We start from the raw sequence: 71591 nt of genomic DNA on the forward strand, positions 1-71591 counted from the left end.
GGGGACCCGCGATATAAACACTGGGGGGGGGCGGGGTGGGGGCACTGGGAGGGCGGGGGGGGCGGGGGGGGCAATGGGGGGCGGGGGGGCAATGGGGGGGCGGGGGGGGCAATGGGGGGGCGGGGGGTGGCTGGCGCGGGGGGGCACTGGGGGGGGGGGGCACTGGGCGGGGGCTGGAGGGGCGGGGCTGCTGTCACCACCACCACTCGCGGCGCTGAGCGAGGCGCAGTGGTGACGACTTCGTGTCTGGAGATGCACGCAGAGCGAATACGCAGCAGTAGCAGCGACTTCTCCGCGTCGCCGCGATTGTTGTTGTTGTTGTAGTTTAGTTGCGTCTCATGGAAGAGGACACTCGCAAGGGCAAGGCGTCAAGGCTTCGTTGAGTAGACGAGAGAGAGAGAGACGAGAGCTCGACACGAGCGGCGGAGGGGAGGACGAGGAGGAGGAGGAAGAAGATGGACGCCTTGGTCGACCTGTTCACGGGCCCCGGGGCGCCGTGCGGACCCAAGCGAGGCGGAGGTCGATCCCGCAAGCAGCAACAGCAGCAGAAGAAGCGCACACGGCCACATCAGATCCAGAACCAAAACCAGAACCACAGCCTTCACCAGCCTCAGCCACAGCCATTTCTACCGCCCGAGGTGTGTGGACGTGTTCCGCCAAAACAACAACAACATCATCATCACCAGCACCCCACCGAGCATCGTCACGAGGAGAAAATGTGTTGGAGAGAAAATTCATGTGGCAGTGGTGCTGACGACGATGATGATGTACTGTAGCTTGTTTCGTTGCATGGTTTATCCACTACTGGATGTAACAGTCCACTCGATGTTTGCACGAGTTTATTTTTTCGCTCCGTCTCCACGCTTAATATGCAGTGAGCGCGTTCAAATTCATAGTAATCAGTCGCTGTTGTCATCTACGGCATTTGTAATATGCTGCTAAAGACGATGACGACTGGATTTTAGGAGGCTTTCATCCAGCAGTGGACTGACGCTGAACGCCGTAGAGGTCGCGGCCTAGCGAAGCTGGCGCGCACCGGTCTTTCCTAGTGAACGCTGCCGCCTCGGGCGAGGGGGTGGCCGGCCGAGCCGAGGGCGACCGTGGGTTGGTTTGGGGCTGTCCGTAAATAAAATAAACTTTTTTTTTACGAGAAGTTAAACTTGCGAGATTGGTTTAATAAGTGTTCGTATGTGTCCGTATGCTCGGGACACTATAGATGAAGTTCGTTTTAAAACTAGCGTAATGGGGTGTTTTTGTGTACGAGAGCACGTCTGTAGAGGAGATGGAGCGATGTAATCAGCTGGGGTGGATTGTCACATCGTAAGATCTCGAAAGACGAAGCAGGCTTTGGGATTTCTTAATCCAGCAGTGGATTTACCACGGCTGACAATGTTCTAACGGTTGTGTTTGCACAATATGGTGCCCATGTTTGTAGTTAACAATCACCGTATTGCTATAAGTGTTGTATAATTCCGTAATCGCTGTGCTCTGTGTAATTTGTTCAAATTATGTCGTGGACGAGTAGTAACAAGTTTCTTAACTTTGTTTCAGGCCGAAGAGGGGAATATAGAATATAAGGTAAGGTCGGTTTGTACACGTCATCTTCCGTCTGTAAACACAACTACACGAGTCACATGGAAGAGAAGACTAAATTACGTTTGTTATTGTCAGGTCAACCAGTCAGAACCCATGGAGAAGGCGGAGAAGTCTTCTAAAAATACAAAGGGTGTGTATCTATTCCGATCGGTTAACGTGGGATAGATAGCAGTGGTTGTTATAGCACACTGTGCTCTTGAACCTGGCGACCTGAGTTCAATTCCCTAGCCCGTGGCTAACGTCCGTGGCGAGTGATGTATTCAGCTTCCTTATCGCCTCTTTAATGACCAGCGTGGTAAAGTATGGTCAAACAACACCGCACACGACTGACACGGCATGCGGAGGCGGCCGTCGTCAAGCAGTGAATTGACAAACCGGTTAAGCATTATTATTGTTATTTAACAATACGGCAAGATGTATCACGGGCCTGTTGTTTCTCTTGTGAACGAGTGGATTGTGTCCGTCGGAACTTCGTTGACAACTACTTTATTGTTAAGCTTTCCCCATTGTAGAGTAATTGCAAATGCAATCTCACCTTAATTGTATGATTGTTTATTGATACTACAGTTAAACGAAATTGAACACATCCCATTTTTAGGACGCTCCTGATAATTCTTGAGACTCAAGCCGCTTAAATAAATGATTTTCCGGTAGTGTGCTATTTTAGATGGTAAATTGAGCTCTGTTATACGTGATAAATAACATTGTTATCTTAAGTTGTTTAATGTTTATTATATAGACAGTACCGCGTTGGTATTATGAAATGTGTTTTTAGGCAGACTCTAAAGTTATCTTAACTCTACCAATGTTACAAAGTAACTTTTGCTATATTTTGACCATTTTGAAATGTCATATCGTACTGATAAAACACTTCTGTGCTGGCTCACACACTTAGTTGTGTGAGCTGGAGGATCCAGGCCCAGTTCAGATATCATGATGTTAGCCGTGGCCGTGAATAAAAATCGGGTTTCCAGATTCACGTTGCAGCGTGTGAACCATGGTGCCAGGACTGCGCCTAATATTATCTTTAGGTGGTAACATTTAATTAAATCTGATATATTTTGAAAAGAGCATTGACTGGTGAAATACAGTACATCCCTTCATATCGTCATGCATTCTTTGCTAACAGTAATTTACAGTTAGCCTTATGTAATTGTGGTTTCAATAGATCAATTGGAATTATATCATGGGATCCAGCCACGCACGTAGGTGAATGAGATGAAATTTCTGTATGTGCTGCCAACACTTAATGCGTGGCTTCTTGCTGATATAATAAGACAGCTATTTTTAGATGCACGATTGGAATTACACCGAAAGGCAAAAAAGAGGAGCATAGGAATATAGGCAACAAACGCAACAACTACAAAATATTGAGTGTTAAGTAAAGTGTATGGGGCTGTGGCAGGATATCGCCAGAATAAATTATGGCTAATGGACGAGACTCGTGACAGAATGGCAGCTAAAGGATGACCAGCTCATGTGCAGGAGTGAGATGAACGGTGGCATCATCGTGACCATGTGTGATTGTGATGGCATATGGAGACCTTCATCCAGCAGTGGCGAGGTCGTGGCTGATGATGATATTTGGGATAGATTGCTGGATGGACACATTCAGTGGTCACACTGGAAACTGGACTAATACCGGTGCCTAGTTTCCCAACAGGGAACTTGTAATCTGAGAGGAGAAGGGGTAAATAAATGGCCCCTGCCTCTCCCGTGTAAACCGATGCCCTTCGTTAATACGGCTTCCACCTATTATTACATCAGGCGATTCTTGATGTTATGGGAATAGTTTATCAACTCCACAGAGTAAATGTGCGATTGTGTTTTCTTGTTGTCAATTTAAGTTTTAAGTCGTGATACTTGAACATGTATGACTTTCTCATGTACAGCCTGGTTAAAATGCATACAAGTACTGCATCCCATCTGGATATCACAGTGATGCATTTAAAATAGTAACTCAAAGTAACTTAAGCAAAAAGGAAAGTATTTCACGCCAATTAATGCATTATTTAGCCCTTGGTTGTGCCTGGGTCCAAGAGATCAGGCATGCTTTCATTCGTGTGCATGTTAAGAGTCTTGCATTACCTTATGCAAGCCATATAACATCTTATTCCCCAGACAGATCAACAAGTCATCTTTCGTGAGCAAATATACACGATTGCTTATCAGAGGCTTCTAGACCCAACCACTGGAACAGAGTAAAGCACAGGGAAATCCATGAATAGATACCCTACTAAAATAATATGGAGAAAATATAGGGCCTCGACTTTGTCTTCCCACCTAAGTACACAGATTTAATCTATTAACACTCCTATGTAAGATTTGGAGCCATCACTTTCACAATCTGCAGTCACTTGATGCGTGCCTGCTTGATGGGAAGAAAGAGGCTCGTTAGACATCAGTGGAAAAATCTATAAATGGATCCCCTATTGCTTCAGAGCTGCATCCTTGGGATAATAGCAACACCAGGCCAAGAATGTCTTGTTGTTAAAGAAAGAAATCATAGTAAGCTCATTGTGTTTGAATTTTTTTGTTTTCTGTATTTTTTTCTTTCATACTGCGTCGATGAACAGTTGAAGCTGGTGAACCCTTCGCAGTATCGCCTCGAGCACCTCGTCACGCAGATGAAGTGGCGGTTACAGGAGGGCCGCGGGGAGGCCATTTACCAGATCGGCGTGGAAGACTGTGGCCTCATCGCTGGACTCTCTCTGGAGGAGATGAGAGCCTCCTTGAAAACGCTACGCCGCATGGCCGACAAGTAAGTACTTTTCACTGCCCGTTCCGCCCCTGCCCACCCCTGTGTTTGCGCGCCCACTGAAACACTGATTACAGGTCAACATGACCACAGACACAACGACTTCCTCTTAAGTTTTTACAAACTGCTGTTTATACTGTATCAGAATTTACTAAGCACTTAGGTTTTGTGGCTTCTCATTATTCAGTTACATTTTTCAAAAGCGATGTATTTAACCTGTTCTGACACATGGATCTTAAACGTGTACATTTGACAAAGTGGAACAAAAACTGAAAGGTGTGCAAAGGCGCATGCTTGGAATTACTTTTCGGAGACAAGAAGAGGAACACGTTGATTCGAAACTGCACACGTTTCAAGTCGTCAAAGAATGTTAAGGAAGGTAGGTGTGGGCTTGGGCAGGACACATTGCTCAAAGGCATGACGGCCGATGGTCGTGACCAACTCTGGAGGTGTAGCAATGAAATTCAAACAGCATCGGGAGGCCATCTAGCAGTGAATAAACAAAAGGGATGACATTTTGTATTTATTTACTTAAGTATTACATTGGAATCTTGTTAATGTTTTGGTGTGATATGCTCTGGTATGTTTTTCAAATGTTTTTGCATGTTTGAAAGTTGTCTAACATTGTCCTGAACAAAAGCAATTTTATATCCGATTCGTGTTTTATTCTCGAAAAGCATAGCTATCCTGATCCATAATTGATTTATTTGTACTCTATTGTATTTTTAAGTATTTGCAAAACAATCCACCTAATGCTGCTCTTCATATGGGTTGGTATGCACGTTTGTCATGCCAATATCTAAAAAGGAACAGTTGTAGCCAATTATCTCAATACCATGACTTAATAAGAAAAGGAAAATTCAAAACATGCGTGAAAATGTTGGGTTTTTTTCAACGACTGTAATATAATGTGTTGTTTCATATACTACTAATAAGCGCCATTTGCCCCAAACATCACCTGTCATATATTTTTCTTTGTAAGTCAGTTTTATTGACGAATGTGAATTTTTTTATATTATCTGTTTTGAACAGGCTTGGAGCAGACTTAACAATATTACGAGAAAGAAACGTGGAGTTTGAGGACAAGTGCCCAAAAATGGTGGCTGAGGTCTTGATACGGAAGGTCCCAGATGACCAACAGGTAGGTGACTCTTGGTCTTTATTGTGGGTTTTTCATCATATGTCTATCATCTAGAAAAGAGTGTCACTGAGTCTGGTCACCTTGCACAATTGCTTAGCTTCATGTGAGAGGAATGTGGAGTGCTCAGAGAAAGGCCACATGCACGAGAGAAAAAAACACTCCATTGCGGAACTGGCATCTCATGGTTTTCCTGCAACAACGATTGTAGCAATACTGGGGGCCCAGTTTTAGGTACAGCATTGGTGGCACAATAATACGATTTGCTTGGGGGTGGAAGTCAAAATATATTTTCTTGGGCAGGACATTCCTTTCAGCATTCCACAGACTATGCACTCTTATTACGCCACTGGCATAAACTGGATGATCCACACACGTGAAATCCAGTTCTTTCTGTCTATGGGGATATATTGGTGCAAAGTCCAATTTTAAGCCAAGCAATCCTGTTGGGTTTCCTCACGCAACAGTGAATGACCAAGGGATACTTTAATGACAAGCATCCAACTATGGTTGAAAGCGTTAATACATAAGCTCTGTCGATCTGTCTGTCTGTGACACGCGGTCACGATAACTCTAAAAGATATCTAATGTTAATAAAATGTCAGTAAAATGTTGTCATGTTTTTAGGACCTTATCCTTTAGAAAACCAGCCAAATTAATGTATTGCTCACCCAAACAAAACTTGGCAAAAAAACTAAACGGGCACTAATTGGATAAATCTATTCGGCCAATGCGATTACGTGCAACATCGTCTTGTCGCGTGGCTTGGACTTTACCGTTAACGCTAATCGAATACTTTCGAGGACAAGTGCTCGTTGAGAAATCGTTACATGCTCCACGCCACGTAAGTGATGTCTCCCAACTTGTTTTAAATTGCGTTTTGCTGAAGTGCGTCGTGCTCCCCCCACCCCATCGTCTGTGCCGGCAGTTCCTGGACCTGCGGGTAGCGGTGCTGGGCAACGTGGACGCGGGAAAGTCGACACTGCTGGGTGTCCTGACGCAAGGGGAGCTGGACAACGGGAGGGGTCGCGCGCGTCTCAACCTCTTCCGCCACCTTCATGAAATCCAGTCTGGGCGCACCTCCAGCATCAGCTTCGAGATTCTGGGCTTCAACAGCAAGGGCGAGGTGGGTCACAAATCCCAAATGTGTGTGGATAGCCCTGCTTAATCTCCTCCGCTGTTTCAGATCGATGCTAAATATTTCAGTATTTTTGCCTGATCGTATTCTTGTGTTTGCTCATATAATTTACCCCGACGACTCCCTTTATGACCTCTTGATTTACACTATGAATAAAATTCCTTTGTAGCCATGCTGTATATAATACAATAATACATGTATGCACTGTGCTATGATCCCAAAGAACTGAGTTTAATTCTTGGCCATGACTAACATCAGTGGCGTGTGATATCTGAATCAGTCCTGGGCTCCCCCTGTACCGACCCGCAATGACCATCGCGGTGAATTCTTGTCAAACAAACCGCACGACGCGCATGGCTTAGAAGAGTCCTTCATCCAACAGCGGATAGGCAAAAAAGTTAATAAATATCAAGTCAGCAAAACTTTGCCGTGCAAAGTCTGCTCACGTGCTCGGATCTGCTCACCGCTCGCCGCAGGTCGTTAACTACAACGGCTCGCGCACGGCAGAGGAGATCTGTGAGAGTTCCTCCAAGATGATCACCTTCATCGACCTGGCCGGCCACCACAAATACCTGCGCACCACCATCTTCGGCCTCACCAGCTACGCCCCCGACTTCGCCATGCTCGTGGTTGGCGCCAACACTGGTCTCGGTAAGCGACGGATGGATTCAAGCTTTTCCCCACCCATCTGTTAAGATTGCCTTGGTTCCCCCCTGCCCCCCCCCCCATTATTGAGCAGCTGCACAATTTCAAGTGTACATTTTTAGATGCACGCTTTGAAGATGCGGGGAATTGTTGTTGCGATCAACTTTCAATTGTCGGTGAAATGGGGTGGGTGGGATGATATAGTAATATTCACTGGAAGGTTGCCTAATTTGTGGAACTGCTCCGTTATACAAATGATGTTCTTGGTATCATGCCATTCGGCGAAGAGACTTCTCTTTGGAATTATTGCACCGTGCAGTCATGGTGACCATTCTCAAACCACCAACTCGCTGCACTTGAGTACCCGGTTTTTAATCGCAAGTGGTTGCCTGTATCGAAACCCAGGATCTAATCAGTACCAGCTCAACACTCTGACCTCTGAGCCACTCAGTCGCCTCCCTCCATAATGCTTTTTAATTTAATCTAAGGCGTGTTGCGTTGAAATGTGTTTGGCTGTGGCATTAAATCCATAATGACGCCAGCATCATTATCCAGGGTCCAATTTGAGTGACTTGCGTCTGCACTCAAAATGCACAGGCTAAATGTTATCTTGTCACTCCAGAGAACTAACGTGGCATGTTCGTATCCACAAGCAGAAACAGATAATGGAGGTAGTTGTTAGTAAGTTTTTTTTTCAAGAGTAAGTGGAATAAGTTAACGTTATTTTGCAGTCGTTTGTGGGGAGGTGACGCAATCAAAATTTTAAAAGGGGATAGTGACCTTTTTAAATTAAAGTCATCTTGCACATGTGAATGTTGTGGGGGGCCTCTCGGTTCCGTTGTGGGTATACATAACATGGTATTTGTGTCACATGATAAGAAGCAGCTCATCACTTGATGGCCGTAATTGCTGGCCCATGACTGATGCTTGTTCATCATGTCTTGTGAAAGTGTTCAAGGGTGCAGTGTCAAAAGATATTTGTCCCGTGCAATCCGGACTAAAAATAACCAGCGAAGAGGAAAAAAGTTGTTTATGAAAATCTTTCAAAGTAAATTAATCTTTATCCCAATTGTATCTCAGCTGTTCTCTCTCGGTATGTCATGAGAAAAATAATCCCTTCGGATCTCTTGCAAAGTAGTGTAACTCTTCACGTTAGACAACACCCCACAAAAGCAGATGTCACAGAGCTACCTCTGAGAAGTCACGTAGATAGAAAAACAACAAAATAAAGAAACTCACGACATTACGATTGCAACACAAGCGGTCGTCATCAGGCGGAGAGAAAAGGGGGGGGGGATCGAAACGTTTTGAGTTTTTGGTTTTTTATTTTGTTGTTTTCTATCCAAGTGACTTTACCAAAAGAACCAACGAATATGAATTCCTGCAGTCACGAAAGTTTTAAATCAAAATTCTACCTCTGAGACCCCTTCAAGTGACCTCTGGTCCACAGTAACGGGGGGGGGGGGGGGGCGGAGGACAGCACGTTCTCTCTTGCCCTGCCACCACGAGTAATGTTTGTCCCATGACAGACAAGCTGGTATTTAAAATTTTCTATCTCTGGAAGTTGAGTGGAAGAACCAATGTTTATGCGATGGCCTTTTTTGTGCAGTCATTGAAGACCAGGCTGAGATCATTAACTAATTTCACCGCAGAATCCGGTTCGGTCACAGGCAGCTGAATCCCAGATTTAATCCTAGGATCTCATTGGTTGCCAACTCTGCATTCTGATCTGTGAGCCACCCGGCGACCTCTGCTGAGGAAATTCTCATCATCCATGGGAATATTCTCACTGCGTTTGCTCGGAAAATGCGTGCTGGGGTTGTACAATTGACAGTCGGCTGCAAGTGCTATGGTTAAGCTGAACAGGCACTCTGTGCCCCCCCCCCCCATACGGAGTTTATTTTTGCCAAGCACCCCCCTCGATTGTGTAAGGGGATGTTTTGAAGCCCGATTCTCCTGCTGAAGTCAGGGAAAGTGAAGCCCCGGTTATTAATAAACGTCCCGATCACCGTGTACCGGTCAGCTGAACAAGGCGAGGTGTCGAGTTGGAGGTTATGGCTTTGTGTTTACGCTTGCATGTGACTCTGATAAGGTTTATGTTTGCCTCTGCCGAGTGTGATGTGGTGTTGCCAAGTGGGGGGAAGCAGTAGCGTAGCGGGTGGGTAGCGTGCTGCACTACGGACCCAGCAACCCGAGTTAAATTTGCGCTCGTGGCCAACACCAGTGATGATTATTTGAACCAGTCTTGGATCGCCCCTAGGTCGATTTGGCCTCAAATGAATACCTCGTGCGATGTGTAAACATTGCCACTAGGGAGACATAGACGTATGGACATGGTCCTGGCCACATATCCTTCTTCGTGTGCCGTGACGACCTTCATAGCGGCTCGCAAACAGCACTTGCCGCAAAAGGGTGCTTTGTTTTTAGCGCTGAGTGTAGTGTTGTTTGCGAGTGTCAAGTGTGTGTGATGTACCAGTGGCTTGAGGTGCGGCCAATAGCTGCTTATTAAATTGGAAGGTGGTTGATGTTGATTGTGTATGAAATGTTTGATGTTTTTGAGTGGTCCTAACTTATATTTTGCTTTGGGGTGCATGAATCCATTTCCAAGGTGCAATTTATTTTTGTTCAGCAAAGTATTTATGTCCTGAAAAAAATTACAAAACAGGAAGGTACCTGTTTTTGTCTGCTTTTATGTTGCCATTTGGGGTTATTTTCTCAGCACCTAAGCCCTGTGACAACCTGTTTGTGTTTGATGGTCTGCATTCCACTGACAGTACTGTAATAAAATAGTAAAAATAGTAACTTGGCATAAAAATACAACACATTTGCTTGGAATGTGGCACTGCTATTTTTGAAAGAGAGTGATGTCCTCGATTTAACTTTGTGAGAACAGCATTGACATTTTATTATTTATTTATAACAAATTGGGCGACGAGAACAGACCGCGGTTGCCTAATTGAAAATGCCACAGGGTCTTTGCTCTTAAGTGTACACTTTAATATCGGACTGTGCCCTTAGATATATTTCTGAGAGGTTTGGCAGTGTAACCGCCAAAGTTTAACAGCAGACTTCATTAAAACAATCCGAGAGGCAATATAGTTAAAATACATTCACAAAAGGTGAGTCAAGGGTCAGGGAGTGGACTGAGCCGGTACTTTTGAGATCCTGGGTTACAATCTGGGCAGCCACCTATCATAAAACTTGGCTTTCAAGTGTAGTGAGATGTTGGTCTGGTCACCAATAACCACAAAGACAACGTTTCCCCCCTCATAGCTTTCACAGACTGTAGGAGCAAGTGCTATTCGTGAGCACCTATAACCAGAACCACACACGAACATTTATTTGCGTTTCCACTCAATTTTCCTTTAATCCAACTCTGATGCTCCTCGTGTAAAATCAATCGGCAACCTCTTTTATTTTTTTACTTTTACATTTTAGGAAAAATTAACCACAATACCTTGCTTATCTTGTCAAGGAGCATAAACCATCACGCGAACTCCAGTCATCCTCACAGCAGCGGCTTTAGTCTACCCATCGAACAAAGACTGTGACCGCATCGCACGCTTTCAGGGGCTCTACTGCGGCCGTCTGGAACGCTCTTCCTTCCGATATTAGGAAACCACTAGAGCTATGAACTTTTAAATTAATTTCTGCTTTTTGTGTTTAGTTTGTTGTCCTTCCTACATTGGCTACATACGGTACATTCTGTCTCGTCGACAGTTGGGACGGCCAAGGAGCATCTGGGGCTGGCGATGGCGCTCAAGGTGCCGTTCTTCATCGTGGTGAGCAAGGTGGACGTGTGCTCGCCCGGCACGGTGGAGCGCACCGTGCGTCAGCTCGAGCGCTTGCTGCGCAGCCCCAGCTGCAACAAAGTGCCGCTGCTCGTGTGTGGCCCCGACGACGCCATGACCGCCGCCACCAAGTTCCCACAGTGCAGCAGGTGAGGGGGGGGGGCGGTCTCTTCTTACGTCGTCTTTGTATCAATTGCTTCTCATCATCCTCGTTCATTTATCAACTTGTGGGTTAAGGTCTTGCAACTCTAAAACGAAACTAAAAACTGTTTTTTTTTTTACCAGGTTAGGCCCACACTGAGCTATATAGCTCTTTTTGAGAAGCGACCTGGCTTCTATACTGCTCGACGAAGTGGTTTATCAAGTGGAAATGTATAGCAGCCTAATACTCTTTAAGTGCACGTTTCTAAATGTGGAGGGAAAAACCGGAGGACCCGGAGAAAAATCCACATGACCACAGGGAGAACATGCAAACTCCAAATCTAAAGCAGGCATGAGGGTCGGGATCTAACCCACAACCTCCTGCATACCAGACGAGGGATTTAACATCTCGCCACCACAACCGCCACTTCCTCGCCCATTTCTCACGGTCCTGCGATGCCACTCTCCATCTTGCAACAGCACGTTTGTCTCCGTGTCTTCGCTAGTATCACACCGATCTTCACCGTGTCCAACGTGACTGGGAAGAACTTGGACCTCTTGAAAACCTTCCTCAACGTGCTCCCGCCTCAGAGCAACGTGCAAGAGCAGGAGCAGCTGATGCAGCAGCTGGCCGAGTTTCAGGTGAGGATCTCACCGCTGCCAACCACCACCATTGACACTGCGATTCACCTGATGCGCGTGGTTATCTGTAAATCTAGCCTGAGGTAAAGCTTCCCCTCTCTAATTGGCGAGTACTCATTTCTGATAGTAATTTAGAATTATCCGCAATGGAGTGGATGTAATAGCGAAAAAATACGAAGTTACCAAATTTCTGGGAGGCTCAACTAGGACACGTGATGAGCTGCCAAGCCCTCCCTCTGCCCACTTTTACTTAGCCACACCCGCCTCGGTATCCCCACCCACACATGGTGGCCCCACTTTCGGATGCTGGCCTCGCAGTCTACTCATTGGCTCCACCTACTGCTCTGCCAATCCCACCCACTACTTGTGTAGTGACTTAACTCGGAGACGCTAAGAGTTGGAGGCACTTATTCTATTTAACGAGCACCCTCGGCACAATACACACCCTACGCTGGTACACACTCTTCTGTCGCTCGCTTATACACAACTCTACAGGAGTTGCTCGCCTACACACAACACTAGCCGTCTAACACCGACGGCGCTTAACCACAACAGCCAACTACCGTCTAGCAGCGCAATATCGAGTGAAGATGACAGCGACGAGACGACAGCGACGATGGCGACCATCTTCAACAGCACGACGGGGATCCCACTCCATACGACAGCCCCGAGCGCTCGCTCAGGGCCCCCCCTTTTGTGCTCCCAGCGTGGCCTCGCTCCGCCCAGGCCACGCCCCCTGTCTAGAACCTACCAGCGGCTTCCCGGGCTTCCCCCACGTGCCCCTTCTGTGACCTTTCCCCCAGATATCCCCTCTGGTGTGTCACGTGGCCTGCTGACGTCAGGGCTGCTGTAAGCCGCAGATCCCCTTCCCCGCCAGCAGCCAGCGCTATGCTGCTACATCGCTTATTCTATGCCACCGCACTTGCATAGCTCCATCCTCTTCTGGTATCATATGAGTCTAGCGAGAAACCAGAACATTTTATTTAACCCGTACAAAATCGTAAATCTTGCGAATGCTTCAAGACATTGGAACAAACCATCTGAAATGGGGACTGTCATGGCCAATGCAGAGAATGGCGTTGGTCATATCTGGTGCCGGCTTTGAGCCAGTGCTACCACTTCCACATTTCCATGGAGAGTGCTAGTTTCTTCAGAGGACGACCTGGGACAAATGAAAGTGCGTTTATGCTAAATTCTCAAGATTATCTGGTAATAACATTGATTACATTTCTTGAAATAAAGTCTGCTTGCTTATGCACACGTGGCCTATTTTATGACTGGCACAGGTGGATGAGATCTACACGGTACCTGAAGTGGGCACGGTGGTCGGAGGAACGTTATACAGGTGAGAATGTTGCGCAAGTGGAATTCTCATTGTGGATCTAACAGTCCATGTCTGAAATAATTAAACGCGTGAACGCTTAAAAAAATTTGATAAATTTTTCCGCAAGAGTGGTTAAGCCACAACCAAGGTAATGTGCATAACCCAAGCGCCGATTGTAGTCGATTGCTTTATGAAGTCACGCTTGTACTTGGTCCTCCTGCATCTACGTGGGAGGTCGGGACCTTGAACGATCTGCGGTGTCCTCTCCTCCGCCCAGTGGCGTGTGCCGGGAGGGCGATGGCTTCGTCGTGGGGCCCACGGAACGCGGCGAGTTCCTGCCGGTCGCCGTCGCCACCATACAGAGGAACCGCGCGCCGAGCCGTGTGCTGCGCGCCGGCCAGGCCGCCACGCTCGCGCTGGGCCTCTTCGACCGCTACCTCCTGCGCAAGGTGAGCGGTGTCCACCAGGGGGCTTGCCGGGTAACCGAGGACACGCGACAAATCCGATGAGAGCTTGGGCTACCCGATTGTGTCAGTAAGCGATTACTCTGCCGATTATCGATCCGGTTGTAGAGTAGGGATGTACGCAGTGCGCGCAGTCGAGAGGGTCAAATTGGGGAAGAGCAGGTGTGCGCGTTGGGGCGCGAGGTTGGCGCCGGAGAGGCGGGAGGTGGGGGCGATGATTAGGGATTAGTGAGCGCAAGAGGCGACGTAGAGGCGACAGCTTAAGTGGGGAGCACGTGAGGTACATAAGCGGGAGTGCGCGTGAGTAAAGGGAGTTTGTTCGGGGACCAAGAGAGAAGACATCTCGCCGCTGCCACTCGGGTCGTCAACGGGACCTCGCCCCTCACGCCGTCGCCGGGCGGGTGTTCGCTGAACCCCCCACCTGGGACAGACGGGTGAGTGGGTACGGGGCGGTGTAGGGAAGGGCAGACGGCAGCGGCGAGATAGGAGAGAGTAGGTGAGGTGCGGGGTAGATGAGTGTGGGTAGTAGGAGAAGCAGAGTGTGTGGTGATGGTGAAAGGCAGTCATTGGTGTGCCTACAAGGGGTGTGAGAGTAGGATTAGTAAAGTGTAAGCAGGTGACCTGTTACTCCGTGTCAGTGAGAGTAATTTCATACACTACACGATTACTCGACTAAAGAAAAAACGGTTGGACTGGGAGGTGACGTCATCTGCTTCAGCCGTGTCATGCTGGGCGTTGCTTCGTCAATGGTCCTCGTGATGTTCAGTAAAGTCAACATTCCGTTGCGTACCTAACTGTTACTCCTCCCCACTGCTGTTCGTGGTCTGCCCCCACCCCCCCCCCCAAAAGGGCATGGTGCTGGTGAGCCCCAAAATGTGCCCCACCGTGTGCTGGGCGTTCGATGCCGAGATCGTGCTGTTGTTCCACGCCAAGACGGTGCGGCAGGGCTTCCAGGTAACGGTGCACGTGAGCAACGTGCGGCAGACCGCAATCGTGGAGGACATCCTCGACAAGGTGAGCGGGGCGGCGGTTGGGGGGGGGGGGGGTCCGTGGTTGTCGGGACCTAAAGGGAAACGGTGTCAACAGTTGGCTGGTTGCAGGAGCCGAGTGGCTAGGCCCAGGGCTGTTCGAAACCTACGCGTACAAACGCCGAGCCAAAAAATGTACAAGTCAAATTAGCCTTCTTCTTGAGATATAAATCTTGTTTCTTGTTAGCCACGTGCCATTAGCTTGTCCGCAGTCGTTTAGAGTGATAATCTCATGACTATGGACTTGGTGATGATCTGTTTATTATTATTTAATGTCCCATAATTATGCAAATTAAATTCAAAAGGCAATTAAATTTCGCAATGCTATTTTGATACATTCGATGCAATTGGTGTTGTTATAATAATAATGAAATATCCAGGAAAACTTCATGGAGTTTCAAGATCAATGTTTTTTTTTGCGATACTGCATGAGCAGTGGAGCATGAGCACACAAATAACAACATTCGTCAATAACACTGCCCTGAAAGGACAAACATACAATAGGCGACATGTTAGGAGAAATGGCCCTTCTACGTCGTACAAAACGCTTTTTTCCAGAGGGTCCTGCATTGGCATGTTTGGCCAGTTCTGTCGTCGTTGCAGAGGCGTTTTGAGTCAAAAACTCGAATTATAATTTCCGACGGCCGTGACTGCTTGCAGGAGAACGTGCGGACAGGTGAGAACGCCGTGGTGACGCTGCGCTTCATCAAGCAGCCCGAGTACATCCGCCTGGGCGCCAAGCTGCTCATCCGCGAGGGCGCCACCCGAGGCATGGGTCACGTGACCAAGCTGCACTCGCTGCCGGCCTCTCCGTCGTCCGACGACAGTTCCTCGTGAAAGCGGCGAGCCGAGGATGAAGTAAGAGAAGAGACTGCTGTCGATTCCCCCTTTCGGCAAGGGTTACCTTATGAACGTGTGCGGTTCCCTGGTGCTGCAGGCTTTGGCCGGATACGGTGAAGACATTTTAAAACGCAATGCTAGTTTTGTTCTCCTTGTATTTTAACCCGAGACGCATTCTTCTTAAACTCCACACACACCCACAGAGGTTTCACCATATATGCAGTGATCTCCATCAGCAAAGACAAATCGTTTTTTTAGTTTTACAGTATATGCATGTGCAGATGTCACGAGGTAAACATCTCCTTACTTAACAGTGGAGCACAATATAGTCACGAACAGCAGGGCTGCAGTTTGTTTTAGAATAAGATAACGGGACTTCCACGGTGGAGCGCTTGGAGTTTATCAATGCAGCGCTCTTTCCGAGATGGGAGCTCAATCAGGTTAAAGGTCATAGTGGGCACGTGCTCATGACACAGCAGGTCACGGGACGCAGGCCTTGCCTGAACTGAACCCATGAGTCCACGCTCACATTGTACCCTGCGCTCATGAAGTAGCAGACTTTTACTCAGCCTTCTAGCTCACCGTTGATCCAGCAAGATAAGTCGCAGGCTCACTCAGGCTTTTCAGCTCATCTCGATTCAACAAGGAGTCTTTTATTGTTCTCACTCCAGTGTTATTGAAACACTTGTGCATGCACATTTCCCAACCCCTTCGAGGCACGAGTCTCCGGCTCCCTTCTGATTTGCGCAACGGCCAGTCCTAGGTTTTGGTGGGGTTTATTCGCCATGGGACCATGTCTGCATTGGTCACGTGGCTTTTAAAGTTGCTTGTGCTGGCACGACCAGATACGTGTGTCCTCGAAATAATATGAGAGGATCAACCTTGTCCTGCATATAAGTGTGGTGGGTCTTTTGGGGCGGGACCCCTAAAAATAAAAAGACATTCGCATTTGTGGCGTTTACAAATTGAACGGCATGCAAAGCAATGCTTACTTTTTGTCATCCGCGTCTCCACTTTGCACATACATGTCAAGTGACAATCATTCGGGCACTACTGTAGAGTACTGCACTGCACTTATGATCCAAATAAGATAAATAAAAAAATGTAAGTGACTTTCAACCCATTACAATTTTTTATGCAATTATATGCATGCTTGAGCAAGATAAGAAGCTTCCAATTGGTCAGCTGCCGTCTTCTTCTAAATAATTGAGTAACGCGAGTAAAACTTAATAGACCGGAGTGTACCCTAGTCACGAATTAGCTCTGGTATTTCGAGGACAACGCTGTGTCTGCCTCGCAAAAAACCTATCGCTGGCTCGCTCATCGTTTTGCCAGTCTGGTTGGAGTAGCAGAACTCTTTCTTCGTACGGGCGTACCACTGTGGAGTTTCAATATTTATTTGAGTTTGTGTGTTGACATTACAATGTATGCTGCAATCAGTGCAATTACCACCTTGTTATCTTCTGTGTGCTTCTAATTAACATCTGATGAGGACAGTGCACTGTTGGTGCTATTGGCAGTGTGATGTATTTAAGAAACGACTGTTGACTTTGTCAGCCTTGATGCCAAGACAGGAGCTAATTGTGTCTTCATGGTTTTTTTTAGTTATCAAAAACATAGGTAGATTTTACAATATAATTCTGGTATTTGTGGATAAGTTACAACATGTTATACTCGTAACTGCTCATTTTATACTCCAGCACTGTTTGGAATTTCATCAGCATGATTTTACGTTCTGTTTGAAGCATACGCTGTTTGTTTTACAAGATAAACAAATCTAGTTTTACAGGTTAAACAAATATATCTGCGCACCTGTATATATGTGTATATATTTGTGTGTGTGTATATCTATGTGTATGTAAGAGATATGCATTATACATATGTATTGTATGCATATATTGGTGCATACGTGTATGTTATATGCAGTCTCAGTGACACTGACGTGAAATATCATACGCCAAGCACACGCACAAGGTATCTTTGATCTTCATTACATCGACTCAAGTACTACTTGCGTAGCTTTTCGTGGCCGTACTGTAGTGCGCTTCGATGTTTTGTTTCGGGTTGTACCGCGGCTCGTTTGGTGCGGTGGCAAACGGATTCCTGTGAAAAGCTTTCGGCACGTGCATCGAAACGTCTGATATCGTGCTGAACGATGCGCGTTACAACCCAATAACACATCGGCGACCTTGATAACCCTCGTTCTCGGCTGTGGCAGGTGCCAGTTGCTCATCGCTAACGCTAAACAGGGGGACTTTACCACATGCCTGCCCTTCTGTTCTGCATGCCCTGTGCCTGCCATGCCCTGCTCGAGGCCGAGGGAAACTAGGAAAATCTCCATCGCACTTGCAACATTGCTTGAGGAAAATGGTGCCTTTTGGCATTCACTGCTGCATCATTTTAACGATAAAGTTTTTGGTCCACTCAAAAAAGGATGTGTACTTAAATAAGTTTTACAACTTTATACAATGCATTTTAATGCAGTTAAGGTCTTGACCGTCGTGTTTTTTTTAGCATGCCAAATGCTTCCTGTTCAAACTTCGCAATATTGTACCCATTGTTAAAGAGGTTGCTGTGTTGTAATTATTAAGTACTGTATGTACTGGCACCGATCTCAGCTAAAGGCCCTTTCCTTCTTCACATCCGTTGAGATAAAGTGATGCAGGTTTTATGGAAAATGAGTTTCAGGATAAAAAAAAAATGCTCCCAAAAAATGCTCTTAAGATAGAAATTGGATTGACAGTCACCGTGTAGAAGGTTAAAGAAAATCGGGGGGTGGTGGTAGAATTTTTTTCTAATCGTTGGAAAGGAACACCACCAAGACGCTCGTCAAATAGACTTCACCGACGTCCACCCAGCAGGCTGCTGGCCGACAGACTTCACGTTAAACTTCCGGCTGTGCCGTCCATCTGCGATGTGCACAGGGGATTCGAAATCCTTCTACGTGTCAACGTTACCCAATTTTATTTCAACATTCATAGCACTTAGCGAGCGTGCATCATAAATGTTGTTTGTTATTGGAATGCTCGTGTTCAACATTACGAGGTTTATTTACTAGTCTGGAAAAGCACTTTTGGTCGATTTAGTTTTGTTATTAATTCAACGTCCAATGATATCAACGGTCCCAGATCGTCTTATTCTTGCGCGTGAGCGTTCGAACTCACCCCTCGGCTGTTGTCGTCGTCGTTGTTGTCTCACGTCGCATGTGCATGTGGTCCTGTTAAGCGGATTAACGCACGATGGAGAAAGAATCCTGGCTAAACTTCACGGAAATATAAAAGGGGCAAATGGACGCACTGCAAAATATTTAATGTTTGAAACGTCTAATGGAGTTGCTGCCATTCACTTTTTAATTTCTACTACAATTGGTAGCATTGATGTTTAACAGAATCGTCATCTTTATTTATCCTGGAGGAATTAGATGAGATATGAAGCTCTTTCACAGAATCCTATGATATTGATACGAGCTGTTAAGCATTCTCTTATAACTCTGGCTCCAGGGTGTACTTTTAAAGGTAATTTTACAAGATTTGGCTTATTTATGGAGCAAATCAGATTTTACGAACACTCTACTGAATGCATCGCCACCATCCCAGCATGGTTTAAAATTCCAGTTCCGTTAATGTTACGCCGTGGTATTTGGAGCATTTGTCTGCTTAATGCGGATAAATGATTTCAAACTGAATAACCCTGCTAAGTAAAGATTCCATTTTATGATTACACTGATCACCTACATCTTTTAAAGTGTATAGAAATATACGAAAGTGAATGGCGGTCGCCTTCGTGGATAACACGACCTTAAAACGTTTGCAGTGCTGTCGTGTATTGCAAGGTTTACTACGATCCCCGTCGCCCCCCTCCTATTTGGGGTCTAAACATCCGTGACGTTTTCTCACTCGATGCCGAAGCGGTGAGTCTGAAAATCGGTCGGCGTTTCGCCCACCTTGCGAGCAATCGGTCTCTTGATCGAGCTGTGCACGTGCAGCATGGGGCGCTGGTGAGTTTGTGTGGCTCTTTGGTGCTGTCCACCGTGATCGTCTGGCGTCCGTGCGTGCCCCGTTCCTCGGGTCTCGTACCGCGAACCCGTGAACTCGTCCATCCCGTTTGGTCGTTCCGTACGCTTCGTTTTAAGAAAATATATAACTACGGTATATTTTTTTCGGTTTTTGTTAACTGTACATTTTGTAAAAACTAAAGAATATTAAATTGCTTAGATTTAAACTATATTCCGTGTCACGTGTGGCTTGTTTGTGATGTTTCCAAAATTGAAGGAGCAAACTGAAGAAACTAATGCATTAAAAGCGTTCTGATGATGAGGTGGAGGAGACTGCATGGGGGACACTGAATGGCCTGGAAGAGAAGTCATTTCTGCAAGGAATTTACAAGTGCCAGGAATTACATGAAAAGTGCATTGTTAAAGAGGGCGATTATGTAGAAAAATGTGGTTCTTATCGGTGTATGCATGTTAGAAGTTATTAGACTCAAATTTTGTACCACCCTTGGGAAACCAAAAGTTTAATTATTGTTAAAGCAGTTGGGTTAAGTTTTTTTAAATATACAATGTAAGTGCTGGGATCAGAGTTTAAGATGGAGATGTTAAACGGACAATGAAGTGCTCTTTCAGGGTTACGGATCCCATATGCAGACCTCACAAGTGTAATAATCCTTCTTGAGACGGCTTCGGAATCAGTCCTTTTATTTCCACTTCCACAATACACTTTACTCACTCACTCTCCGTTGCTGGCAGACAACGGAGAGAGGACAGACTTCACACTAAGTCCCCACCGCGCACGTGGGTCGCCAGATCGCCGAGTAGACTGGGAAACGATAAGAGCAGGGTCACGCGCGGACGGGGGCTCTGGGTGCCACGTGCGCGGTGGGGACTTAGTGTGAAGTCTGTCCTCTCTCCGTTGTCTGCCAGCAACGGAGAGTGAGTGAGTAAAGTGTATTGTGGAAGTGGAAATAAAAGGACTGATTTAGAAGCCGTCTCAAGAAGGATTATTACACAAGTACACATGATTTCCTGCACCAACCACCTGTACACACAACCATTCATCACACACCAAGCACAGCACGATTTTGCCGCTCGTCCATTTGTGGTGTGAATACACACGCAGTGCCACCATTTTAAAATCTTACAAAATGCTCTTTATTTTTTCACAACATTTAAGAAAAGCAGTATACGCATTCAAGTGGCGGATGTGCAACTTGTGATCAAAAACGTACATTTTACAATGCTACCGATTTAAGCGATAGGCTGTGGCCTTTTTAAACCCTTCTCCACTGCATATTGATTTTGCAAAGTGTCTTAAAAAGAAAATATGGTTTAAAGCAAAACAGTAAGGTTTGGAACTTGGTATGTGGTAAAAAAAGGTTTAAAAATCGTAAGCTTACATTTAACAGATTTAAGCCTACCGCTTAAATCCAGCAAAGTTAGAAAGTGTAACCGTCTACCCAGGAGACTTCTTGAAGAAGGCATCCAATGTGCCAACGTTTCCCGAGGTCCTCTGCCGTTTGGCGGCAGGGTTTTCGCCCGTCTTTTTTCTGGTGACCTTGCCACGCTGGGAGTGTCTTGGTGGTGGTGGTGCCGGCGACAGGTGTTGGCCTCGAGGGACGATCGGTGACGCGGCAGAGAAGGAGTCGTGCAGGTCGCGCGCGAAGTGGTAGTCTGTGTGCTCGGGCATCTCCCAGACCAGCACGCGTGTGTTGCACTTCTCGCACAACACGTAGTCCTCCGAGGTGCTGCAGGATGCTGAACCTCCCTCTCGGTCCTCAGAAGTGGATCGATCCATGCTGCTGCTGCTTTCTAAACCTCTGTCGTCACGTGCCAGCGCAGTAGAATCGCACTCATCTTCATTTTTATTCAAAAACTCAAAACCTCCATCATTGCCGCCTTTGTTGGCAGCAAAGGCTGTTTTCCCGTGTTCTTTCTCACTCTCAACATGATTGACAGCTTCTAAGTCTGCTTTGCTGCTGTCATGAATTTCTTGATTGGGGTCTGCAGATCCTGCAGTTATGTCCTTGGCCTGGGTGCCGACTGACTTTTCGACCGGTGCGTCACAAGAATTTTCAGCCACAAAACTCGACTCCGCTGTTGTTGTGGTCTCTGCTACTGTGGCACCGAGCGCCCTCCGCTGGAAGAACGAGGAGATCACCTTCTGGGGGCTCCGAGCCGGCACACGAGTCTGTGGTTCAGGGCAACTGCCCTCTATCGACTTTGAAGGAAGGTCACAGGTCAACGCCTGCACTGGAGTCTCGCTCCCGGCTCTGAGGCCGTCTAATCGAGAGGCCGTTCTCCTGAAGGGGAGAATACCCGGTTTGTCCGTCGCCACCGGGCTCCGATCGTTACGCTGATCCTCGGGTGTCGCCGAGGGGGGTGGAGGAAGAGGTTTCTGCGTGGGGGACGCGAGGCTCTGGGTGGCCGAGGTGTCGCCCGTCAGGAAGCTGGTGATTCCCCCGGAACTCGATGCAGAATCGGAGAACTTGGTGGCAGAGAGGTACAGGCAGGTGACAGCTGGAGACCTGGAGGGTGCAGGTGGATGTGTGTGGATTAATTTAAAGAACAGATGAAGACGAAATAATGAAGGATAATGGCATCATTTAATAGAGAAGGCTGCAGAGCTGCATTCAAGATAAAGAGGAGCAATACAAGAGAAATACAAGTTTGATAAACCTTAACAGAATTGTGGAGGGACACATTTGAATTTGCACACGGTCTACTCCACTCACACACTGCCTCTCACCAACTCACCCGGAATGCACCCAATCCTGTCGGATCCCACACGCTTTGGAGAATTGAGCCTGGATCGCGTCTAGAATGGTGACCACCGTGCACGATGGGCTGTGATAGGCTGCAGTGCTGCGTGGTGGGCAGCAGAGGGTGGTCCAGCAAAATCCCGTGGTCCCACAAGCAGAGGTCGCAACCAGGTACCCGATACCCGTACCCTACCCGATACCCGGCTAGGTACCCGTGTGCGGCCGGGTACGGGTAGGCCGTGAGTCACTGGTGAGTAACTGTTTGTCACTCATTTCCCAACGTCTTGTCTCTTCTCACAATTCAAGTTCCTAGAATCAACCCACCCGCGCCTGCAACATGGCTTCATCCCAGAGGTCGCAATCAGGTACCCGATACCCGTACCCTACCCGATACCCGGCTAGGTACCCGTGTGCGGCCGGGTACGGGTAGGCCGTGAGTCACTGGTGAGTAACTGTTTGTCACTCATTTCCCAACGTCTTGTCTCTTCTCACAATTCAAGTTCCTAGAATCAACCCACCCGCGCCTGCAACATGGCTTCATCCCAAAGGTCGCAATCAGGTACCCGATACCCGTACCCGGCTGGGTACGGGTGGTAGGGTACGGCCGGGTACCCGTTTGCGACCCTGGTGCGGCCGGGTACGGGTAAGGAATCAAAACCCGTTTGCGACCTCTGCTCACAACACCATACCCCCACTTCTATGCTCTCTGCCTTCAGATAAAAGTGTTCTTACTCCAGAGGGGGGTTGCAGTTCTAAGGAGGGGGCGGGGGGGGTCAAGATACTTTCTCACACTGGGCTCACCACGCTGCCTGCTGAGCACCAGCCGTGTTGGAGGCGGCGATGAGCGCGAGGGCGTCGCTGGTGATGCGGCGTGCGTCGTAGCGCGCCAGGGGACAGGAGCGCGACAGGCCCAAGTAGCGCTGGTCCCCGTTCAGCCGCACGCCCGCCGTCAGCAGCTTGGCCACGCGATTGTTCTGCCGCGCACGACACGCTCGCAAGCTTCACGATCCACACGCATGCAGGTGTCGAGCTGGGACGGCCAGTTTATTAAACCCATTAATCGATAAAAACTGCGGTTAAATATTTTGTTGCGAGCGATTAATCAGGCCCCTGTTTTAAATGGTGGTTGCCTCTCACATCCTCCCTCACAATGTGGGAAACTCCCCCCTCCCCCGCAAGCTAAGTCACGTGCGACACAGCTGACGACGTCCGCAAACCTCGCCAACTCGCCTCGTTCAGCAGCACACATGGGAGCAGGCGAGATTTTTTTGGGAAATTTTTTTTGTAATTCAACGAGGTAAGTAATCGATTACTTGACCAATCGTATAGCCCAGCTCTAGGAAGGAGCGTTTGTTCGTGTCACCGTCGAGCATGGGATCTACTTTCCAGAGACCGGGGGGGGCGGGGGCGGAAACTGAATTGTTGCACTGCGTTCAATGTAAACAGTGGAATTTACAAGAGCAGACCATTTATAATATGGCCAAATCACCCATGTTGTGCCGCATCTCACCAGATCTCGAAAACTAATCAGGGTTGAGCCTGGATAGCGCTTGAATGAACGACCACCTTGCACAGCACAGGCTCCATTATTGGCTGCTGTGGGGCTGTTATACGTCTCTCTACTGCCCACCTTCACCAACATGCACTCACCAGTATGGTGAAGTATGGTCAAATAACCCCAGAGACCAGCTTAAGTGTGGGGAGGCCCTCATCAAGCGGTGAATAGATGATGGTAAAACAGGAAGGGTCTTTAGAACCCAGCTCTCTTACCATGTCTCTGTCTTTACTCAGTCTCTCCTCCAACTCCAGTGACAGCTGCTGCAGCCAGTGCTGCACCTAAGGGTCATTCCAACAACAGAGAAACATTTTTACTGGTAGGAACCTCCTGGTTACACCAGCCCACAGGGGATTATTGTGTCCGTCCGTCGTGCATCCAAAAATTGGAGGGGTGGGGCTGGGTGAAGAGGGGAGGGTGGGGAGGGACTGGGTGGGGGGTGGGACGGGTGGGGCTGGGTGGGGAGGGGCTGGTCACCCCGTGGTGTCCTTATAACCTACTCACGCCGGCCTGTGCCCGCCCTCACAGTCGGCCATATTTACGGAATACATCACGCTGCCGTTGACCCTGGCCATTGACCGAGCAACCCAACGTTCCTACCAGCTCCCTCCGCAGGAATGTGTTTGTATTTTGAGGTTCCCCCTCCCGATGTGTTATCGGTGTCGTGTCAGGAGATAGTTTCCCATTCGCGCCTTCTGCAGAGCAGTGCAACCCTCCGCTGTTGGAGAATGGCCCAGGGAAGCGGATATGACAGAGCTACCCCGAGGTCTCTTCAATTCACCCTCTGGGTCAATACGGCAGGAGGCAGCACATTCCAATCCACGCGAGAGACAAGTCAAGTTACTTGACGGTCAAACTGATTGGTAATTCTCAGAGATGGAATGTAGCCAAGTTAAGTGCAAAACCGAAATGTAAAAAAATGTTGATTCAGTCATCAGTGACTGGGCTGAGACCATCAACCCACTACACTTGAGAAACTCGTTTCATCACAACTCTATGAGCAAGGGCAGCTGTCCAGATTGGTACTCAGGATGTAATCTGTGCCAGCCCAGCACTTTTGACCTTTGAGCCACCCACCCAGCTACCTCCCTCCACAATGCTCTTTAAAGGCACGTTGCATTAATATGCTCGACTCTGTTTATCTCCACAATGACGTCAGCATCGTTATCCAGAGGCCAGCCGGGGTGGCCGGTGCACTGAAAATACAAAGGGTAAAAAGTAATCTTGCCACTCCAGAGAACTTGGCATTTTCAAATCCACAAGAAGTGTCGAAGTGACACACTTCGGGGGCAGTTCTGCATGATTGAAAAAAACCCGATAAATTTGATTTGTCCAGCACCTGGATTCGAACCCAGGGCCTCAGCGGTGCCAGCTGTGACCTTTGAGCTACCTGCCACCTACATTTTTGGTCTAGCAGGGAGCCGTCGCTCCGCCTAAAACCGCGACCTTGACGAAGAAGCTATTGCCGGTGCTTGGGGGTCAGAGTCCGTTGCCACATAGCGCAGAGCATCGGGAGGAATGAACACGGGTAAGCGCCGATGAGGGGACACCGATCTATGCAGCCAGATCACCCAAACTTGCCCGAGCGATCAATGGATGGCGAGGTGTCACTACCAAATCGCCTGGCGCATCCGCCACCTACATTTTGAAAACTAAGGCCACGTAATTTTCTCGCGGGCGGGCGGGCAGGTGGACAACGTCACATGATAAATGTATCGGTCACGTGTGGCGATGCACGACAGGGCCCGCCGCCTTGCCTTCTCCTTCGTGTCCAGAGCCTCCCGGCCCATGAAGTTCTTGCTGCAGCCGATGGACTTGGGCAGCTGCCTGGGCCGCACAGGCTCGAATTCCACGCCACGGCACAGGTCGTGCAGCCACGAGCTGCACTCACAAGAGACAAAGTTCAGGTTGCGCCATGTGGCCCTTCGACAGGCTGTTGGTGCAGACTGCTATTTTGGCAAGCGTTTCACATGGCTGGCATGCCAGTGCACTATGGGGATGGGGGTGTGGCAAGCACAATGCCCAACAACCTTTGTCTTCCCGCTGGTGATGTTAACACATTGCACCAGTTACTCGTGTTAAGGTAGTCTACCTAGGGGAGATCCCAGAACCAGTTCTGTTACGACTCCAGACTGACGTTAGCCACGGCAAGGAATCGGATTCAGGTAGCAAGGTCCGCAGCACGGTGTGCTAACCACTGTGCCAGCAGTCTCAAAAACACGTGCATCATGTCCACAACATGACGTTTACGCAGGTGTAAGACCTTTCCCTATTCTCTCCCCTGCGCCCTAGCAACTACCCCACGTACAAAACTCCCACGCCATACGTAGCAATAATTATTAAGCTTAAATTACTACCAGGTGGGAGTGCTCCGAGACAACAAGGAGCTCATTCATGCGTTAGCGGAAAGGCATTTTCCAACAATATTTGTCTTTAAAAAAATGGTTATACTTAATGCCAAGTTTCCGCTAACACATGCATCGGCTTGCACGGCTCTCGTTTTATTTGTACTGCAGACCTAGGGGGGAGGTGAAAGGGAAATATAGGTGCTGGAGAACAGGGCGCAGTGTTTTCAAATAAAATAAAAATATAACGTGCGTTCAAACAAGTAACTACGTCGTAATGTCATGGAGAATATTTCAGTACTGCGCAGGCTTTGCGCGGTTGCGCTGTATGGCTTCTCCGATGTGTTGTCTGGTTGTGCCGGGTGTTGTTCGGCGCGATGTCCAACGTTTCATGGCACGATGTCCGGCGCGTGAAGAGAAACGTCGGACATCATGGAGAACAACACGCGGTAAAATCCAAAAACGCATCGGAAAGGGATGTTATCTTGACTGAGAGCATCCTTATGTTCATGATACATGTACCTAATTGCGTTCCACTTTTTAACATACACATTGCAAGAGGCCCTTACAATGACAAAAGTGATCGAATGCATTAAAATTTGAAACATGGCATTACCAGGTTGAAAATACATGATTCCCTCTTTACTCATGAAGTTGCTATCCGCGATACTGGCTATCCACGAATCGGATATGGAGCTCTACACAACTGTATCGAAAGAGACAGAAACAAACTGATGAGATAAAGTGATAAAAGAGAATGTGATGCGAGAAAGTCATGAGATAAAATGATGAGAGAGAATGTGATGCGAGAAAATTACAAAGTAACGAGAGAAATTTCGAAGCTTTAGAAACATCTGTAGGTTTTACGCGTACAATATTCATAGGCCAATACGATATCCGCGAAATGTTCTATTCACGAGCATCTCGAGAACATATCCCTCCCGAATAACGAGAGAGTATGCTGTACTCTCCTTCTCGTACCCAATTAGTGCGGAATAGATGCTTGCAGGGCAGTTTCGGTGTTGTATCTCTCGTGTGGCCACGGGCCGTACCACATTCATTTGCACAGTGAGCATCCAGCCGGTGAGGCCATAGGTTTTCCACCCCTGCGTAGCCACGCGAAGGGAGGTTTGCGTTGCGACGGCCACTCCGTTGTTTTAAGTTAAGTTACCCGGTTTTCATATTCTTGGTTCTTTCCGTAAAGTCACGTAGAAGGGAAATAATAAAATAATATAAATATAAAACAATAAAAATTCTCACGACGTTTCGACTGCAACACAAGCAATCATCATCAGGTGTAAATCAAAATTTACCCGGTTTTCTCGCCGAAGCGCGCCTGAAGGGTGCCCTCTGTGAATTCCACGAGCTGCCCCATCGTCTCCACGCCCAGCGTCTCGGCCACCGAGCTCCCGAGCTTCCCCCCCAAGTGACGTCTGAGCAGCCGGGTGGGTCCACGCACACGCGCAACAAAGACAGCTCACTGGCGATGCACACGGAAATACACCTCGGTGGTGGGGGCGGGGGGGTCACAGAATACACATGAGGTTGTTACACAGGGTGTTACGACTAGGGTTGCTACAATCTCGTAGGTTTTCGTGATTGTGCTACTGTGTAGCTTCGATGTGTTTGCAGGTGATACCACGTGCTGTGTGGGAGGATGGAGGAACTTTAACTCTACCTGCTGGGATATTCAACAACTGCAAGAACTGAAAAAGCTTCCAGCACGTGGCAGCGAAATGTCGGACGTATGGCCAAACGATGGTTTGCTCAGTATGGAGATTGTTTTGAGGGTTTGTTTACATGGGATCGGGGATGGGCCAGGATCAGTTTAGACATCACCCACCGCTGATGTTTGCTGTGGCAAGGAATCAAAATCAGGTAACTGAGCTCGTAGTGCAGTGTGCTGACCATTGCATCATCGCTCAACCCCACGTAAAAAATAAGATTGAAAAAAAAATGTAAGACCCACATCCTCACACAGGGGCCCACAGACTCGTGTGATTACACAAGGAGGCTGACCGCACACTCACATCTTGCCGATCGGCAGCGTCGCGAAGAGCTTTGGGATGGAAGACGGTGACAGCACCGTCTGCTTGTTGGGCTTGTTCATGCCGCACGCCAGCTTGGCCAGCGTCTGCACCGATGCAGGGAGAGAAGACGCAACGCGTTACCGGCACGTGCGAGAGCAAATATCGTAACCGGAAATCTATAACCGTTACTGCCACTGCGGTGGCGAACACAGTCCATTTCGTGGCGGTGCAATTACAGTGGGATTCCTCTGAACTGTGTCCAAGTGGAGGCTACCATTCCTGTATCAGCAAATTTGCAGATAAAAGGAAGGAGTTCTCATATTATTCAAAAAATTACTCCCCTATCTTTAAAGTATTCAGATGAATGCAGATTGAAAGATTTTTTACAGGACTCCTTTTATCTACGAAAATTAATCGACAATACGAATTTAGCGGCTACCACGACCACTTTTGCGTCACCCCTCTTATCCAAATAAACTTACGAATCATGGAATCGACCAGTCGATTAATTATCGAAGTTTTCACGGATCAGTAAAGAGACTGTGGAATAAAATGGGTCACAATTAAAAGGACTTTATACTATTGTGTGATGTGACACTGCGCGTTAAGTTTTCTCGCCTTGTTGTGGGCGATACCGGCCGAGCACTGGAACCCAGTCTCGGCCTCCACGGCCGCCCTCATCTCAGCGACCAGCGCGGCCCCCATGGCCAGTCGCAGCTCCACGTTAGTGGCGGCGGCGCCCCCCTCTCCGTCCTCTTCCGCCCCCAGCGAGGACAGCCACTCCGCCAACCCACGGACTCGCCGCGTTTCTGGTGACGCAAAAAAAATGGACTCGTGTGAACATAGAAAAAAAATCACTAAACTCACCTCCAGATTAACTTAAAATGTATTTGTTTTGCTTTGGCCACGTCATCGTTTTATGGCAAAAATTGCGCACGTGATCACTTTGTGCATGCTTACATTTTACTGTGATTTCTTACGATGACAATAAAAATGGATTTTACAGCACTGCCGTCTGCCCCCCACAACGTAGCCCAGCAGCAGCGTATAACAACAACCTGTTATGCACGGTGGTCGCCTTTCCAAACACGGTACAATCTCAATCCTGCTTGGTTTCCAAGATCTGATGTGACCTGACATTATGGGTGATTTGGTCATAGGCGCAGTTGCATTTGTGATACGTGTTGTAACAGTAAACGGCGCACCTTTGTCGATCTCTACTCCGCCCACCCCGGCCGGGTCTCCCTCCCCGGCCGCGTCTACCTCCCTGTCACGGGGCCACCCCTCCACATGGGTCCCGGGGAGGTCGTCGGGGACCAGGGGGCGGCCGTGCAAGGCACTGATGCGCGACGCCAAGGCGCCTGTCAGGTCCATGTAGGCCTCGTCGATGCTGGCGCGCTCCACGATAGCGAAGCGTGCCATGACGTCGAGCACCTGCACGCTCGCCTCCCGGTACCTGCCAAACGGCACCAGAGTGGACGGTGAATAGTTCACTCTCTGTTATGATAATTGCAAGTGTTATTGAAATGTAATTACATTTGGTATTTGTGCCATTCTTACAGCGCAAGGCTATGATGAACACACGGTTCACAGATGAGTGTAGTGAACCAGTAGGGGGAGATGTCGCTGTGCGTTTTTACCCTATTAAGTGATTTTGCGAGTACGGTAGTTTAAAAACATTGACCTTAATGCCAGCACACATGGCCTACAATTGCAACCGACGCCACGAGATCTTTAACCTCCGCTGTGAAGCAGATCGAGAGGGGGGGGGGGGGGGGGAGCGTTGTATAATTTTGCGAATACACCCGCAGTATTAACCAGGACGGCCACAGGCCTCGAACCGCGCGAACCTCTGCAAAACAAATGCGATCGCCCTTCGGCTACGAGTCACGGCTGTGGGCTACGCGTCACGGCTGCCGGCTACGCGTCACGGCTGCGGGCTGCGCGACGGTGCGCTCACCTGGTGAGGTCGGCCTTGCCGTGCGCTTCGGGGACACGGGCGAGGAGGAGCTCGGGGCAGAGCTTCCGCGCCTCGTCTCCGCGCATGTTGCGGCTCACCCCGAAGGCGCGCGCCTCGTAGCTCACCGCGATGATGCTGCACCCCCGAGGAGTTCAAGTTCATTTATTAGGTATAGCCCTGTGAGCCATTCGGCTCTTGAATCGGGTGCAACCGCAACAAACAAAAAAAATTAACAAGAAACATCTTCAAGTGAATATGTGACTAAGTGCAAACAGAAATCCAAGAAAAGACAGCAAAACATTGCAGAAAAAAATCATCGTACACCAAACGCTGTGTGCAAAAATCCCAGGAGGAGGGGGCGACGGGGTCGGTGGAGCAGACGGGGACAATAATATCTTCTTGGTTCTTTCGGTAAAGTCACGTAGAATGGAACTAATAAAATAATGAAAATAAAACATAATAAAATAATTCTCACGACGTTTCGGCCACAACGCAAGCAGCCGTCCTCAGGTGAAGAACAGGTCTGTCGGAAAGACATTCAGATGCTGCCTTTCCGACAGACCTGGTCTTCACCTGAGGACGGCTGCTTGCGTTGTGGCCGAAACGTCGTGAAAATTATTTTATTATGTTTTATTTTCATTATTTTATTAGTTCCATTCTACGTGACTTTACCGAAAGAACCAAGAAGATGAATCCCTGCAGTCACGAAAGCTTTCAATCGAAAGGACAATAATAGTCAGGGAATAACATTTTCTCAAAGCTTGAGAGTCTCAAGACAATTTCAGCAGGGTCCTGCTGCATTTGGGTGTTTGGTGGACAATTTCGCCTGCGATGAGTTTTTTTTCTCTTCGTGTTTCGAGAAGAATTCACCGCTCACCGGTAGAACATTAAACCAAAGGGTCGCACAGTTTACAAACCCACCTGCTGTATTACCATCTAGCCTACCTCACACAGCCCAGTGAGAGTGTAAACTTTTACAAATCTCTACGTGATCCACTGACCCTTGCCTATAGTGCTGGATCTTAGGCGTTGTGTCTTGTATCTTCTCCCCACAGACGGCCACGTAAATGCGTTCACATGTAAACTACTAAACTTCACCACGCTGGTGGGTGCTGGTGGGTGACAAGGGGTTACTCTGGATCGTAGCAAACTCAACTATAAACTATTTGTTTTATTTTACCAAGGCCCAATGAGCTACAACGCTTTTTTTTCAGAAGCGACCTCACCACAAATGATAGCGCAACGAAGCTGGCTTGTCATCATCACGTGGGATTACAAAATCGGTCAAATACTCGAAACGCGCGTTCATTCTAAATGCGGAGTGAAAAATACGGAGGTACCGGAGAAAAATCCACACGACCACGTGGAGAAAGACACAGCAAACTTCAAATATACAGCAGCAGGCGTCAGGGTCAGGCTCGAACCCACGACCTCCTGCATACCAGGCGAGGGAGTAAACATCTCATAGCCATACTCTGTTTTTTTCGGTAAAAGAAAACAAATAAATCATAGCCACTCACCCTCCTCCCCGCCAGCCCTTATATTGCACCACCACGCACGGCTTGCCCTTGAGCTGCGGGTTAAACTTCTGCTCCACCTGGACATAGAAGCAGTCCATGTCCACCAGGGCCACGACCCGTTCTGCGCCTCGTTCCATGGGGACTTGTGATGGAAATCCTCCTCCCCAATTCTCGGGAGTAATGGTCCACAAATCGTGGCTCAACCCAAGGTATCGTCTCCACCCTAAAGTTATACAACTGTTGAAAGTCACCTAGTTTATTTAATAACAACAAAATAATCAATGCTGCTTTTGGTGCAGACGGTCACACCGGTGATGTACGTCTCAAAGCGAGGAGTCTTCAGACGAGCGAGGAGTGGAGTTGTAATCGCGAGCCTGCTCCCTCACGGTCTGCTTCCTAGCCTTAGGTATTGATTCTGATTCTGACAGCGCTGCATTGTGACACCTGTATCAATGGCTAGCCGGGGAGCGAGCAGCCCAATGAGCTGCAATGGTGGAGGCAGCACTGTGCATTGGCCAGAATAGCCAAATGTCATTTACTTCACCGATTTTAACCCGGAAAGCCACGCCGCATTCAAGACGTTTGATCAAATGTCCTTTGCATGGAGTAAAACGAATACATGAGTCATAAACGGCTCACGCCTCTTGCGAATGTGAACGAGACACGTTTACGCAGCGTTCGTCTATCTGCGTTACACAACGCAACTCAAATCGTAATCACCATCGGGCATGGAGCCAATCCCACTGCTGGATGAAGAAGGCCCCTCAACCTGCAATCGAAACGTCGTATTATGCTATTATTTAATTTAATATTTTATCTTTATACGTGACTTTACCGAAAGAACCAAAGAATAATTCCTGCAGTCACGAAAGCTCCAAAATTAAGATTGAAGGCCCTCAACCACCAAGCCGTCGCAATATTTTACGATCGTGCGATGTGACAACTGCGCTGCGTATACCGATTAAAATGAGAACCCCCCCTCCCCCAATGCAAAACACAACCACCGGTTAACGAAGTCGCATTAGTAAAAATGTATTTCAAAAATACGCGGCGCTGAGAGTGGCACCGTCCAACGTTGTGCAAATGTCCCATGTGTTGTGATGACGTAATATCCGGCGTGCGTCATGACGTCACTGGCACCGGTACAATATGACATCATCACGGTACAGTACAGTTACACGGATTTGGAAGCTCTGAAAGCGTATGGTCGAGCGTGATGACGTCAACTACCGCCCATTCCGTTATGACGCAATGACGTGACGTAACTCAATTGCGTGACCATTACGAGAACGTGAAAGCGTGATGACGTGGGCTGATATCCTTTTCGACCAACGTCATCACGCATCAGCGGCTGTCGTGGAATAGTCGGGGAGTATCGATCGTGATGACGTCAAAACCACGGTTATAAAATTGCGTAATCACGCTTTCACGTCATGGTTGGCACCACGAGCGGATGTCCGAGCGCGATGACGTCATCGTCGGCCAGTTACGGCATTACGTGACGAACGTGCGAGCGTAACGATGTCAGCGATCGTAGTTTACGTCATGACGTCATCACGTAACCTTGGCTGCCTGCATCGATTCCACGATTAGTGAAATTACTATCGATTCGTAGGCTATCTTTACTGGTAGCGAATCGTGCTGTCGTAATCGATTGTTATCGATGTCGTCGATTAGATCAAACTATATTATTATGTTGTATACATTGTCAGAATGTGAATATTTATTGATGCTGGAGGAATCCGATGAGCTAGTGAGAGTAGCGGTTTCTAATGGCTGGCTGTAGTCATTAAAGCATTCCAACATCCGAATTAAGTAATCGAACTCGTGACATAAATGTTAATCGAGTCGTGATCAGTAATTCAACCTGTATAAGTAATCGAATGCAATAATGACAATCGTTGCAAGTACTGTAATCCAATAATGACAATCCAATCCAGTCATCACTAGTAATCCTATACTGTATTGAGAAGTAGTCAATAATTTACATGTAATTCAATAGAATGGGTTACATGTAATCCAATTGAATAGTTTACGTGTAATCCGGACAAGGGTAATCTAATAGCTGGCGGATTGGTATGGATAGGGTGGCATGATATTCGTTGCAATGTTTGATTTTTAGTATCTAGAGTGTTCAAACATTTACAACATTACATGACCTGAATTAACGTGTCCTTAATGATCGACAACGTTATATTATTTTCAAAAATTAAACCTGTTACGTTGTGTATAAAATTTCTTCCTTAAATTGCTTTTCCTTTTTTCTGTCTTACATAAATAAAGAATCAAACGTAGCAACAACTATCGTTGCCATAGGATGGGGGGGGGGCATGCCTGTGATGGTATTGGTGCAGATCCACGTCTCACGTTGTGGCTCCCCTCTAATTGAACATCTGCGCCGGTTGGAAACATTGAGGCTGCCATGCCCACGATCCATCCTGGGTTTAACCAGGCTGGATAATTGTGTGCGGAGCTCACAAATCCTTGAAAGATCTGGGCACAGTCCCATCAGTGAGCTCCTCCGGCAGGCAAGGCTGCGTTGGCTGGGCCAGGTAGCCCGCATGCCCAGCCACCGCATGCCTAAACAGCTTTTGTTTGACCGCATAGAGGGGGCTAAACGGGCTAGAGGAAGAGATGGAGTGATGTGGTACAGGAGGATGTGGAGCTGAGTGGACTTACCGATGACTGGTACCAGCGGTGTCAAGATCGGCCTCTGTGGAGGAGGAGGCTCGTGAAGGACGCTGCTGCTACTGGGCAGTTGGAGGCAGTCGCCCTCCAGCAACAACGGAGGGCAGAGGAGCGACGCTCACAACAACGAGCGGAGCGCCGGGCGGATAAAACGCAGCAAGTTGGCACAGCTGGTGCATCTACCGGTCATCTCAGTCAGTCAACCCATGGCACCTGCTGAGTCTGTCCCGTGACCTCCTGTCAGCAGAGAGCCTTCGACACTTCACGTGGCCTCAAAGTGCACCTGGCCTGGCACAGACGCCGTGGTCACCGTCACTGAGTGGCGAATGACGTCTGTGTTGGTATTGGTGCAGGTCCGAGCGCTGCGCAACCAACACCAGTGACGATCATTCGAACCGGTCCATGTGTCCTTCCCCTAGGTCGACTCAGCCTCAAATGAGGTCCTGGTGCGGTGTGTGAATGTCGCTACCGAGAGATACAAAGGCGGCCGGGCGTGGTGCCGGCCACCCACCCCCTCGTGCCGGCCTCCAAAGGTGCTGCTGCTGCTGCTCGCTAACAGCACTTGCCCCAATGGCCTGTTAGGGGCTACACGGGGCATCTTTGTCTGTGGTGCAGCTCCGAGTGGTGACGTCACCGCCGTGGGGCTGTCGCTCCCCTCTGGCTTGTCACGTTGCCCAGGTGTGGTGCAGTTCACAGGTGATGCAGGCGCTCTCTCTCTCTCTCTCACGCAGTTCTTCCTTGACACGCAGCAGCAGCAGCAACAACAACAACAGCGACGACGAGAATCGACAACAACAACCACGTTCATCGTTATCTTTTAAACTGGCGATGTGTGTGTGTTTTTTTTAAGTTTAGCCGTGTTCCATTTAAACTTTTAAAACAACTATCTGGCCCTTTCGCGAGCTCTCTGAAGCTGTTACATTGTCTTCTTGTTCGGAGGCGTTCATGAGCTTGGGGCAAGGAGTTTAAAGTTCTCAACAAAAGTAAGTGAACACCTGCACGTACGTACGCTGACATTACAGTACACGTATACCTGTCAAGACAAGAAACTCTACTTTGTAATAGGCAGGCGTCGTTAGCTATAATTGGGTCCTTAATGATGAGCGTTAATCATTGGGAGGCTGCAGTTGACATTCCGCCTTCCCGCGACAGTGGCAAGTCATCCCCACCACGGCACTGCCATCATCACGATCGTCATCACCAGACAATGGTTGGGGAGTTCATTCGAGAAATAAGGTCGCGTTTCGGAATAGTCAACAGCCACGATCACACACACACACGTCTTCACCATCTCGCACGGGCCTGCGATGATGGAGCAATCTGTCTTGAGCGCCTGCAACGCGAGTTGATTTCATCGGCTCCATCTCCGTGCGGGATGTCCACTCGAGCACATTCCTTCCTTTGGCTACCACTGCACCGTCGGTCTTGTCCAGCATCGCGGGACTCTTGCGACGTGTCGCGTGTGTACAACTAGAGATGCAGTCACCCAGGTGTGTGTACAGGTAGAGATGCAGTCACCCAGGTGTGTGTACAGGTAGAGATGTAGACACCCAGGTGTGTGTACACCTATAGATGTCGTCACCCAGGTGTGTGTACAGGTAGAGGTGTCGTCACCCAGGTGTGTGTACAGGTAGAGGTGTGTGTCACCCAGGTGTGTGTACAGGTATAGATGTAGACACCCAGGTGTGTGTACAGGTAGAGATGCAGTCACCCAGGTGTGTGAACAGGTAGAGATGTAGACACCCAGGTGTGTGTACAGGTAGAGATGTAGACACCCAGGTGTGTGTACAGCTAGAGATGTCGTCACCCAGGTGTGTGTACAGGTAGAGATGTAGTCACCCAGGTGTGTGTACAGGTAGAGATGTCGTCACCCAGGTGTGTGTACAGGTAGAGATGTAGTCACCCAGGTGTGTGTACAGGTAGAGATGTAGTCACCCAGGTGTGTGTACAGGTAGATATGTAGTCACCCAGGTGTGTGTACAGGTAGAGATGTAGTCACCCAAGTGTGTGTACAAGTAGAGATGTAGTCACCAGGTGTGTGTACAGGTAGAGATGTAGTCACCCAGGTGTGTGTACAGGTAAAGATGTAGTCACCCAGGTGTGTGTACAGGTAGAGATGTAGTCACCCAGGTGTGTGTACAGGTAGAGATGTAGACACCCAGATGTGTGTACAGGTAGAGATGTAGTCACCAGGTGTGTGTACAGGTAGAGATGTAGTCACCCAGGTGTGTGTACAGGTAGAGATGTAGTCACCCAGGTGTGTGTACAGGTAGAGATGTAGTCACCCAGGTGTGTGTACAGGTAGAGATGTAGTCACCAGGTGTGTGTACAGGTAGAGATGTAGACACCCAGGTGTGTGTACAGGTAGAGATGTAGACACCCAGGTGTGTGTTCAGGTAGAGATGTAGTCACCCAGGTGTGTGTACAGGTAGAGATGTAGACACCCAGGTGTGTGTACAGGTAGAGATCTAGTCATCCAGGTGTGTGTACAGGTAGAGACGTCGTCACCTAGGTGTGTGTACAGGTAGAGATGTAGTCACCCAGGTGTGTGTACAGGTAGAGATGTCGTCACCCAGGTGTGTGTACAGGTAGAGATGTAGACACCCAGGTGTGTGTACAGGTAGAGATGTAGTCACCAGGTGTGTACAGGTAGAGATGTAGTCACCCAGGTGAGTGTACAGGTAGAGATGTAGTCACCAGGTGTGTGTACAGGTAGAGATGTAGACACCAGGTGTGTGTACAGGTAGAGATGTAGACACCCAGGTGAGTGTACAGGTAGAGATGTAGACACCCAGGTGAGTGTACAGGTAGAGATGTAGTCACCAGGTGTGTGTAGGAAGCGATGGCCAAACGTCGTGAGAATGTTATTGTTTTATTTGTATTATTTTATTATTTCCCTTCTACGTGACTTTACCGAAAGAACCTAGAATATGATGGCCATGCTGTACTCATGGTTCATAATAACGATCAAACCTGGCCAGTCTCATTGTTCTCTGTCTGTCTTCAAATAATATGGCCGCAATGTGTCAAAGTTGGAAGTCTGATACAAGGCTGCCGTGCACCGTGTGTGCGTGTCTACAGCTATTCCCACTGAGGTGTGTGTGTGTGTACAGCAGTTCGGCAATAATAGCTATGCTGTACTGATGACTGCAATCACAAATCAACCCAGGATGAGACTGCCTATCGTAATAATATGACCACGATTTGAATAAACGGCTGCGTTTGTGCGTTGCGTGCGAGAGACGATAGCTAAGGATGTGTGTGTGTTACGGTTCTAGCCATCGAGCCGTGTGTTGGTGTGCAGTGCACTTTGCCCATCTCCATCCTCTGTTTACTGTGGAAGTTTTTTTTACCCTTCCAACTCTGCCGCCGCTGCTGTTGTTGAAAGGGGAGGTGGGGTGTGGGGCAGCATTTTAACTTCTCAAGTGGTGGCTCTTGTGTGCCAGGTCTACACATTCCTGAGCGAGTCCGAGTTCAACTTTGGAAGGAGAGAGAAAGAGGTCCAATTGAGTATGCTAATGTATAAACTAGTGTAAAATTTCGATTTAAAGCTTTCGTGACTGCAGGGATTCATCTTCTTGGTTCTTTCGGTAAAGTCACGTAGAATGGAAATAATAAAATAATAACAATTAATCATAATAAAACGTCGTGAGAATTATTTTATTATGTTTTATTTTTATTATTTTATTATTTCCATTCTACGTGACTTCACCGAAAGAGCCAAGAAGATATAAACTAGTGCTTAAACTATTTATTTTTTATTTTTTTCCAGGTAAGGCTCACTGAACTACGTAGCTCTTTTTCAGAAGCGCCTTGGCTCTAAAACAAATTCTAGCTCAACTAAATGACTTACGAAGTGGAAATGTATAGCAGCCACATACTCTAAACGCGTGATGTTAATTCCAAATGTGGAGGGAAGACCCGGAGACAATCCACGCGACCACGGGGAGATAGACACGCAAACTCCAAATAAACAGCAGGCGTCAGGGTCGGAATCGAATCCACGACCTCCTGTATACCGGACGAGGTAGTCAAGATTTCGCCACCGCAGCGACCCTGTGAGTGAAACTTCATGGATATACCGAACGGGTTTTCGAGAATAAAATTGTGTCCATAGCGTGCATTGCAATGTCATCGCCAGGTTCGGACTTGTATAACAAGGAGAGGAACTGTGGAGTGACCTGTTTGCTCCAGCAAAGTTCAAAGTTCATTTATTAGGTATAGCCCTGTGAGCCATTCGGCTCTTGAATCGGGTGCAACCGCAACAAACAAAAAACAAAAACATGAACAAGAAAACATCTTAAAGTGACTATGTGCAAACAGAAAATCCATTGGATTGACAGAGAAGCTGTTACAGACTAAGATTGGAATCAAAGTGTACGTCACCAATGATATATTATTTTTCTCCCTTAAAAGACCACGCCGCTGTTGTTGTAAGACTCGGTACGTCAGCTATTATATATATTTTTCTCCTTTTAAAGGTCACAGTGTCATTGTGAATGTGTTGAGTTTTTTCGGAGGATAATTGCGCGTGTGCACTACTGCCCGACGCAGTAGCATCACCAAATAAATTAGTTTCGTCTAAAGTTAAGCCAGTTAATTATCACAATCCAGTATCCAATTGTTGTTTTTGTGTAAATGCTACTACTGCGTAGTGATTTACGCGTTCACTTTTCCTGCAACGTCCTGATCGGCATCCATCATCATCATCATGAGTCCTAGTATATCCACTGCTGGATGAAGGCCCTCCCCAAGCGGTCGCGAGCCCTCACGGCAGAGATCGCAACCGGGTACCCGATACCCGTACCCTACCCGATACCCGGCTACCCGTACCCGGCCGGGTACGGGTACGGGTAGCCGTTTGCGACCCTGGTGCGGCCGGGTACGGGTAGGCCGTGAGTCACTGGTGAGTAACCGTTTGTCACTCATTTCGGGTAAGGTACGGGTACGGGTAGGGAACGGGTACCCGTACCCGGCAGGGTACGAGTACCCGTTTGTGACGCTGGTGCGGCCGGGTACGGGTAAGGAATTAAAACCCGTTTGCGACCTCTGCCTCACGGTCTTGCGATGCCACCAAGATCCATCTCGCTCCTGCACATTGAGCCGATCACATTTTGCAACTGCAATGGGAAGGAATCTGTCACGTGTACGTCCATTATTTCCACTTTAAAACGCATTTTGTAAAGGATTCGAGCGAGGTTTATTTTCTCCGTGACTAGCAATATGTGTTTCAGGAGGACTTGTACATTTAGATTCGTCCATTCTATTTGGCACAATTATTTTTGTTGATAACAATGAAGGCATTCATTTCAAAATTGGTACACGTGGTGTCGGATTGAACTCCGGCAGTATGTACTTGTCTGAGCCTAAACCCTGTAAAGATTAAGAGGGTTTACGAATTCTCGCAGGATATGTTGCGAGTCGCTTGGAGACACTGGGATATGATGCACGTGACCACAGTGCTGGACATCTGTGCAAAAAAAGCTTCATAGCTCATCGGATTCCTCCAGTATAAATACAGATCATGATCATGATATTCTGATTCTGAGAGGTATACTGGATGTGGTGGTGTTCTGGGTGTGGAAATATATATTTTATCCGGGCCGCTTACCACGACTGACCTGACTGGAAGGAAGCCCTGCCCTTGTGATCATTGCTCTGCGTGCCGAGTGCCACACTAAGCCTCAGTTCGAACCTATACCCAGGTTTGGGGGGTGTGGGGGTTGTTGTGTTTTGCCTCGACAGTCGACGATTCCTCCTTTTGCTCACCTTGTGAGAGTTCCAGTGCCGCCAGGTCACCCCCAACATTCCGGGCCGCATTCCTCGCCGGGCCCGAGTGTCATCACCGTGCGGGTTAATGTATCGTAGAGACGTCGTGACGGCAGGCATCATAGGCAACTCATTCATCGAGAAAGAACAAAGTGGGGGGGGGGGGGACGCATTCGCTGTTAGCCGGCACACGCTTATGGCGCTACATCGCCATTATGCAGTAGGAACGTGGCTGTGTGTGGGAATTCAAGTGCACGTATCAGTGGCGACTATCTGAACCGGTCAAGGGCCTCTCCTAGGTCGACTCAGCATCAAATGAGTACCTGGTGCGTTGTGTGTGAAAGCATCGCCACTGGGGAGACAAAGGCGGCCGGGCGTGGTGCTGGCCACCCCCCTCCCACCTCGTGTGCCACAGTGACGGCCTTCATAGGTGCTCGCTAGTAACACTTGCCCCAACAGTATGTAAAGGCTATGCGGGTGATCGTTGTCTTTGTTATGTTAACGTCCGTGCTTGGCTGTGTGTCGACTCAGCATTACATCAACGAGTTCCTGCTGCGGTGTGTAGATATCAGCAGCGGGGAGACAAAGGCGGGCGGGCGGGCGTGGGACTGCGGGTACCAGCAATTGACCCAACTGCCTTCATCGCCTATACTATTGTCTGTGTGTGAGTGAGTGTGTGTGAGTGAGTGTGTGTGTATGTGTGTAGATGTGTGTGTGTATGTGTGTAGATGTGTGTGTGTGGGGAGCGGTAGCGTAGCTGTTAGAGCGCTGCGCTACGAACCTTGGCGATCCGGGTTCGATTCCCGCTCACGGCCAACACCAGTGACGATTATCTGAGCCGGTCCTGGGCCTCCCCTAGGTCGACTCAGCCTCAAATGAGTACCCGGTGCGGTGTGTAAACATCGCCACTGGGGAGACAAAGGTGGCCGGGCGTGGTGCTGGCCACCCACCCCCTCGTGTGCCGTTCCGGCCTTCATAGGTGCTCGCTAACAGCACTTGCCCCAAGAGTCTGTTAAGGCTATACGGGGATCTTTGTCTTTGTATATGTGACAAAGAGCACGTACGATGCCGTTCTCCAGGAACTGTTGATGATTTTTGCATAATACACAAAGGCGGAGTGCTTATTCTACAAGTGTTCTGTATGTTGTGTGCGTGTGTGAGTGGGGGGAACGGTGGTGCAATGGTTGGCGCACTACGCTATGAACCCAGCGAGCCGAGTTCGATTCGCTTACACGGGAACCGTCAGTGGCGAATGTCTGAACCTGTCCTGGGCCTCCCCTACGTAGGCTCAGACGTTATCCTGGCCACTCCATCGTACTGTACCTCTATTCCAAAATATATTTTCAACATGTGTGTGTTAAATACAGTACGTTAACACAATGCCAAGTGGTGGTGGTGGTGGGGGGGGAGCTGGACTACATTTAAACAAACTGCAGAATATGGGCAGGAAATCTTATCTTGTGATAATAAACAGGGAAGAGACGACGGGAGTAAGTTTCATGCCTAGGGGCGTTCAGTCAATATTGACCAGCCCATGCAACTGTGTGTCCTTTTATATGTTCACCCGTAGGTGGGGAGGGGGGGCTCCCCTCCCCACCTTGGGGGTTATTTGACCATGCTTCACCGCGCTGGTGATCGTGTAAAAAAGGTGCTATTAAGAAGGGCCATTTCCCAAAGTGCTGACTGTTTTATATATATACATATATTTCCCCGTTCAAGTCGGGGTGTTATTGAATGAATTTGTTGCATTGATTGACTTCATTTGTTCAATGAGTATTGAATGAATTCGTTAAAGTAATTTGTTATATCTGTGTTTGTGCACCACTGCTAACGCAGCAGCAGCAGCAGCATCAGAAATGAATGTCTTATATTATTCAGTCTCATAATAAAAACCCTACGTTTTGCTGGCTGATTGGTGGGAGGGAGAGAGGGAGGGAGGGCCGGATGTACAGACGGTCACATCCAAAGAACGTGCAGATTATGATGATGAGATTATGATGATGAGATTATGATGATGAGATTATGATGACGTCATGATTGAGAGTGTCCATAAATCAGTGGCCAATCGGCTAAAATCGTTCCCATTGTAATCCCCATCAGCTGCTGCGGAGGTGATGATTTGAAGACACGCGGTCCGGATCTGTGGCTCAAACCAGCCAGGAATATGATGTCCGTGAGTATGAAACAGTCTCTGAGATTCGTTCGTTCACCGGTTCATTCATGGGTGGCGGCTGACCCGTGCCTCGTTTTATTTTATTTTTAAATCCTTTATATTAAGTTCACTTGCTTGCTTGCTTTGCGCGCTTACGACCGTGCAAATCTTTCGGTCGTTTTTTAACCCACTTCCCGTGATCCAATCGAGCTGACATTTTGCACACAGACTCGTTGTGCGTGACAATTTATTTTCGTGAAAATTTTTTTCCTAAATTTTCCATTTTTTAGGGAATTTTTTTTTGTCATATTTAATTTAAAATACCAATGTGATAAAAATGAAACTCTTACTCAAGAAAAACAGAAATGAATAATAAAATAAAACCGATGCCACGCATATAAAGGATTTATAGTGAAAAACTTTGTTTTTACGGGTTAATTTTTTGTTCACGGGGAGGGGGGGCGCGGGGGCTAGGCTCATTGAGCTTAAAATGCTGTTTTTGAAGGTTGACCCCGAGTGGGGGAGGGGAGTGGCGTGGGGGAGGGGAAAAAGGGGGATAGAGGAGAAAAAAATGCAAAGCAATCTCAGAAATCAGCGTACATCCCAGCATGTCATTGAAAAGCAAAAACGTTTAAGAGGGCTACGTACTACACGTTGGGACATTCGGCATTAAAGTGTTCGTGTGAGCCCAGGAGTTGCCATAGGCGGGACTATATTGAATCAAGTGTGGTCCAGCATCTTCTTGGTTTTTTCGGTAAAGTCACGTAGAAGGGAAGTAATAAAATAATAAAAATAAAACATAATAAAATAATTCTCACGACGTTTCGGCTACAACGCAAGCAGCCGTCTTCAGGTGAAGAATGCCAAGCTTGACAGTGCCTCATTCTTCACCTGAAGACAGCTGCTTGCGTTGTAGCCAAAACGTCGTGAGAATTATTTTATTATGTTTTATTTTTATTATTGTATTACTTCCCTTCTACGTGACTTTACCGAAAAAACCAAGAAGATGAATCCCTGCAGTCACGAAAGCTTTAAATCGAAATGTGGACCAGCAATTGGAAGGCGGCAGGGTTGGTGGAAAACACCGATCGTCACTTGCCAAACAACTCCCGTCCATGCCTCGCTGCGACACGGCGATATGGCAGTCGGACATGCGACTATTATCCCCTTTATTAACCCGCACTCACCACCGTGGTGAAGTATGGTCACACCAACACTGCGTGGAGAGGCCATCATCCAGCAACTGTGGATTTGAACAAGGGCTGTTAAGTGAAGTCTATGACGTAGCACAGATGATGACCACGGTTCAGCGCACTCTGAGATATGCCACATATGATGATGATATTGATGATGGCGATTATACAGATGACATGCCGCACGACGATGATGATGCTGAGCAATCCTCCATAATAACGGTGATGATGATGAATGATGTTGCAACCTCCATGAGACCAACCTTCATGCAGTAGTTTATAGACAAAGGGCTGTTCTTATTCTCGTGTGTATGGCAATACAGTATGCTCAGAAGCTCAATGCAAATGTGGATATCCGTACACGATCGTGATGTAGACACATTCGCCCAGGTATATTATAACGTCTTGCAAAGATTGTGCTATTGTCAATGTCCTCATGTCTCAGCGTTGTAGCTGTGAATGTCTCGCTCTGAGAGCCTTTCCTTTCTCTGGTTTGCCTTGCCCTCCTATAACCCACCCCCACCACACTCGACTCGACTGCCTAAATTGCTTGCAGCTGTGGGTGAAAATTAGACACATACACACAGACACACACACGCGCGCGCGCTCGCATATATATATTCTATAGATGCCACAGGCAGGGTCTGCGACTGCGAAGCCTCCGACAAAAACTACAACAACAAAGAACCAGCCGGTAGTCCGTCGCTCTGCTCTTGACGGCACGAGGCACCAATTCGGTGTCGGAGGCGCGTGCAGAGTCACCGGCCACGGGCAATCCACTGTTGGATGCAATGCCTCCCCTAGCCGCCTCCAGCCTCTCAAGATCCTGCAACTTGTTTAGGAAAGGCTTGTTTTTGTTTGTTTGTTATTGCACATGCATAGGTTTAACACACACACACGCACACGTGAGTATGCAACAGGCAATGATCCCCCGTTTAGGCTTTTTTTTGTCAGGCTGTTGGGGCAAGTCGCTGTGAGCTAACAAATATCTCACACAGTACACACACACACAGCGCACATCTTCCTGACATTTCTCCCGGCCGTGTACATATTTTAATTCATTTTCTCGCGAGAAAACATTGCAAATACTACTCCCAGGATAATTTGCGTAATTGCTCGTTGCTGCCTGGGACGGATAATTGATTGTTGTCATCATCATCATTATTGTTGTTTGCTTTGGCGGGTGGCTGGGCGGATGGTAACATTTTTGGACCCTGCGGAGGTGCTGGTAGTTGTGGTGGTGGTGGTAGTTGTGGTGGTGGTGGTAGTTGTGGTGGTAGTTGGTGGTGGGGTTTGGTCTGGATAGCAATTTATTCATATTTTTTTTTCAAAAGAAATATTTTTTTTTACCCATCTATGAAGAACAACCATCCGACTGGCGAGGGCTTTTATTTTTTGTTGGGGGATTGGGGGGGGGGTGTGAGTCGGGGGGGGGGGGGAATCGACCCCAAGAGGAGGAGGAGGAGGAAGAGGGGGGGGGTGAGTGGTGGGAGGCAGCGGTCGAGGGAGGGAGTGGATGACCGAGCGCCGGTCCCGAGGTCGTCCTCTGCACGCCGAGACCGCCCGGGCCCGGGTCGGGATGTCGAACCGGGGCTTGCGTCGTTCGTTGGAGGTGAAGTACCGCTTCAGGGAGCGGCCCGTGGTGGTGAGAGGCAAGGCGCAAGAGGTACGCGAGCTCGGATCCACAGGTGTGCACGTATACTCCGTTGCCGTCGGGAGTTTCACGGGGGAAGCGCCATTCATCATCGAACACCGTCATTCTATTATCATCATCAAACATCATCATTGTATTAACATCGTCACTGGATCATCATCATCATCAACGTCGTCATTAGATCATCATCATCAAACACCGTCATTGTATTATCATCAAACATCATCATTGTATTAACATCATCACTGGATCATCATCATCATCAACGTTGTCATTAGATCATCATCATCAAACACCGTCATTGTATTATCATCAAACATCATCATTGTATTAACATCGTCACTGGATCATTATCATCATCAACGTCGTCATTGTGGAGGGTTGTGTTTACGGGGATGCGCCACTCGTCATTAACATCATCACTGGATCATCATCATCATCAACGTCGTCATTAGATCATCATCATCATCGTCACTGGATCATCATCGTCATTGTGGAAGATTGGTTTACCGCATATTCATAAAGAGGGGGGATGACGTGTTTATGATCATCATCATTGCATGTCAATTCGAGTGCACTAAAACATAATCATGGTAATGATTATATGTGGTGCAAATCATATATGGTGCTTTGCTTACACAAAGCCTTGGTCGATCCACTGCTGGATGAAGGATTTTTCTCGTGCCGTGTGGGTAATTAACGGCTCACTTGACCATACTTCACCACGCTGGTCAGTGCGGCTTGGTGAACGGTGAAGAATCACATGACGGGTCCCGACGTCTCTTCGTTAGCCGCACGTGGCCGGGAATCGAACGTGGGGTGACAGCCGCCTTCACAGCGTCCGTGTTATGTTAACCTCTGCGTCAACCCCCACCACCCCGGAATATGACACGGAGGGCTACAACATCATCATTGATGTGGTGCATCGTGCAGAATAACAGGCCCACATCGTTCAGAGTCCATTAGACAGATCGGTGCATAGCTCGACGGAACACGCAGTGCAGTATATATCGCGGTCGGCATACCTTTTGGTATTCTAACCACCACGCACCTCCGATTAGCACGGGTGGCTACGTACGGTGCGAAAGAAGTTCAACTTACGCACCAAAATGCGGGGAAGAACTCAAGCCATTGATGGCAGCGGTGGTGATCAAACTGCAAGAGTGGTCCTCGAAGGACGTGTCGATTGTAACGAGGAAATCTCGAGCCAGAGGCTGGTGGTGAAGGTCGCGAGACTGCACGGGTGGCCCAGGGAGGGAGGGCATCGTTTTTCACATCCTTCCCGCGCACCGGCGCTTAGTAAGGTTGGCTACGTACGGTGCGAAAGAAGTTCAACGGACGGACGTACGTATCACGTGAGTGCGGTGTAGACGGGGAAGATCTAAAGCCATATGATGAAGGTGATGGTGGTGGTGATGGTGATGAGACGAACAGCCATCCCTGTGTACAACAAGCGTTTCCATGATATTGAGCTTCTGCTTAACAGGGGAGTTTGGTAATTACAAGCCTTCTGCGGAGAATGCTACTTATTAATGTAGCTCTATGAATCCATTTGTGAGTGTGTGTGTGATCCTATTTATGATTCTATGTATGTGCCGTGAAGAAGAGCCATTGCCAAAAACGTCGCCTATGATCATATATTTTCTTATAAGGCCACTGTTATTGACAAATGTGTGGAGTTTTTTTTATTGTTTTGTCACGTACTGCCTTTCTCATTTGTACTGCCATTGTTAGTACCCTGAATTCTAGAGCTAACATTAGGGGAGCGCTTTATAATTCAGTCGGCGTGTGTGCGAGTGTATGTTAGTGGTAGTGTGGCAGTCGGCGTGCTGCACTACGAACCCAGCGACCCGAGTTCGACTCCCGCTCACGGCGAACACCAGTGACGATTATCTGAACTTGTCCTTGGCCTCCCCTAGGTCGACTCTGCCTCAAATGAGTACCTGGTGCAGTGTGTTAAACATCGTCACTGGAGAGGCAAAGGCGGCCAGGCGTGGTGCTGGCCACCCACCCCTTCGTGTGCCGTGCCGGCCTTCATAGGTGCTGCTCGCTAACAGCACTTGCCTGAACAATCTGTTAAGGCTACACGGGGGGGTCTTTGAATGTGAGAGACCAGATTTATTTCCACTTCTTTGACACCGGTAACAAGGTTGGGGCGCGTCTTAATTTCTTTCCCGAGCGTCTTAGAATAATAACAATCCGGAGAGTGCAGTGCTGCTGTGTGACAATACTGTAGCAATGAAACCCCGTGCATTTAAGCGTCTTCCTAAAACACTATGTCACCATCTCTTATGCTGCGCCCAATGACGGATCTCCCGAGTTGTCCTTACACGGCTCGTGGTCGAGATTTAACAGAGCGAAGGAGGGAGTGCGTAGCGGGCATTCCAAAGGATATGCTTCGTGGTAACTTGGCTTAATTATTTCCTCCGCCCTGAATAGTGCGTGACAGATGAATTAACGTTGCATGCGTAATACTTGCAATGTTGATTACAATTTAATTAACATTGCATGCATTACGCACGTACACCCTAATCAAATAATTCTGAATGCATCTCATCTCTCTCTCTCTCTATTTTCAGACATTGTAAGACCTTGCAAGCTAAACAGGCTTTGAGTCTGGAAAAATGTTTACTTGGGTGGGACGTTGGCCGGCAATACCAGACGTTGTGGTCCTTGGCAGTGCGGCGATGGGTTTCTTGAATCCGTCTGTGCAGATTTTTTGAGTGTCATGAGGTATGCGTTGTGGGTACTCGGATGTCTTCCCACGCGAAGCCAAACGCTCATTCGTGGTGTTGGTCAAACGTCCCTAGGCAGCAAGCCTCTTCTAAAAATACGTTTTGAAACTTTCCACAAGGTTCTCTTGGACGAATAAAAGCCATTTTATGATGCATTTAACTTTTAACGGGATGTAAATAAAACGTCGTGCGGCAGATGTAGTCGAGAAGAGGAGACAGTTGCGTATGTATGTTGTTGAGCTTATTTCGCACCGTACGTAGTCAATCGTGCTAATCGGAGGTGTGGGGGGTGGGGGGAACGACAACAAACTGAACACAAAAAGCAGTTCTAAAGAAATTAGTTTAAAATCTACGCGATTTCAAAGTGCATAGCTCCAGTGGCTTCCTAATAAAATATGTGTGCAGGATGGAGGAGGGAAAATCATCGAGGCGGGCATTGTAGCGGCATTCGGAGATTGGTGACCAAAGCGAAGACCTGAAGCCAGATGGTGGCGGTGGTGATGAGTATGTCAGCATGGTCTTTGAAGAACGTTTCAACCGTAACAAGATGAAGACCCTCAAGCCAGATGGTGGTGACGTGACCAAGAGGAGGCCCTGGGGAGGCTCGGCGCTGACTTTGCAAACAACTGTGGGATGAGGCAGAAGGAAGGAAGCGATGGCATCGGCCATCGTGACGGCCCTTGGGATAATAATTATTAAAGTAGCTTATCTCTCTGCATTAAGAATGAACGCTGCCTTAAATTGCAAACTTCTGTCCCGGATCATAAATGTGCTCTGTTGCTTTTCACGAATGAATGGAATTTTCCAAAAGCATTTTCCATCCTGTTCTCACTTGCTTCTTGTTATTTAATAATGTTGACCCCTAATCGGGCTTCAATAATTTCCCTACATATACATACCCTTTTGTGTTTTCTAACTCTGTCCCTCCGACAATTATATATTTTAAAAAATGCAGGGTCATCGTTGGGCTAGCCATGCCACTGGGATCAACTTTGCGTGCCAATACTAAATGTGCAGAGTCAGAGACATGGGTAGAAAACAAACGTGATGTATGGAAACAAGGGATTAACCTTTGCCCCCAAGGACACCCAGTGTCTGGAGATTCGAGCGTCGCCAATGCTCAGAGATGTAGACGTGGTGTGGTAACCGACCTTACTTAGTGCCGGATTAAGCTAGTGCAGGGCCCTGTAGCATGATGTTATAAAGGGGCCCAAAATAAATAAATACGTAAATATTAAAAACACAAATGTTTTACTTGCACAGTAAAATTATTGTATTTTTTCATTTGCTATACAGCCAGATAATATGACAAATCGCTAACCTTAAACACCCAGTCGTTCATAAAAGTTGAAGGCGGTATAGTACTATAGCAATAGAGCAAGTGCAGAAGCATTGAACCGGAATTGATAGCTTGAAAGCATTTAGCGCGGGGCCCTTGAAAGTGCGGGGCCCGTAGCTACTATGTAGTTGAAGTAGCTACTACATAGTAGCTACTACATGTGTAGCTACTACATGTGTAGCTACTACATGTGCAGCTACTACATGTGGTGTAGCTACTTTTGCTACGAGGATAATCCGGCACCGAGTCCACCCGCCCTACCGCATTAGACGCCAGCCCCTCGTCGGAATTCTCTTGGCGCGGAGCTGTTTTTGGTCGACTTAACTTGAGTTTGCAGTCTTATCAACGGCAGCTCCTACGGTTCAGAGGGGAGAATTATAAACAGGCACTGTACTGCCAGTTTGCCCGTGTGCGCTTGCATAGCTGCAAACACCCGGGTTCCTTGCGTTTAGCGGCGGTTTGCAGGCGGATGTGGCGAGCGTTTGTTAGCGAGCGCACATTCAGGCCGGCAGAGCGCACAAACGGACGGTGAGGCCACAAAACAATGCCTGCCCGGCCAATGCTGAGGTCTGCACACCGCAGCAGGGTACTCATTTACGGATTTATTTGTGTATGTGTATGTATGTATGTTGAACTTCTTTCACACCGTACGTAGCCAACCGTGCTTATAGGAGGTGCGGGGAAGGACAACAATCTACCTAAGGCAGGGGTGGGAGACCTTTTTTCTGCCAAGGGACATTTGGATATTTCTATAACATCATTCGCGGGCCATATAAAACGATCAACTTAAAAATTAGCCTGTTATATTTGGTCAAACATTTAATTAACTCACCCCTAATGTGATGTATTGAACTGCTACTCTTTGGTGAGGCGTGTGTGATGTTAGCTGGTATTGATGATGTTGCTACTTTTTCAGGTTTGCTCTTGGCATAGCCAGACGTTTCAGCAGTTAGGCAACGGAGTGACAGGGTGGGCAGCTGTTCCAGGGCTGATGTGTATATCGGCACACAAGCCAGCAATTTAGGCATGCAGATGGGCTGGCAAGCGAGCACGCGCGCACGCAGGCAGGTGTGTGGGCAGGCCGGCAGATGGGCAAGCACGAGCAGGTGGGAAGGTTTTTGTCGTAGCATTGCTGGAAGATTTGCAGGCAGATAGGCAGGTTGGCGGTGGGCAGGTGGGTAGGATGGCTGGCAGGATGGCTGGCAAGCAGGCAGGGTGGAAGGCAGATAGGCAGGTTGGCGGTGGGCAGGTGGGTAGGATGGCTGGCAGGATGGCTGGCAAGCAGGCAGGGTGGAAGGCAGATAGGCAGGTTGGCGGTGGGCAGGTGGGTAGGATGGCTGGCAGGATGGCTGGCAAGCAGGCAGGGTGGAAGGCAGATAGGCAGGTTGGCGGTGGGCAGGTGGGTAGGATGGCTGGCAGGATGGCTGGCAAGCAGGCAGGGTGGAAGGCAGATAGGCAGGTTGGCGGTGGGCAGGTGGGTAGGATGGCTGGCAGGATGGCTGGCAAACAGGCAGGGTGGAAGGCAGATAGGCAGGTTGGCGGTGGGCAGGTGGGTAGGATGGCTGGCAGGATGGCTGGCAAGCAGGCAGGGTGGAAGGCAGATAGGCAGGTTGGCGGTGGGCAGGTGGGTAGGATGGCTGGCAGGATGGCTGGCAAGCAGGCAGGGTGGAAGGCAGATAGGCAGGTTGGCGGTGGGCAGGTGGGCAGGATGGCTGGCAGGATGGCTGGCAGGATGGCTGGCAAGCAGGCAGGGTGGAAGGCAGATAGACAAGCTGGGCAGTCACGTATATAGACCCATAGCCAGGCACTTGGGCAAGGAGGTAGAGCTGGCTATGGCTGATGCCGGTGATCAGACAGACAGACGAGTAAGAGGGAGGGGGGGGCAAGATGGTTAGTCAGACAGGCAGACAAACATGAAGATGTGCAATTTTCGATTTAAAGCTTTCGTGACTGCAGGGATTCATCTTCTTGGTTCTTTCGGTAAAGTCACGTAGAAGGGAAATAATAAAATAATAAGAATATATAATTTATTATGTTTTATATATAATAAATTATGTTTTATATAATAAATTATGTTTTATAATAAATTATGTTTTATTTCTATTATTATTTCCCTTCTACGTGACTTTACCGAAAGAACCAAGAAGATGAAGATGTGCATTTAGATAAGCCGACAGATGGACAGCAAGACAGAAAGGCGGGTAGACCGATAGGAAGACGGACAGGTCGAGAGGCTGGGGTGGGTTCAGAAAGAGTGGCTGGCTGAATGTTGTCCCTTGAGCTCGGTTTGACTGCCTCAATGTTGAGGCCAGGTGTGCGGGTCTGTGCGGGCGTCCTGGTATGTGGAAAACATCGCTTGCGTGTGTTTGCGTTTGTGTACACGTGTGCCCGCGTCAATGTAAGTCGGTGTGTGTGTATGCGTGGGTGTAATGGGGAGTGGTAGTGTAGCGGTTAGCGCGCTGCGCTATGAACCTGGCGACCCAGGTTCGATTCCCGCTCACGGCCAACACCGCCAGTGACGATTATCTGAACCGGTCCTGGGCCTCCCCTAGGTCGACTCAGCCTAAAATTAGTACGCGGTGTGCAAACATTGCTACTGGGGAGACAAAGGCGGTCGGGCGTGGTGTTGGCCACCCACTCCCTCGTGTACCGTTCCGGCCTTCATAGGTGCTCGCTAACGTATAGCCTTAACAGACCTACAGTCTGTTAAGGCTATACGGGGGATCTTTGTCTTTGTCTTTGAATGTGTGTCTTCGTGGGTCGAGCTGGTGTGGTTCGCACTCTGCACCATGAACCCGGTTTTCTGAGTTCGATTCCCCAAAGCTTGCATCGGTGGCGAGTGATGTGCGAACCGATTAGGTTCGACTCGGCCTTAAATGAGTAATCTGGTGCCGTGCGTAAATACGTTATTATAAACCCTGGGGAGACAAAGGTGGCTGGGCGTGTCGTTGGCAGCATCACATCCCTCATGCAGCGTTGCTGGCCTTCATCGATGCCCGGTAACAGCACTTGCCCCAACTGCCTGTGTAGGCTATACGGGGATCTTTGGCTTTGTAAAAGGCAGAGCGATTACGTAAGTGGGTATATGTTTGTGTATGTGAGTGTATGTGAGTGTGTATGTGAGTTTGTATGTTTGTGTATGTGAGTGGTATGTGAGTGTATGTGAGTGTGTATGTTTGTGTATGTGAGTGTTTATGTTTGTGTATGTGAGTGTGTATGTGAGTGGTATGTCAGTGTGTATGTGAGTGGTATGTGAGTGTGTATGTTTGTGTATGTGAGTGTTTATGTTTGTGTATGTGAGTGTGTATGTGAGTGGTATGTCAGTGTGTATGTGAGTGGTATGTGAGTGTGTATGTTTGTGTATGTGAGTGTTTATGTTTGTGTATGTGAGTGTGTATGTGAGTGGTATGTCAGTGTGTATGTTTGTGTATGTGAGTGTGTATGTTTGTGTATGTGAGTGTGTATGTTTGTGTATGGGAGTGTGTATGTTTGTGTGTATGTGAATGTGTATGTTTGTGTATGTGAGTGTGTATGTTTGTGTATGTGAGTGTGTATGTTTGTGTATGGGAGTGTGTATGTTTGTGTATGGGAGTGTGTATGTTTGTGTATGGGAGTGTGTGGGGAGCGGTGGTGTAGTGGTTAGCGCGCTGCGCTATGAACCTGGCAACCCGAGTTCGATTACCGCTCACGGCCAACACCGGTGACGATTATCTGAACCGGTCCTGGGCCTCCCCTAGGTCGACTAAGCCGCAAATTAGTACCTGGTGCAATGTGTACGATGTGTAGACACCCCCTCGTGTGCCGTGCCGGCCTTCATAGGTGCTCGCTAACAGCACTTGCCCCAAAAGTCTGTTACAGGCTATATGGGGGATCTTTGTCTTTGTGAGTGAATGTGTGTGTATGATTGTGAGAGAGAGTGTGTGTATGATTGTGTGAGAGTGTGTGTATGGTTGTGAGAGAGAGTGTGTGTGAGAGTGTGAGAGTATGAGTGTGTGTGTGTATGATTGTGTGTGTGTGAGAGAATGTGTATGATTGTGAGAGAGAGAGTGTGTGTGAGAGTATGAGTGTGTGTGTGTATAATTGTGTGTGTGTGAGAGAATGTGTATGATTGTGAGAGAGAGTGTGTGTGTATGATTGTGTGTGTGAGAGAGAGTGTATGTGTGTATGAGAGTATGTGTGTGTATGATTGTGAGAGTGTGTATGATTGTGTGTGTGTGAGAGTGTGTGTATGAGTGTGTGTGAGAGCGTGTGTGTATGAGTGTGTGTGTGTGTATGTGTATGATTGTGAGAGTATGTGTGTGTATGATTGTGAGAGTATGTGTGTGTATGATTGTGAGAGTATGTGTGTGTATGATTGTGAGAGTATGTGTGTGTATGATTGTGAGAGTGTGTGTGTGTATGATTGTGAGAGTATGTGTGTGTATGATTGTGAGAGTATGTGTGTGTATGATTGTGAGAGTATGTGTGTGTATGATTGTGAGAGATTGTGTGTGTGTGTATGATTGTGTGTGTGTGGGCGTGATGTTGAGCTGAGCAACCCTCGAACTCCCCGCCACACTTCCTGCACGCTTTGTCTCCGGCTTTGTCTCGCGATTTTATTTCACTCCTCGCTTTGTGTCGCGTTGCCTGGCACACGGCAGCCGTGGCATCTTGACTCATCGCGATCTGCCCATGATCTCTCTCACTCCGACGTACATTCCCCCGACTGTAGTAGTGCCTGGAATTCTATTTACTCTCCGAGTTCCAGTTAAAACAATAACCCTGTATGAAATCCGGGCGTAGCCTGCAAAGCCGGGGGGGGGGGGTATGGTTGGGAGAGAAGTGGCTGAAGTCGGTGGTGTTGTTGCCTTATTCCGTGGCGTCGCATGGCCGTGACGCCTCCTCCTCCTTCGCCGTATCTGGTGGACACCTCGTAGTGGGGCCGCACGCAAGGTGAGCTCTAGGGCGCATGGCACCCTCACCTGTGTGAGCTACAGACATCGCACACTCTCACCTGTCAGTTGTACACTCACCTGTCAGTTGTAGACACTCACACTCACCTGTGAGTTGTAGACACTCACCTGGTGCATTGTAGACACTCACCTGGTGCATTGTAGACACTCACTTGAGTTGTAGACACGGCACACACTCACCTGGTGAGTTGTGGACACGCCTGAGCTGTAGACACGGCTCACTCACCTGTGAGCTGTAGACACACTCACCTGTGAGATGTCTACAACTCACAGGTGAGTGAGCTGTGTCAGTTATAGACTCACCTGTGTGCAAAGCCACGTGGTGCTTGAACACTGAGTTGGTGTCAGGTGAGAGAGCACAGGGAATTAAATAACTTACTAACAAACCTGCCACCAAAGCTGCTCACCACCGAGCTTGTCAGAACAGAGCGTCCGAACGAACCTCACCCGCTTGATCATGACGTGGCGGTGGTGGTGGTCATGGTGGGATTTTTTTTGTTATTTTAAATCTGGGATTAACACTGTACTGCTTATACAGCCCCCGGACAACGTTTCACTTGAGCAAGGAATATTTACGTTTTTGTTCTTCCGTGGGTCGGATGAAACGAGTGCCACTTGGTGGGAAGTCGACGTTTGGATATTGCTCTACTTGCTTGTCGGATTCCTCCAGTGTTTGAATATTGATTCTAATTCCGATTCTTCCTTCATGGAGACGACTCGTCCCAATGGGGGAGGCCTCGCAACAAGAAGGGCCTGGGTTCGATTTGCGTCCTGGGCGCCTTCTCCGTGTGGAGTGTTCTGCACGAGTTTCAACCGGATTTTCCTGGTTGTCCGGATTGCTCCCATGGATAAAACACAATACACGATGCAACTCGTATCGATTTGACTGGGCAAACATCGCAAAGCCGAACAGGTACTTGTGCAAATTACTCAATTGGGATCACACACAGCGGCTGCAGCAACATCGCCCTCAACTGGCAAAGTCTGCCAGCACTTTGTTGAATAACAAGTCTTGAGACTGTAAGACTTTCCTGCGTAAGCATGTAAACTGAAACTAAAGATTGTTTTGTTATTTGGCCAGGCAAGGCCCACGGAGCTTATAGAGGTATTTTTCAGAAGCGACCTGGCCACAAGTGATAGCCCAACGAAGTGGCTTATCACGTGGAAATGTATAGCAGCCAAATACTCTAAACGCGTGATGTTGATTCTAAATGTGGTGAGAAAAACCGTAAGACCCGGAGGAAAAAAACCTCGCGACCACGGGGAAAGAGAGACACAAACTCCAAATATACCAGCGTCGGGGTCGGGATCGAACCTACGACCTCCTGCATACCAGGCGAGGTAGTTAACATCTCCTAGCCACCGTGATGATGATGAGAGAGAGAGACACGTAAACTCCAGATATACAGCAGGCGTCGGGGTCGGGATCGGAACCGGAACCCACGACCTCCTGCATACCAGGCGAGGTAGTTAACATCTCCTAGCCACCGCGGCGTCCCATGTGTAGTAATAAAGAAATAATTGCCTTTCTATTTTCAGCCGTTTGTCAATCCACCGGTGGATGAAGTCCTTCCCACGCCGTGTCAGTCACGAGGGATTATTTGGCTGTTCCTCGCCATGCTGGTCGCTGCGGGTTAGTGATGCGGAGGTGATGCAGTGGTGCCCAGGGCCACAGATATATGATTTGCCACTGAATGTTAGCCGCGGCTGAGAATCGGTGGGTTTACAGCTCAGCGCGCGAGCCACCGGGTGCCCCTCCATCACCGTGACCGGGCTCTGTTGCCCTGTTCTAACAGTATTGGTTCAACAAGCAAAGCCCGACTCTGCCGCAGAGACAGCGAATGTCAAAACCGACCCAGAGTCTTCTTGTGTCAAAGCAATGTTGTTGGGAAAAATGCGCTCGCAGAAGGCTGTGCGTGTGGCCGATGGGATGGAGAAACAAACGTGGGATTGGCGGCGGTGTCAGCTTAATAATTTGGTGTTAAATGAAGACATTTCTATTGAGATGTACAGTAAGAAAAAAAATAACAACCAGTGTGAATCATGCTTCCTTCCTTTTTATTTGGCAGTTACACAAGCGCAATGTTATTTTTAGTTTGCATTATGAGACACCTTGCAAGTGTCGCGTTTAGCCTCTATCACCTGCATCTGTGGTGTGTCCCGGAGGCCTTTGGACGTCTTCCGTGTGAGTTACGTTTGCACAACGGGCCCTCGGCCTGGTTTTAAAATACTAAAGGTCATCCAACAGCGATTGTCCTTTGGATGGACTTCCCTTGCCATGGGAATGTGAAATCTCCATTCTCGGCTTGGCAGGGTAATGTTTCTGTATTTTAAGCTTTCGTGACTGCAAGGATTCATACTCTTAGTTATTTTGGTAAAGTCACGTAGGTTAAAAATGAAATAAAAATTAATAAAAATAAAACAATGAAAATCACGACGTCATCAGGTGGGACCGTGGGACCGTCACAGCCAGATTAGCTGCATCAAGTGATGCAGCTAATCTGGCTGTGACGGTCCCACCTGATGACGGAGACTTGTGTTGCCTCCGAACGGTCGTGATTTTCATTGTTTTTCATTGTTTTATTTTTTATTAATTTTTATTTCATTTTTTACCTACGTGACTTTACCGAAAGAACTAAGAGTATAACGTTTCTGTGTTTTTTTGTGAGTACCGTTTAACGTGCTTGCCCTATACCCCGAATGGACATCTGTGAAGACGAGCTTTGTAGCTCATCGGATTCCTCCAGTAAAAATAAATATTCTCTTGACTTAAAGCTTTCGTGACTGCAGGAATTCACATTGTTTGGGTCTTTCGGGGTAAAGTCACGTAGATAGGTTCAAAGAAAATGACACAAATAACCAAAAACAAATATTCTGATTTGAAGACAATATTCTCAACATTTACGCAGTGTGCACTGCGCTATTCACCCGGCGATCTGAGTTTTCGATACGGCTCACCCTGGCACACACCCTGTCCCCTTGCCAACCCTGAACGGAGCAGCGTGGTCAAATATGGACAAAGCAACCCTCATCACCGACAGAATTACGGCGGAGGCCTTCACTCAGCGGCGGATTAATCAAGGGCTACAAATCATTACGTAAAGCACACACCAGTGGTGGAGCAGGTGGTGGGCATGATTTAATGTTTAACAAAGTAATACTTGTGCAAGAATGATTATATAAGTCTTTGTATCCACTTGTGAACTCTCTCTCACACACACACACAGCTCATGCAGAGAAAACAAACAAACCAGATGCCCCAAAGTCAAAGCGAGAGCTCGATTAATTCCCGGAACCACGAGTTTACGCTTTGAGAACGAGATTAGCAAGTTGCTCTTTATATCTGTTAATCGGCAGGGTTTACGTTCAGCCGGGTTTGTCAAAGTAAATGACTGGGACAGACCCGGCTGAACTTATTCCGTGTGTGAGGCTGGGTCTCTATGTGCGTCTATGTTCTTTCTGGGTTCTCTACATGTCTTTGTGTCTGTATATGAGTCTATGTAAGTTGTTGGGGTCTCGAGGTGTGTGTGTGTGTGATCTCCATGTGGGTATTGTGGTCTCCATGCAAATCTATGAGTCTCTGTAAGTCTGTGTGTGCCTCTATTTGAGTCTATGCAAGTCGTTTAGGTCTTCGTGTGACTCTGTGGGTCTCTGGGTGAAGCCAATGTTTAATTTCAGCTTTATGTTTCTGAGTTGGTGACCTGGAAACAAGTGATGTTTTAAGCCTGTGTTTAAATTATCTCTTCAAAAACGGATTCGCTTTAAATGTAATATTCACAATACTGTACGCAAGATTCCACTTCGTAGTATGAATTGAGTCTGCAGTATACCCTGGGCTGTGAACCCTGTGACCGGAGTTTGTTTCCTGGCCACGGTCACCATCAGTGGCAGGTGGTATCTGATACATGGGCGCCACGGTGGTTAGGAGATGTTAACTACCTCGCCTGGTATACAGGAGGTAGTGGGTTCTATCCCGACTGATGCCTGTGTGTTTGGAGTTTGCACGTTCTCCCCGTGGTCGCGTGGATTCCCCTCCACATTTAGAATCCACATCACGCGTTTAGAGTATTTGGCTAATATACATTTCTACACGATGAGTCACTTCGTTTGGCTAGCGCTTGTGGCCAGCTCGCTTCTGAAAAGCAGCCATGGAGCTCAGTGGGCCCTACCCGATATAATAAAGTCAATATATAGTTGACAGTTTAGTTTGATACAATCCTCAGTAATCCCTTGTCCCCAAGCCGCACCGCCCAGCGTGGTGAAGTATGGGCAGACAACTCCCATGACCGACACGGCGTCGATGGCAGGCCTTCATCCAGCAGTGTAGTGACAACGTGCTGCGTCGTCATTACGGTCACCTTTGTAGAGGAATACCTTTTCAGACGGAGCCTTCTGCTGACCTGTGCTGTTTGGAAATTTCAATCGCCGTTTCAGGTTTCAGCTCCTGTTCAGTGTTCTAGTTTGACACCATGTCAGCACTTCTGCGCCGGGACAGATGAGTGTCCCTGTTGCAACATTGATGAACAGTAACAATGCTTAACGCGGCCGGCTTAATAGCTGAGGGTGCTGCACGTGTAAAGTCCGCGTGTTTGTTCATATGAGGACTATTTACTCTTATTTTTAGAACTTTCGTGACTGCAGGAATTATAATTTGGTTCTTTCGGTTAAGTCACGTCTAAAGATAAAATAATAAATTAAATTAAATAATAGAATACGACGTTTCGATTGCAACACAAGCAATCATCATCAGGTATAATGAAATAGCGACATAAAATCTAACCAGAAAACTATAGACAGACATATTAGCAGACAGATATCACCAAGATACATAGCTAGATTTTATGTCGCTATTTCATTATACCTGATGATGATTGCTTGTGTTGCAATCGAAACGTCGTATTCTATTATTTAATTTAATTTATTATTTTATCTTTAGACGTGACTTAACCGAAAGAACCAAATAATAAGGACTATTTACATTCGTCATCATTAGCCACGATCATTCCTCTGCTGGATGAAGGCCTCCCCCAGGGTTGGGCATCACTCGACACCGATGTGAACTGTGGAACCGAGTAACTCCGGGGTTCATTCGTGCGCTATTCTCTTGCCATGGGAATGTGGAATTTCCTCCACTGCCAGTGGACATGACCCATGACCATCTCACCCCCCCCCCCCCCTTAATGCTCCAAGACTCCCCGAGTTGGCTTCTTGAGCCTCTTTAATGTTCAGCACTTAGCAACGTGTTTATAGAGTGCGTGTGTGCGTGTGTGTGTGACTGTAGTGCTTAGGCATGTCCTTTCCACTCGCACACAATAGCGTCAAGAGTGATTCCAGGAACACAATACGGCACCATGGTGGGAGACCGATTTTGCAGGCGGCGCACAAAGAGTCTGGGGGTGCCCGCTGCTTCATAACCGTTCCGTTGTTATTGATGATCGACTTCCACATTCATCCTCCGAGCCAAATCACTCAGAATCGTGATTCGCGTGCAATCCAATGCCCCCCACCCCCTCACCCCGCACAACGTTGGGGTTGTTGCGGGGTTATTCCGCCGCGCTTCTCCACGCTGGCCAGCGGCAGTAGGTGTGGAAGCGTCGAAGTCGGAGCATGCAAGAACGGTGCAACAATGGACTTTTACTTTTGTTGCTGCACCCTAACTGAAGCAAAAAACATTTATACTGGTAGGAACCTCCTAGTTACACCAGCACACAGGGGATTATTGTGTTCGTCCGTCGTGCAGGGAGGGGCTGGGTGGGGTGGGGCTGGGTGGGGTGGGGCTGGCTGGGGAGGGGAGGTTGGGGAGGGTGGGGCTGGGTTGGGAGGGTGGTGCTGGGTGGGGAGGGGTGAGACTGGGTGGGGAGGGGCTGCTCACCGCGTGGTGCCCTTATAAGACTCAACGTTTAACCTACTCACGCCGGCTTGTGCCCGCCCTCACAGTCGGGCATATTTTCGGAATACACCACGCCGCCGTTGACCCTGGCCATTGACCGAGCAACCCAACGTTCCTACCAGCTCCCTCCGCAGGAATATGTTCACAGAGATCGCCCCTGAATAAACTTCCCACAGCATGTGCAAAATCTCATCAGATGTCAAAAGCTAAGCAGGCAGGCGCCTGGCGTAGTACAGCACAACACTTGAATGGGAGAGGCACCACGGTGCTACATGTGTGGGAGTTGCGTGGTGAGGCCAGGAGATGACGGGGAGTTTCTCCAGCTCTTCACAGTTTCCTTCCGGCTTCGAAGGCGAACCGCTTATTCGTGGACAAACATCCGGATGTGGCAGGACCCTAATGGAAAAGTGTTGCTACTCCAGAGGCTTTGCTCGTTACGTGGCATAAACTATAAACTACAAACATTAAAAACAATTTTCTACCAGGTAAGGCCCACTGAGCTATATATCTGTTTTTCAAAAACGACGTGGGCATCACAAATTATAGCTAAGCAAAGTGGCCTGTCACGTGGAAATTTTATAGCAGCAACGCGTGACGTTGATTCTAAATGTGGAGGGGAAAACCGGAGGACCCGGAGAAAAATCCACACAACTACGGGGTGAGAGACACGCAAACCCCAAATCTACAGGCATCAGGGTCGCGTTTGAACCCACGACCTCCTGTATACCTAGCGAGGTAGTTAACATCTCGCCACCGGCATCTCAGTATATACAACAGGCTACTGGAGTTAAGAGGGCGGGGTGGCACCGTGGAGTAACTGATGGCTTACAATTGGAAGGTTTTCAAATCAATTTGCAGTTGGACGGTGATCAGCCCATCATTACTCTTGCGCAGATGAAATTAGTGCCGCGCCATTTTTGTGGGACTTGAACGGTGATTATCTTACGGCTAGACTGGTTGCCGTCACAGTAATGGGGAATTTCCACCACTGCCTCGCTGTTTTCACCTGCAGGTGCGCGTTGACCAAAGCGGGATGCTGGGATTCGTGTTTGTACCACTTCACAACCCCGTTGAAATCCAACAGATGGTCATTACAGGCACTTTAATAGATTCAAGAACACATCTTTTTCTCTACATCGTGCTCAATGTAGATGCCTCCAGTGGCTTCAGGGTTCGCGTAAATCAATTACCGACGGTCATCATCGTCAGCCACGATCTATCCACCGCTGGATGAAGTCCTTCCCCCAAAAATGCTGTCGGCATCTCTCGCGGTCCAGCGAATCAGCGATGCGACAATCCCCCTGCCCCCCCCCCTCCCGTCACCCGAATCGTCGGCTGCTTATGATCTATCTAACTATCATCGGTCACGAAATTACGATTCGGCAATTATTCCTTTCCCCTCTCATCCACTCTCGCGGCACGCGCGTCGAACCCCCCCTCACTCCCCCGTTGATTTGCGACGCCCGCAAAGCGATATGCTAATGAGGATGTGTTGCTCACGAGACCGAATTGGGACCGAACGCACGAGACGACGGGAAGCGTGAATAGGACAATGCCACTTTAGGGGCGAGGTTGGGGTGGGGGGTGGGAATGAACAAAACCCACCGATCCTTGTATCCACACCGTGACCTTGAATCGTGACTCATTCATCAAATCTCTCCGTGGGATTGTGGGGCCAGTGAATCATTATAAGCCTTATTAACAGGAGTAATTGTAGGGAGGTTTGGGGGTTGGCGTATGAATTGGCATATATCTATTAATCATTATACATCTCTCTCTCTTGACAAGGCGGCGGTTGTTATTGACCACGGTGGAAATTACTAACTGGCGGTGCCAGACGTTTTTATTTGTGGCGGTTGAGGTGGAGGTGATTTGGGTTATTACCTGGGAACGAAAGATGGGGGAGGGGGGATGGGAACCTGCAGAAAGTGTTGGGACGTTCGTCTCAGTGTACGCAGGACACGTTGAACTTCTTTCGCGCCGTACGTAGCCAACCGTGCTCATCGAAGGTGGGTGCGGGTGGGGGACAACACACAAAACGTCGGCCTTGGGCCACTCTTCCAGTCTCGTCACCATCACCACCACCACCGTGGTCGCTGGCTTTCGATGTCCTCGCTACAATCGCAACAGTCGCCACGTCCTTCAAGGTGCCCAGTTTGGGGGGCAAGGGGGGCAATGCCTCCCCCCCCCTCCTAAACTGGACATCTTTATTAATGTATTTTCAGTAGCTTACAATTAAGATTAAAAATAAATGAATTACTTATGTTCCCGTCATTCCTATTGCGAGGGACAAAGCAAACCGCTGCCCCTCCCAAAACAGAAGTCAAACTCCACCGGATGGCAATTGCGTTACACACAGACACTACTAGCACGTGAACACAGACGCACAGATGGACATGCGTACACGAGGGACAGACCTTAGCGAGCACGTGCCCTCTTAGCGAGCACGTGCCCTCTTAGCGAGCACGTGCCCTCTTAGCGAGCACGTGCCCTCTTAGCGAGCACGTGCCCTCTTAGCGAGCACGTGCCCTCTTAGCGAGCACGTGCCCTCTTAGCGAGCACGTGCCCTCTTAGCGAGCACGTGCCCTCTTAGCGAGCACGTGCCCTCTTAGCGAGCACGTGCCCTCTTAGCGAGCACGTGCCCTCTTAGCGAGCACGTGCCCTCTTAGCGAGCACGTGCCCTCTTAGCGAGCACGTGCCCTCTTAGCGAGCACGTGCCCTCTTAGCGAGCACGTGCCCTCTTAGCGAGCACGTGCCCTCTTAGCGAGCACGTGCCCTCTTAGCGAGCACGTGCCCTCTTAGCGAGCACGTGCCCTCTTAGCGAGCACGTGCCCTCTTAGCGAGCACGTGCCCTCTTAGCGAGCACGTGCCCTCTCAGCGAGCACCTATCGGCCAGCACCAGGCCTCGGCCGGCCGCCTTTGTCTCTCCCCCCCCTCCCCTCCCCTCCCAATGCTGGCGTTGTTTACACGCAGCGCAACCAGGCGCTCGTTTCAAGGCTGAGTCTCAACCTCTTGGATGAACCGGACAGACGGGCACAGCCGGTTCACCCGGTCGAGGTTCCTCTCCTGGCACAAGGAACGCGCGGTCAGACCCAAAACAACCCCACCCCCCACTACGTCCCGTTTGGTGACGACTTTGGTTGGTTGCCTGCTGCCTGTTCGCTCAGACAGCAGAGAAAATAAACTTCCCGGGGGGGTGGGAGCTGCCTCTGGTCTGTCCAGATGTCCGGGGCGAGTCGTGAGGGAGGGCTCTGCGTCATTTGCGCGTTCGTGAAGTTTGACACACCGAGGGGCTGCCACCTTTCCCACCGTGGGCCAAACCCAGACAAGCTCCAACGCGAACTCGTGGCCACACAGATTTACACTTTAAAAAAGGGATTGACGGTTTGTTAAAAAAAATGTGGTTAAAGGTGTGTTTGTGTGCGTGCGTGTTTTGTTGTGGGGAGCAGTGACGCAGTGGTTAGCGCGCTGCGCTACACCCTGGCAATCCGAGTTCATTTTCCGCTCACGACCAACACCAGTGACAATTATCTGAACCGGTCCTGGGCATCGCCTAGGTCGACTCAGCCTTAAATGACTACCCGGTCCGATGTGTAAGCATTGTCACCGAGGAGACATTCGGCTGGGCGTGGCGCTGGCCACCCACTCCCTCGTGTGCCGTGCTGGCTGTCATTGATGCTATTCGCTAACAGCACTTGCCCCAAAAGTCTGTTAAAGCTATACGGGGGTTCTTTACGTTTGTTGTGGGAGGCTCGAGCAGAGGCAGCTACTGAAACTTCCTAAGGTGGGCAGGGGCGGTCCTGAGTTTTAAAGAATTGTTTTAATAGGGCCTTAAATTAATTAAAAATATGTCTTGTAAATGTTAATAAAATATACAATTTCGGCATCTCAAGGTGGGGGCTATTGTTCCCGTCACCCTTTCCCGCCCCCTTGGATCTGCGGTGAGGCCACTGACCGAGGTGAGTTTGTGTGGGGTGTTTAGATTCGAATTGAGGTGCCATGGAAATTAGATGGGATAGATGGTTAGATTTACCAACACGCATTTGCAACAAGCTATTCTCCCGACGCAAATATCATCACTTCAAAACGGCCTGAATTGTTTAAACTTTGTTTTGGTCTTGGACCACCAACTCCAATAGTTTGAGAAAATATGGCCACCCAACAGCGCTAGACGAATCCGACGGACGAATATTGCACAGATTTGGAGCACGCCCTGTGTACTGTAACGACCCGGGGTGGTTGGTGGTGATTATCAAGCGCTCGTTAACGTCCCTGGAGGTGACCGTGTGGCTCAGAGGGGTGGGCTAATAACTTTATCTGAGCACGGAGCTCGGCACCGCTGAGAATCCTGGGTTCAATCCGCGATTAAACCGGGTTCTCAGCCCCCAGTGACTGCACACCAAAAACTCACGTCGTATGATACACGTGGTCTGTCACTCCAGCGCATTTACAGCTCTGAGTTTTACTACACCTTCGGTTTGAACGCCATTACATAAAACCCTGTTTGCAGACTTTATGGGAAGGTGTACAATATAGTGTGGATAACAATATAGTGTGGATAAGAAGTCTGCTGATGAAGGGACTGACTTCAGAGGTGGTTCTGCAATGTCAACTGTTCACGAGTGCTCCGATTGTAAATTTCTTCTCGTCAAGACACGGTGCAGGCAGAACAAACTGGTATGCAATTGGCTTTTTAGCAAAAGGAAAGAAAACAAAAGTGATTTTAACAGCAATCGCAGAAATCGACACAGCGGAGTGAGAGATTCGCTTGAACACGTTCGTCCATAGCGTTGACATTTGGCTTTGATGAGAATGTGACAAAAAAACACATGGTCAGGTGGTAGAAAGGTGGTGGTGGTGGGAGCGGTAGGGTGGTAGTAGACGTGCCAGTGGTACTGGTGGCGGTAGTGGTTTTCGTGGCAGTCATGGTGGGTTGCAGTGGTTGGCGGCAAGCGGTGTTGGTAGCGTAGCAAAGAAGGAGGCTGGGGGTGTTCCTGTATAGCCTGTAGGGAGGCCCGGACAGGAAGGAGCCGTTTCCTTTCTCGGTGGCCTATAACAACAGCAGCCGCCTCCCCTCCCTCCTGCCACGTGCAGGCCCCTCGCCATTAACACGGCGCCTTCAGAGCCATTGTTCGATGGCCATGGGAAGGGAGTTGTGCGGTTTTTTTTTGCAGCAACAATGCGTTTCAGCGGTCAGCCGATGCTGTCACGTGACGACTGAAGCAGCCAGCTCCCCCTCCCCGCTGCCCCTCCTCCAGTGGTGCGTGAAGGTCACGACCCACGGGCCCCGGGTAGGGCTGCCACCTCTGACTTACAGCATACATATCACGCGAAGAAGAATATCTCCCTCTCACACACAATGCTGTACTGGAAGAGGGAAGAGTGATGTGTTAAATGCATTCTCTCGAGCGGCGTATTGTTTGTTATCGTCGTCGTCGTAATTGTTGTCGTCGTTATTACGTGACGAACAAAAAAACTGGCACCTTTCACGCCCCGAGAGAGGACTTGACAGACTTCCCAGGACAACGAGAACGATCCTCGGAAAACCAGAACAGGTGGCGGTAACCTCCAGTACCGGGGAGCGTAAAGGTGCCACGTCTCAGGCTAACAAACATCGCCCAGTTTGACCGGGAGAGTGTCCGTGGCGTTTTCAGAACGACCGTCCCGTCCCATTGTCACCCGCAGCTTTTCACCCAATTCGAGATTGTGTCTCGGCGTCACATTTTCCCGACATTTTCCCGACGTTTTCACGCTTGACTCGTGGGTGTGGGCCGCTGGCAGCGGAGGGAGTTGCTGCTGGCTCTCCCTACGCGTCCTCGTTAAGCCTCCCGGATGTTTGGCAGCCGTAGTCACGTCGCGAGGTTTGACCCGGTGGCCCGTGGTTGCTTGCAATGGCCGTGTCACGCCGTGTCGTGGTAGCTGCACCTTGCCAGCTCTGCTACTGTGGCGAGATGTTAACCACCTCGCCTGGTATACAGTAGGTCCTTGGTTCAATCTCGACTTTGACGCCTGTATATTTGGAGTTTGCATGTCTCTCTCTCTTTCTCTCTCCCCGTGGTCGCGTGGATTTTTCTCCAGGTTCCTCCGGTTATTCCCTCCGCATTTAGAATCAACATCACCCGTTTCGAGTATTTGGCTGCTATGCATTTCCACATGACGATAAGCGACTTGGTTGAGCTATCCTTTTTGGGCAGGTCGCTTCTGAAAAAGAGCTAGAAAAAGCTCATTGTGCCTTTCCTGGTAAATGAAAAAAATAAACGGTTTAGTTTCGAAAACCTGAGTTCGAATTAATGTTGCGTGAGATTCTCAAGCATTGTGAGCTGATTGTTTGAGACCGATAAGCACCTGGCACATCCGGGGACGATTTATAATTGTGAATTGTGTAAATTGTAACGAATTGCAATCACAAAATGTCATTGTCATTTCAGCTAACAATGCGGCTGCAATTGTAATTGTTTTCACATTCCAGGTCTGCTTGTGGCTGCATAAAAGAATAGCGATTTCTAAAATTGGATTTCTCATTTACCATTTATATTTGATTCAGTCTTCTGTAAGATCTCTTTTGCCAGTGATGCTCGTCTCAATGAATCCTCACCCAGTCTCAAAGAATAATAACAATGTGATTTTAATCTACGAAAGCCTCACTTAAGTCCCAGGATTGTTTTTCAGCAGGGTCCTGCAAAATCTGGATGTTTGGCCGATTCCTTCATGCGTGAGGAAACCAGAGCCACCCGGTCAATGTATTGCTTTCAACTCTACAAAGATAATCATTGTTATTGTTTCTCGGAGCAACTTGTAGGCAAGATGGAAGCGGTAGATATTACTCTGGCATCCCTCCTGAGACCCTTGCCAGATGTGGCAATGGCTCTGCCATTTTCCTGTACAAGTAATGGAACAAATAGTATTAATTCTGTGTGTTGCTTTGGGTAGAATAATAAGGATGAACTCTGAGTGGCGATCATTATTATTACGATTTAATTTCACTCGTAACTATGATCCAGCCAGGTGGCTCAGGCAGAAGGTTGCAAGTTCAAATTAGACTTGGATGGTTGACTCACCCCATCATCCTTTTTGGGGCCCATAAAATGAGTACCCGCTTGCGGTCAAGCCAAACAGCAGTTACTCTGTGGACAGACTGCCACACGCCATAGGAATGCGGAATTTCCACCACTGGCTCAAAACAGGAGATGAGCACCACCTCAATGCTCCTTTGTGAGCGGGAAATCACTTAGACTTTGTATTTGAGTCGCAATTGATCTGGCTCCACGCGGCATCGGTGTCGCAATCCATGGGAGGCAAATGACGGTGGATGTTGACACAAGAGCTGTACAGGTACACGGGAGGACCTGGAGTCCCTTTGAGGGCCAACACAGTTGATGGTTGACACCTTTAGGCCGAGGCATCGATTAGAATGTGGCCGTGCCTGCCCTGCAGACATTGAAAATCCTCTGCTGGCGTGCCGACTTTGGTGCGAACCCAATGTCCCCCACAAAACTCAATGCAGCTCAATGGCAATCGCCCCGGGGTTGATCATCATTGTCTCGTTCCGTGTCACCACATTGTCTGCTTTTGGGGGCGGGGGGGGGGGTTTGGGGGACGGTGCGGTGGAACGACAACAAACTAAACACAAAAAGCACTTCTAAAGAAATGAGTTTTCAATGCTACACATTGTGAGTCACCCGCAAGCTCGGTTGTCCTGACGCCGCACGTTGTGAATCGTCATCGTTGACGTCATCATCATCCCCAACATCAATCGGCCGTGATCTATCTGCTTCTGGATGAAGGCCCTCCCCAAGCCGGTTGCCGTCTCTCGCGCGAAGCAACAATCAACGCGCCGGCAAATCTCATCGCTTCCCATCCGCGCGCGACGGATATCCTGCCGGGCCCGCGTTCCCCTACCTTGGCTGCCGCTCCGTCGTTAGTCTCGACCGCCAGACGTATCATCCTTTCTCGCGAGGAATAGGAAGTCATCGTTTCTTTACCCATGCGGTATTGACGCGCGCGTCGCAGACCCCTGGCGACAAGCGCGCTGCAGTTATCCCCACGCATCGTGATCCTATTTCCACAATGTGCCGGATCCCAGTTCCACAACCTATCGGATCTGTCCCATTGTGACCCAGCATCACAGTGGGGGGGGGGGGGGGGGCAGTGACAGTGCCGGGGGGGGGGCATAATAGATTGAATCCCTGGCGATCCACCCACGCTGGAAATAGTAACAATTAAGCGCTTGTTACGTGGAGCGTGACTGTCGAGCAGGATTTGTTCTCGCGTTCACTCGCGCGCCGACTCGCCTGGCACGCCGACCGTTATTAAAGCGCCGCCTCTACCGCCTCTACCGCCGTGTCCGTCGGCTCGGGCGGGCGCAGGAGGGCATCGCAAGTCGGCGTGCCGAGATCGTGTCGGTGCAGGAGAGGCCTCCGTTGTTGACCCCCGCCGCGACTGGGAATCGGGGTCGGCCACCCCTGAGCCGCTGTCCCTTGAAGCGTGATCGTTCGTTCGAGAGCAGAAAGCGTTTTGCTGTTGTCATTCTGAGTGAGAGGGGGGGGGGGGTTTGAGCTGCTCGTTTGGAGCGACTTGTGACGTTTCCCGCGAAACATTGAGGTGAGCCGAGGCTTGTGTCCTGTTGCGATTTAAAAAATATATCTGTGTACCGAAGTGTTTACTGTGTTGTAAGCAGACAATACAGGGTTGCTTCAATAAAATGTTAATACTTCTGAGAAATTTTAACAATACCCCAAGAAATGTGCCTCCAGGCTCTGGAGATCACCTGGAGAAGATTCCAGGCACGCGTTGACAACGATGTTGAGCAAATGGAGACTCCTTCACTTTTTGAAGCTATCAACATAGATTTGTTATCATGTTACAGAATATTATCCATTCTCTTTCCAATAAAAATGATAGTCCCATATAAGTGTTAACAATTTCTTGAAGCACCCTGAATTTTTTCACTCAGAATCTTTATTTAGACTGGTGGAATTATTTTTCACAGATGTCCATTGGGAGTAAACATTGAGATATTAATGGGATGTCAATACTGTACTGTGACTTGTAACCCGGGCAGCAGATGCGCTTGTTATTATCGTATCGTGACCATAAGAATCAACTTTAACCGACGGCTCCTTGCATCCTGACTTAATCAATGTGTTCATATATGTGGAATCATGGTGCAATAGTTAGCACTGCACTACGAACCCAGTGACCCGTGTTCGACTCCCAGCCACGGCTAAGGCGAGTGGCGAGCGATAGATATCCGAATCGATGCTGGGCTTCCTACTTCACCAGCCCGGTGATGATCAGCGTGGTGAAGTATGGTCACACAACCCCCGTGACCCGCACAGGGCATGAGGGAATGCCCTCATCCACCAGCGGATTGACAAACGGCTGCCCAGTAAGCAAGCCGACGTTGGGCCTATGTCGGGTGGACTCGATTACTGGGTGTTCGTGTAGCAAGGCGTCACTGTAAAGTGCTCCAATAATTATCTGTAAAAAAGAAAAACGCATAATTGATTCATCCTTTGGCTGATCTCTTCCCGTTCCGTGGAAGTTGCATTCAAGCGGCTGTCGCTACCTTGCGTGGAGATTTACGCATTACGCGGAAATTCGCATTACGGTGGTGTTTTCGCATTAAAAATTTTGTAATGCCTTCTTGGGTCGTGAGCTTAATTGCTCAATGACTCTGCTGTGTAGTAGAGGGGGCGGGGGGGGCTTCTTTAAATCCCAGCAGTGTGCACGAAGTTCGACGGTTCGGGTACAGAATCGGAGCCCTTTATTTAAATTGAAGGAGGAATCCGATGAGCTATGAAGCTTTTTTAAGTCCTTTTATATTAAGTTCACTTGCTTGCTTGCTTGCTTAGGACCGTGCAAATCTTTCGGTCGTTTTTTAACCCACTTCCCGTGATCCAATCGAGCTGACATTTTCCACACAGACTCGTTGTGCGTGACAATGAATGTTCGTGAACATTTTTTTCCCAAAATTTTACACTTTTTAGGACAAAAATATTATATTTAATTACCAATTGCTTAATGCTGCCATGCAATCATCTAACCCATAGGTGGCAGCCATCTCAAGCCAGAGGACGAGAGGACTCTAGCCGCCATGCATATAAAGGATTTATAGTGAAAAACTTTGTTTTTACGGGTTATACTTGTTCTTCTTCTTGCAGATGGTTCAGTAAGGGGGGGTCGTGGGGGTCAGAAAGTTCCGGTGGAAAACAATACACAAAAACACGATAGGAGTGCAAAGTAGAGAAAATGGTGAGCGAGTCACTACTAAATATGAGCAGGTAATAAACAAATGCACGTGACGTAGACTGGAACAGGGATCCGATGAGCTGTGTGTGAGCGTTGCTAATTGTTTTGTTTGTCTATGGGATGAGTGAGAGGAGTTTGGATCCATTTTCTATGGCAAGCAATCCCCTCAATATTTTTGTGTAGGACACCAACGACGGATTTTTTTCAACGTTACTTTCACGGCGATAGAAAGGACGCCAACTCTATCCGCAATGCAGTGAATCTTAACGAGATTTTGAATTTATAAACTACGCCTCGATTCGTTATCCGCTATTGTTTATCCGATTATAACGTGGAAACTTTAAAGTCTCGTCTTAAAACCACATCTTCTTAAGTCGCTTTATTCTACTTCGCTTATCTGTCTCTCTTGACCCCTTTCCTTTATTCTTACGAGGCGCCTTGAGACATTAGTGGAAGGTGCCTTGCAAGTGCATGTCAATTATTAGTATTATTATTGACACGCTATGGACAAGGACGTGAACCAACCGCGGGGGGTAACTTTTTCTTGACACCCCAAGTGTAGCCAGCTCTTCTTGGTTCTTTCGGTAAAGTCACGTAGAAGGGAAATAATAAAATAATAAAAATCAAACATTATAAAATAATATAATATCATAACGATGTTTTATTCTTATTATTTTATTATTAAAAGGAAAATAATAAAATAATAAAAAGAGCACATTGTAAAATAATATTATATAATAATTATTATGTTTTACTTTTATTATTGTATTATTTCCCTTCTACGTGACTTTACCGAAAGAACCAAGAAGATCAATCCCTGCAGTCACGAAAGCTTTAAATCGAAATGTAGCCAGCTCGTCAAAACTCTCAGACGACAGCGAAGGCACGCTATGAAGATTATTATTTTTCACACACAGATGGTCCAGTAAAGGGGAGGCACCGGGGAAGTCATCAAGTGGTAACTGGAAAACAAAATACAAAAAAAACGCGACGCGTGTGCAAAGCAATGTGGAAGCTAAGCAAGTCGCGAAATATAAAATACAGGTAGTCCTCTACATACGATGGAGATGCGTTACGACGACCCCATCGTAAGTCAAAAATAACCGTCGTAACTCGGGGACTATCTGTACATTCTATACGCGGGACGTTGACTTGTTGGGCAGGCTCTGTAAATTGCACTGAACTTTCAGAGACGTGTGGGTTGCTCACTGGAGCAAAGTTAATGTTGACTTTATTAATAAACACGGCGTGCCCGCGAGTATAAATACAGCGGGCGGGCACGCCCTAGGTGCAAACG

General features: G+C 48.3%; 3 protein-coding genes across 3 annotated transcripts in view; 2 read left to right on the top strand and 1 right to left on the bottom strand.

Moving 5' to 3' along the window:
• Positions 1 to 207: 207 nt before the first annotated feature.
• GTPBP2 (GTP binding protein 2) lies at positions 208 to 19731 on the top strand. The gene is made up of 12 exons (XM_078868215.1): positions 208 to 638; positions 1552 to 1578; positions 4173 to 4357; positions 5387 to 5495; positions 6421 to 6618; positions 7107 to 7281; positions 10996 to 11215; positions 11714 to 11849; positions 13136 to 13194; positions 13451 to 13622; positions 14487 to 14651; positions 15326 to 19731. Exons 1-12 carry the CDS (start codon positions 456 to 458, stop codon positions 15500 to 15502), a joined length of 1806 nt encoding a protein of 601 aa, XP_078724341.1. The 5' UTR covers positions 208 to 455; the 3' UTR covers positions 15503 to 19731.
• Positions 19732 to 20706: 975 nt separating this feature from the next.
• POLH (DNA polymerase eta) lies at positions 20707 to 32761 on the bottom strand. The gene is made up of 10 exons (XM_078868218.1): positions 31672 to 32761; positions 30152 to 30286; positions 29397 to 29647; positions 28810 to 29000; positions 28192 to 28295; positions 27475 to 27594; positions 25574 to 25697; positions 24032 to 24097; positions 23063 to 23235; positions 20707 to 22027 (listed from the first exon to the last, which is right to left on the bottom strand). The coding sequence occupies exons 1-10, from the start codon at positions 31806 to 31808 to the stop codon at positions 20956 to 20958; spliced, it is 2373 nt and encodes a 790-aa protein (XP_078724344.1). The 5' UTR covers positions 31809 to 32761; the 3' UTR covers positions 20707 to 20955.
• A 12193-nt stretch (positions 32762 to 44954) lies between these two features.
• The window catches only part of LOC144941622 (apoptosis-stimulating of p53 protein 1-like), a 60093-nt gene continuing 33456 nt past the window's right edge, over positions 44955 to 71591 (top strand). Inside the window, exon 1 of the mRNA XM_078867941.1 lies at positions 44955 to 45139. Coding sequence (XP_078724067.1) covers positions 44990 to 45139 — 150 coding nt within the window. The 5' untranslated portion in view covers positions 44955 to 44989. The remainder of the gene's footprint in view (positions 45140 to 71591) is intronic.

The sequence above is a fragment of the Lampetra fluviatilis genome, chromosome 25 (genome assembly GCF_964198595.1).
Source record: "Lampetra fluviatilis chromosome 25, kcLamFluv1.1, whole genome shotgun sequence".
Taxonomy (NCBI): Eukaryota; Metazoa; Chordata; class Hyperoartia; order Petromyzontiformes; family Petromyzontidae; genus Lampetra; species Lampetra fluviatilis.

Excerpts from the sequence above, each read along its gene's own strand:
- GTPBP2 (XM_078868215.1), top strand. The coding sequence starts at position 456 with ATGGACGCCTTGGTCGACCTGTTCACGGGCCCCGGGGCGCCGTGCGGA. Across the intron at positions 6,619-7,106 it reads GCTTCAACAGCAAGGGCGAG|GTCGTTAACTACAACGGCTC; the intron begins GTGGGTCACAAA and ends CGCTCGCCGCAG. Across the intron at positions 14,652-15,325 it reads TGGAGGACATCCTCGACAAG|GAGAACGTGCGGACAGGTGA; the intron begins GTGAGCGGGGCG and ends GACTGCTTGCAG.
- POLH (XM_078868218.1), bottom strand. The coding sequence starts at position 31,808 with ATGGAACGAGGCGCAGAACGGGTCGTGGCCCTGGTGGACATGGACTGC. Across the intron at positions 30,287-31,671 it reads AAGGGCTGGCGGGGAGGAGG|CATCATCGCGGTGAGCTACG; the intron begins GTGAGTGGCTAT and ends TCGGGGGTGCAG. Across the intron at positions 23,236-24,031 it reads TGAGTAAAGACAGAGACATG|AACAATCGCGTGGCCAAGCT; the intron begins GTAAGAGAGCTG and ends CGTGCGCGGCAG.